The sequence below is a fragment of the Salvia miltiorrhiza genome, chromosome 7 (assembly GCF_028751815.1).
Source record: "Salvia miltiorrhiza cultivar Shanhuang (shh) chromosome 7, IMPLAD_Smil_shh, whole genome shotgun sequence".
NCBI classification, from domain to species: domain Eukaryota; kingdom Viridiplantae; phylum Streptophyta; class Magnoliopsida; order Lamiales; family Lamiaceae; genus Salvia; species Salvia miltiorrhiza.
Window position 1 is genome coordinate 26,155,230 of NC_080393.1, and position 60,948 is coordinate 26,216,177.

Consider the following 60,948-nt stretch of genomic DNA (forward strand, 5'->3'; position numbering starts at 1 on the left):
ACTGCATATTTCTGTGCAGCTTCTGCTGGTGAGACTTAAGAAGCAATGTGTGCGGTCGAGGGCCATCTTCGACTTTTTCATCGCTTGAACTGCTGAACGAAGCTCAAAGCCGTTGGTAGAAGCCTGGCAGGTCGCATCACTGCTAATTTTTGCCTGTTTAACATGAGAGAGTGTTGTAACAACAATATTGCTTTGGTAGTCATTGATTTAGTCTCCTTAGCCTCCTTGGCTAGAACCTCGCCTTCGTTTAGTATTGCCAGAGCTTCATCGATTCTTCTCTCAGCCTGTAAGACCTCAATCTTCTCCATAAACTGTGACAACCACTTGTCATATTTTGGAGGCTTTATATCTTCGAATTCTAAATCTGCAGCGTCTCTGGCGTGATCAGTTCCGTCTGGCAAAGACTCGATCCGAACTCCATCAGCTATCCTGTGGATGATATTTGCTCGCGATGACAAGAGGTTTTTCAAGGAAACAAGCTCCCCTTCAAGATCAATAAATCTCTCTTGATGTCCTGCAAAACATACAAACAAATGTCTCAAGCTGCTTAAAAAGGATTCCAAGAGATAATCAGCATTTAAAGTAGCAGGAATGAGGTAAACATAAAACATAAAATAATACTAGTTTTTAAATGCTTAAAACGATCATCACTCGCCTTATAAAAGATGCATAATTGGCATAGACACTTTTCCGCATTTCTTCTGCAGAAGCCTTCTTCAACCTTTCAAGGTGCATGCACAGTTGCCTAATTTCCTGCCCCAAAATGCGCCAATTCAATCATATTACACTCCCACATAAAATTATTATAAACATGCATCACGCAACTGCGCAATTCAATTCTAACGAAAACATGTTGTAAGATTTTATCCCAGAATATAAATTAATTTAGAATATATTGAAAAAAAAAATTGTATGGGAGCCGGAGCATTAAAAATCCGAAAAATGTGAGAAAAACGATTGACCTTCTCAGACAGGCCTCCTCTGTTGCTGTGGAAATAGGATTGAGGATCGAAATTGTTGGATTTGAAGACTTTGAGCTTGTCACTCAGTGTCATCTCGGCGTCGAAATCTATGGATCCTTGCATCGACGAGAACGCCATCTTTCTCTACTTCTGTATACTAAAATCACCTTTGTGATCAAATTCACGTATCGGATCAAAAATATAGTAGATAAATGAGAGAGCTAGAGAGAGAAAGATGACGATGGAGATGTGGGACGAATTTCATCAGTACGATGAGAACGAATGATACAAAAGATTTTTATTTATTTTTTCAAGTGCGAGTATCGTAAATGCAGATAATGGGTATGATAATGTGATGAGTTTCATCTCATCAATTCTCGTATGTTTCCGTAGGTGTGGATGATTGCAATAGCTAGGGTAGGTTGTTATTGTTGAGAATTGCTCCAGTAGTTTAAGATGGACAATTAAGGAATAGTTTTTCAAAATATAAAATTGTTTCGGTTGACTTATTTATCTTGACCATGTACAATACTATTATTGCTACGTTTGTGAAAGAAATAGGGGATATTGCCCCTAAATACATGAACTATGACCAAATTCTAGTTTATAACACCACCTTTAGATTTTGCCCCATAATACATCACCTTTCAATTTTTTCTAGAATCTCCCATGTCCAAAGTTTGGAATATTCAAAAATAACCCCATTATAAAATTCTTTGTACTTTGACCCCTAAAACTTTTGGTTTTTGACTAAAAGACAATTTATACCTAAAACATGTATAAGGTTGGGCTTAAATGGTATATCGGCTGGAAACTTTCCTCGTGCCCGATAGATTACTTTGTAATCTGGGTCTGGACTGTGAGACAACGCCACGTACTTTTAAGCAAAAAACAATTTAAAACAGTTAGATCTCGCGCTTCTCAAAATGGTATCAGAGCGGGTTTTTATAGAGGAATTATATTATTTTTAATTTATTTTATGATTAACCTATGTGGGAGGAGACTCCATTAAAATTCATGGATCCGGACGAGTGTCCGAGATGTATTGTCTACAGGAATTCTCTTCAGAATCTGGAGAGAGAAACTACTCGTCTTATAGACGATCTCAACTGGAATAATCGAGCCCTCGTAACGAACATTCGGCGAGGAGAAGATGCTGAAATTATTCGTGATATCATCACGGGTATTCAATCTTACCATGAGACTCTCATGGGAATCGTCGGAATAAGAACGGCGATTGAACGAACCAGAGATGAGGCCCATCAGTCACACGATTGATGGAACCAAAAAACAAGGCGGGAGTAGCTTATCCAAGCTACCACAAGATCGAGCCAGGCTCTTCCGAGAATGTCAATTTGCGGGAGATCCAAAAGACGGTGGAATATTACGGCAACAAGCTGTATGAGCTACCGATGGAGATGAGCAAAATATCACTGAAACAAGAGGAAATCCTAACCCTCTTGCGTGATATCCAGAAGAAAGTGGAGGAGATCGAAAGGCGAAAACCATGTTCCGGAAAAATTCGGAATCAATGGTCCAAAGACCCGACGCATCCACTTCTATTTGATGCAACACCCAAGGAGTTGCAGCCGAAGGACATAATCCGAATCATGAAAGGCAAATATCATGAATAGCCTTGACAAAATCGGATTAGAAGATCTACAAGAGTTAGCAGAATCTTTTGCTAACCTCAATATGGTTGATTTAAAGATGAACCAAGGAGATGAGGTGTCCAAAACCGAGCCTCAAGAAGGAGAACCGTCCAAGAAGGGATCGGCTCAAGATGAAGCAAGCCAGTTCCAACGAACCAGACGACGGAGGCATGAGAAAATCACAACACATTTTCATACACCACTTCCTCTCTCTAGAAAAATTATCCTTGTAACTTTTAATTTTGTTTTCAAAGTTTTTCCGTTTTTAGTTTTAGTTTCTTTTTATTTTTATGTACACAAGTTTTAGCTACTATGAGTAGCTAAACAAGTTAGTCTCCTCCCTTGGGGAGTATTTTATGAAATAAATTAAATTTTATATAATTCCTCTATAAACACTCAGTTTTTGTCCAACTATTCTGGGTTGAGTAAAAATATTTTCTTTATTTTTCCAACAAAGTATTGAGTCGGCACTTAGTGAAGGAGAAGGGTTGCAACCATCTCTTGCGAGTGTGTGGTTGGTGCGTGCCAGGTGGGCAGACGAGCCGTAAAACGCAACAAGACTGACTCCTGAAGAAGACCAGTCGACAAAGGTATAATGTTGGTTTAAATTTAAGATGTATTTTGAAGTGTTACGGAAGCATGTTGGGCCTGATTATTTGTTAAACTGTTTAAAAATCATAATGAAGGTATTTTGTCTTGGTTTTGGAATTTGTGGGGGTTATTCTGCAATTTTGATTATTTTGGGGTAGTTTTAGAATTTTCAGAAAATGGTCATGGGAGAAACTAGAAGAATCATAAAGGTGGTGTATTATGGAGCAAAAACTAAAGGTGATGTTATATTCTAGAAATTTGGGAAAGTTGATGTATTTATTGGCCAATACCTCAAAGAAATACTACTATTTTTATGCAACTAAACTATTCAACTATTTATTATCGGATGCCATTCCTTATGGAAATTTTAGAAATACACGGAGGACAGTACAAATCCATTATTTAATTTTAAGTGTCATGCTCGTGTCCTAATGTTAAATTCAGTAGTAGCTCACTTGAATAATTATTATAGTGAATCATAATGAAAAATTATTTTAGAAGAAATTGTTCATCCTAAATATGAAATAAGCAATCCTAAAAATTTCTTATGAACTAAAAGTTTGAAAGTTAAATGTTAAAATACACTAGCATTAATGCACGGAAAAATATTTTTATAACTAGTCGAATTTCACAATTTTAGAAACAACTAAAACAAAAATAAGAAGATAAAAAAAAGAAAATAATAAAAAAAATATAGTTTATAAATAAACCTTCAATTTTATTAGAACTACAAAATTACCACTCAATTTTAAAATTGATTTTGAATTGATTTCAAATTAAAAATTTCCTTTTAAATATATTATAGATTATAGATCTTAAAATCCTAATTGAATATAATTGTAAAATAAATTAAATTATAAGAAACTGAAATTGAAGAAAAAAAAATTAATAGTGGAACACGAGTCGAACACCAAAAGGGTATATATAAGCAGATGAGATCCTCTGTCCCAGAATATTGTGTGTACCACTCTTCATTTCTTTGTTTTATAAATTATTTTTTATAAAAATAAAAATTATTATTATATTATAAACTCTAATTAGTATTTATCATTGAAAAATTAAAATTTAAAAAATTATATACCCTAGCTTTGAATTAATGAACCCAAATAATCTATTATTAATTCAAATAAATATAAAAAAATAATTATAAACCCTAAATGGATGAGTGAACCCTTGTTAATTATCTTTATATTATATAAAAGCATAATAAATTAAAATTGAATAAAAATAATTTAAAAATATAAAGAAATGAAGAATGGTACACACAATATTCTAGGACAGAGGATCCCATTTGATATATAATATCCCAAATGTTGTTAGTGTTCATTAATTAACTATAATTAAGGGTGTATTCTCTTTACTTGATAAATTTATAATAAGAAAAGAAGGGATAACAAAAAAATATTTATCTCTTAATTTTTTTTTTCTTTTTTCTCATTTTTTATAAATGAGAATTAATATTCTATCACTTCTCGTTCTGTTTTTTTCACTCCAATGAGAAATATTATAATAGTATTATCTTTCTTTAAAGTGAAAATGAGGGATGAGAAATGATAAAATTCTCTTTTATTAAAAAAAAAGAAAGAAAATTTTGTTATTTTTTATTTTTTTAATAACAAATTTATCAACAAAATAGAACACACCCTATAAGTTGTACAATTATGATATCATCTAATGACTAATATACATAGGACTGCTTATTTCGATATTGGGTATTGGTTATATCCGAATCGAACCGAAACCCGTCGGTCATTGGGTAACCGATACCCGATATTTGACTAAATGGTACGGTTATGGATATGAGTATTGAGATTTTTTGGTTATCGAGTATACCCGTTTAACCGATTTAATTAATTTTAAAATTATAAATATAATTTTATTAATATAAATATATTTAATTTGATATTTATAATATAACTACAACTTTACGTGAAATGAAATGTATCAATTTAAAAACTAATAATTAAATAAACTTATGAATAGTCAAAGTATAATAGAATAATCAATAATAAACTATTAAACTCTATTAAAATATTATCTCAACTCAATGAAATCATTAACTTGTTCATCGCATCATCACACGAGGATTGTGAAGGTGAATATATTAGTAAATAAGTTCTACCAAATAGCTACAATTTAACATAGCTAAATTATTTTAATGGTATTTTGGTATCCATTTAACCGACTCACATAACCGTCCCATTCAACCGATAACCGAATACCGTTTGAGCTTGGGTAAGGGTTGTTGAAAGGAAAGAATCAATCAAGAGAAAATCACATCAATTTGGATCCCTAATTTTATGTTTCCTTTGCTTAACTTTCCTTGTACTAGTTTCTTCTCCCCTATAAAGGGTGATTGTATTCTACAGATCAATAACACAATACAAAAACAATCTTCAATCTATCATTCTCTCTTACTAATATGTCGATACCATACTTTAACATGGTATCAGAGCAGGTTCTATCCTTGAAACACAGAAAATTATCATCATAGTTTCAAAACCCCTTACTCAAACCTCTTTTTCGATCAAACTCGTTCTTGTCCCACGATTGTTTCTCCTGAAAACAAACCACAAAACAAAAACACCAAATTACCGATCCAAAAACAACAGCAGCCTCACAAGAATTATCACTACAGATTGCAAATTTAGTACAAAACTCAAACACTGTCTCCCTGGGACTCAAGCTAGACGTCAATAACTACGCCCTATGGGCTCGCCTCATGAAGGTGGCCATAGGGAGTAGAGGGAAGTCCAGCCACATCACCGACCAACCACCACCTCCAAAACAACGAATCCCGACTACTACAAATGGGATGAAGCGGATCTCTCCGTCTTTTCATGGCTCATCCAGAACATGGAAACTAAGCTGGTGGTAAACTTCGCTCAACACCAAACAACAAGAGCTGTCTGGGATAGCCTCGCTATCACCTACGGAAGCGGGGTCGACCCTTTTCAGATCGACGACCTCGAAGTTAAGGCCAACAAAGTAAGCCAAGGATCACTCACTCTAGAGGATTATTGGAACGAACTGCAAGCGATTTGGCTCACCATCGATCGGAGGGAGCCGAACCCTCTCGGGTGTTGTGAAGAAGGAATCAATAAGTACCAAAAATTAATCGAGAACCGGAGACTCTATCAATTCCTCTCTGGGTTGGATTCGAAATACGATAACATCCGGCGAGACATCCTCAAAGAGACGCCCATTCCCTCAACCGAGTCGGCTTTCTCAAAAGTAAGACGAGAGGCCGCCCGACTACAGATCTTGCAGCCGGCAACCAACTCTACCGAAACCAATGGCTCATCATCGGGAGAAATAGGTGCTGGACTCACCACCTCCCGCCACCACTCTGGAACGCAAGGAAGACCACCACACGCTGCCAGCACCACCGGCGGCAGAGGCCCCAGCATGCCATCATCGAAAACAAAAAGGAGGACAAATCCAAGCTCGTTTGCACTCACTGTGGAATGACGAGGCACACCAAAGATGGGTGTTTTCGACTCATCGGCTACCCTGAGTGGTGGGAAGACAATCACAAGCCTCAAATAGCAAAAGAGAAGGCGGCGGCCGGCGTTGAGGGCCGAGAAACTGCCGGATCGGCGGTAGCAGTGGGTGGAGGTGAAAAAACCGAGAGAGGCAGGGGAGAGAAGGAGGCGACTCATTTGAGAGAAGTGGAGGAGATTTCAGGTATAGGGTTTGATGGATATCCATCAAACCCTTCCACTTTTCCATATTCCTATATTCAGTCCCCTGAGTTCCGTAAATTACAAAAGAAACCCCATGTTATTCAAAACAGCCCCACAGTTATGCACAATTATATTTCTGACCCTAAGTTGAGTGAAAATTCGAAAAAAAAAAAACCCCTACTGCATGTCAAGTGTCAAATAAACAAATCAATAGGGACAGCAATTGGATTTTTGATTGTGGGGCTACCGACACTATGACTTTTGACAAATCAGATATACTTTAGTCATCAAAATCCTTTAGAACTCATGTGCAAACTGCTAATGGTGACTTAACTCAAGTAGAAGGGGCTGGAACTATAGAAATCTCCCCAACCTTGCGATTATCCAATTGTCTATATGTTCCGTCCCTATCTCATAAGTTGTTGTCAATTAGTCATGTTACTAAAGAACTCAATTGTACCATGCTAATGCATCCTCACTTCTGCTTTCTTCAGGATACCAGGACGGGGGAGATTATTGGGCGTGGCACTGAGAGAAATGGACTGTACTATGTGGATGAGATTGCTCAAAAAGGCAATGTGATGCTGGCTCACGGAACTGCAGACCGGGAAGCTTGGCTTTGGCATCGTCGGTTAGGACATCTTCCACGGGATACCTTAAACTTTTATTTCCTAAGTTAATCCAAAGTGATACTCTTTCTTGTGAGACTTGTGTCTTAGCTAAAAGTCATAGACAATCTTTCAAATCGAATGATACACAAGTGAACTCTATTTTTTCTTTAGTGCATTCTGATGTTTGGGGTCCTTCACCCGTGGTAGGGGGACAAGGTTTTAAATATTTTCTATTATTTATTGATGATTGCACTAGGATGACATGGGTATATTTTTGGAAACACAAATCTGACGTTTTTGAAAAATTTACTCATTTCCATACTATGGCTCAAACTCAGTTTCAGAAAAACATTCAAACCCTTAGAACTGATAATGGGGGGGGGGAGAGTTTGTTAATAATTCCATGAAAACATTTTGTCAACAAAAAGGGATTATTCAGCAAACTACTTGCCCCCATACTCCTGAACAAAACGGGGTTGCCGAAAGGAAAAACCGAATTTTACTTGAAATGACACGTGCTATGATACATGATTGAGTCTCATGTCCCCTCCTCGTTTTGGCCCGAAGCCGTGGCAACCTCAGTTTACCTTGTCAACCGTCTCCCTACTAGGACTCTTAAACTTAAAACCCCACTACAGAAATTGTCTACCCTTGCCTCCATACCTCTTGCCCTTACACTTCAACCACGGGTCTTTAGGTGCTCTGTATTCGTTCATATTCCTAAACATGAACGCACCAAACTCTCTCCTTGTGCAGTCAAGTGTGTGTTTGTGGGATATGGGGTTAATAAAAAAGGATATAGGTGTTACAATTCCCAAACCCGTCAAATCATCACCACCATGAACTGTGATTTCCTTGAAACTGAGTATTTTTACGATAACCACCTTACCAGTCAGGGGGAGAGTGGGAGTGAGATCGTCTTGTTAAGTTGGTTACCAATGCCAAGCAGCCCGGAAGCAGATCCAACAGAAAAAGTTAACCTTGCCACAGAGCAAACTCCATCCACTCCTGCACAAAGTCCGCCGCACCAGCCAATATCTCCTCCGCCGCTAGTATCTGAGGTAAGAACCCCTGAACCTACCATTGAGATTTTCGGTTTTACTGATCATATGTCTCAAGATGTTGAAAGGGATCAGGGGGAGAATCAAGATGTTGAAAGAGATCAGGGGGAGAATACAACGAATGAAGGTACAAGGGGTTATGTTTTACCGCCCAGGAGTACACGGGGTATCCCTCCTAAGCGGTATACCCCGAAAAAGTTTGGAAAGAGTTCTCGGTACGCAATTGGGAATGTCGCCAAAGGAAACCTATCCAAAACCGCCGCAGCTTATGAGGCAGCCCTGTATGATGAATAAATACCACAAACAGCAGAACAAGCTCTCAAAAGTGAACACTGGAGAAATGCCATGAAAAAGGAGATACATGCCTTAAACAGAAATCATACATGGGAGAAATGCAGACTGCCAAAAGGAAAGAAGACTGTGGGATGTAAGTGGGTCTTCACAATAAAAAGAAAACCTGATGGATCCATTGAGCGATACAAAGCTCGATTGGTCGCAAAATGATACACACAGATGTATGGGATCGACTATGAGGAAACCTTCTCACCTGTTACCAAGATGAATACTGTCAGAGTCCTTCTTTCCATCGCAGCAAACAAGGATTGGGATCTTCATCAGTTCGATGTCACCAATGCTTTCCTTCATGGGGAACTAGAAGAAGAGAGAGAGGTTTATATGGAGATTCCCCAGGGATTTTCAGATGAGTTTGAAGGCGGTGAGGTATGCAAGTTGAAGAAAACCTTATATGGACTCAAACAGTCTCCCAAAGCCTGGTTTGGGAGATTCACAGCAGCTATGAAGAAATTTGGATACCAGCAGAGTAATGCAGACCACACCTTATTCTTAAAAAGACGAGGTGATCTCATTTCTTGTTTGGTTATTTATGTCAATAACATGATTATAACAGGGAATGATTCTGATGAGATACTGAAGTTGAAAGAAAATCTGTTCAAAGAGTTCGAAATGAAAGACTTAGGAAGACTGAAATTCTTTCTTGGCATCGAAGTCCTCAGGTCAAAGAAAGGGATTTTCATCAATCAAAAGAAGTAAACTCTAGATCTTCTAGCAGGAACGGGGATGTTAGACTGCAAGCCAGCAGAAACTCCTATGACTGTAAATCATGGTCTAAAGATTGTGCAAGGAGCTGAATTAACCGATCGTGGACAATATCATCGTCTAGTAGGGAAACTCATCTATCTTTCCCATACTCGACCGGATATCGCATATGCTGTTGGTGTTGTAAGTCAATTCATGCACCAACCACAAACGGATCACATGGAGACTGCACTCAGAATCGTGAGATACTTGAAGGGAACCTTCGACTATGGTGTGCTGTTCAAGAAGACTGGAAACCTCGAATACAAGCTTACACAGATGCTGACTGGGCTGGAAACCCAGTGGACAAGAAGTCAACAGTCGGATACTTTGCATTCATCGGAGGGAATCTTGTCTCATGGAGGAGTAAAAAGCAAAAGGTGGTAGCTCTCTCAAGTGCAGAAGCAGAGTTCAGAGGGATCAATAGTGGGTTGACTGAAGTCATTTGGTTAAGAAGACTGTTAACCGAGTTGGGCCTTCAACCAACTCAAACATGTCAGATGTTCTGCGACAACAAAGCTGCAATCAGTATCTCAGAAAATCCTGTTCAACACGACAGAACAAAACATGTAGAAGTTGACAGGCACTTTATCAAGGAAAAATTGAAGGAGGTATTGTGACACTCCCATTCGTAAGATCTGAAGATCAACTCGCAAACATCCTTACCAAAGCTGGGAATCCTAAGAATTTTTCAGAAGTTCTTAGCAAGTTGAGCATCGGGAACCCCGTTACACAACTTGAGGGGGAGTGTTGAAAGGAAAGAATCAATCAAGAGAAAATCACATCAATTTGGATCCCTAATTTTATGTTTCCTTTGCTTAACTTTCCTTGTACTAGTTTCTTCTCCCCTATAAAGGGTGATTGTATTCTACAGATCAATAACACAATACAAAAACAATCTTCAATCTATCATTCTCTCTTACTAATATGTCGATACCATACTTTAACAAGGGTAACATAAATGCTAAATTTTGGGTACGGGTACCCGAATTTTGGGTACAATTATCCCGTACCCGACCCGACAAATTTTGTTTCAATGAAATAACCGGTCAGTTACAAGCAACAAACAAGAATGAAGAAATCAAAATTATACAATTTTTTATTTCAAATGAAAATATGAATTTTATTCATTTTTTTATAGGGCTATACGGACTCGAACCGTAGACCTTCTCGGTAAAACAGACCAAACTTATTATTATCAAAATGATATGAACTGTTTCAAAGACCCAACATGCATTTTTTTTGCATTGGGCTCTTTCATTAACTGATAGAAATATCAGCCAATCCGCCATATTTTTTCTTGACAGAAAAATAAGATAAGGAGATGGCTCCATGTGCTCTGATTCATTATTTGGGATTCTAATTCAGGAGCACTCCCAAAGTGTTTCAAAGGTGAAGTTATTTTGACGTAGGTTCATCACCCCTAAATATACGTGTGTTAAGTGATGGATAGTAATGCCACGTTTTGACGATTAAATCAGACATTTTTCACAACCACAAATTGACAGCACTGCGCTTCATGTAGCCACTGCCGAAGCCTCCGGCCTTCACCATATATAACCACAAACCGCCAAAAGTCCAGTGAATTCTTCTACTAAAAATAACTCAAAATTGGCGTTATTTAACTAAAATTTCTACTACGTTTATTTCAGTTTGGCTTTTATTCACATAAAATATATGTATCTTTTTTATTATCATGTTCATAATTTTCACATTAAGTTCACATTAATTTAAAATAGAACCTGCGGAGCTTACATTAGAAATCCAGATCAGAGTCTGCGTCCAAAGATGCAGCTGCCAATCACATATAGTACTAGTTTTTAATACTATTATAAATTAAATTCATTCGGATATTACGAGATAATTAATTCAGGTGGTCTCCTGTACACCCGGGTATACCGTATACCCGGATTGTACCCGACTCGGATCCTGACCCAATCTTGGCCCATTTTTTTTTTTTGAAATGACACTAACACTAACAAGGAATGACACTAGCTAACACTAACACGATCTTGAAATGACACTAACACTATTTTGTTTTACAAATGACATTATTTCGAAAATGATACTCTAACAATAGTGAAATGACACTAACACTACGGTGTAAAATGACACTAACACTATATCGAAATGACACTAACACTTGACATTCGGATCGGATAAAATAGTCCAGTTGGATCAGATCCGAGTCAGGATTCGAATAGGGTACAACTCGGGTATACCACCCGGGTGTATAGGAGATTTTGTATAATTATATCAAATACATATTCCCTCCTTTATAAAAAAAGATGTAGTGTATAAAGAAATACGTACATATATTTCGTTCTCTTATGCCCAAAATTATACTATCAGTTAGCGTTTTTCAATTACTTTTGATATGCGAATGGGAAGAATATTAATTATAGAAAAAATAATATCCTTATATATTTATCGTGCATTAAACAAAACCTTAATTAGCATTTATTTTAGTCTCTATATTACACACACAGAAAGACGCAAACGAAGCATTTATATATATTCTGTATTCCAATTAATATTTGGTTGAATTTGAGCGTATAAGTAATAAAACGTAGAGCTGGAAAAATGAATGAGCTAGCAGCCCATGAGTTGTTTGGGTTTGGGGTCGGGCACCGTGCCATCGTTTCCGGCGAGCGCCGTGTACTTGTCCTTCCTGGTAAAAGACGTGCACTCGTAGGAGAGAGTGGCGGCGATGACCCGCTGTATGTAATTGGCCACCTCGTGGCTGGACTTGCCGGCGCCGCGCGTCAGCTGGCGCGGCACCTTGTTGAGGAAGGTGACCTCGTAGGCGGGGCTAGGGTTCATGAAGAAGTAGAAGGGGTCCATCCCCTTCCAGCCCCGCGCCGTGGTGCCATGGAACATGCTCATCCGGTTCACCATCGCCACCGGCACCAGCTCATCCGTCAGCTCCGCGAAGAGGGACGAGAACCGGAGGAGGAACGGCTCGCGGCAGGTGGTGCCCTCGGGGCAGATGGCCAGGTCCCCCTCCTGCAGCAGCTTCTTGATCATGGCCGCGTCCGTCGCGCGGTCGCGGCTCAGCCGCACGGTCTTGATCGGGGAGATCATCTCCGAGAGGCGGGACACGGAGTAGGTCACGGCCGGGATGGGGCGCCCCAGTGCCGTGGAGAGGAAGATGGGGTCCAGGAGGGTGCGGTGGGAGCAGATGAAGAGCACCCCCGAGTTGCCCGAGGACTTGCTCACCGCCGGCGGAGGCCTCCCCTTCACGCTCACGCGGACGCCCAGGGCCCAGAAGGCGTAGTACACCAGCGGCATCGGGAGGAGGGCGCCGGCGGCGATGCGGAGGCACGCCAGGAGGAACCCCACCGGGATCCACACTATAATCAGCAGAGCCAGGAAGGGCGTCGGCTTCTGCACCAGCCGCCCGTCGTGGAATATCACCGCTTTCCGGAGCTTATCAACGCTCACCGCCTTCACTTGTGCTTTTGCCGCCACTATGTAACCCTCCTGCATTTTTAATTTCCATTACGTATTATATATATATAAAATTAAATAGTAATGGAGAAGAAATTAACCTTGCATAAACTCATGAAGGGAAAATCGGTGTGCCTGTCGCCGAGTCCGATCTCCGGCGACGCCTCACCAAAGGCGGCCCTAAGCGCCGCCGCCTTATTGTTCCCGACCAAAACCCCCGGGGGCTTGACAAACCCGGTGGCTCTCCCCCTAAACGTGGACACCTCAGTCCCCAACACCAAATCCGCGCCCAAAAAGTCCTTGAGAAATGCCTCCACCATGATCCGGGGGTTCGCCGTCAGCACGCAGCGCTTGCCGCAGGCGGAGAACACCCGCCACGACTCCGGATGGAGGTCCTCGGAGTAGAACTTAGGGAGCACCGCGCGCGCTACTGATTCTATGTCGGAGACGCGCACTCCGGCGAAGGCGGCGAAGATGAGCACGCGGATCCCGGCGGACTCAGAAATGAGGTAGTAGAGAATTCCGGCGATAGGCGAGAGCAGGAGCAGGAAGAGGAGCCGCAGAGCGCCGCCGGCCTCGAAGGCGACCAATGCGAAGTAGGGGAAGGAGCTCCTCCCCCTCAGCAGCGTCCCGTCCATATCCGCCACCACGGTGTCGTTCTCTCTCCCGATCGACGCGCACTCGTGGACGCTGCGGAAACCCGCCGCGGCCATCGTGTATTGTTGAGAAAAGAAGCTAAGGTTTATGTATTTAATGATGTGTTTGTTGAATTTTGCGGTTGAGATGGGGGATGTGTGCATATATAGAGAGAGAAAGGGATGGTACCATTGAAGAGTGCGGTTGACAAATGGACAAAACAAAAAAGCATGGTTTTTTTGCAAGAACGATGATGAAATTTATGTTTGGTGTCTGGTTTTACTAGAAAGAGACTGACAGCTTGTGGAGTTTCGTTACTCAACTTGTTTTGTTTTCTTAGGGAAAATCATCCTTCTTCTTTTTGTCTTTTTTTTTTTTTTGATATACCTAGCTTTTTGTCTCTTTTTTTTTTAAATGCATCAACCGTATAATTAAATATAATTGATTTTTGTTTAAAGTTTTGGAGATCGATGCTTCTTTGTTACAGCAGTACAGAATCTATGCAAAGACAATGCTCGGATTCTTAGTTAATGTAAAACTATGAATTTTTAGATTGAGCTTGCTAGGGAATATTCTTCTCCAACACAAGAGATCATGTAATTAAACGAGATTTTCAGTTTAATAAATGTTATTATATTAGTATAATTTTATAAGATCACTATATATACTTATTTAACATTTTATTAAATTTTGCTGATCAGGTATGAAGCCTTTTAATTAATTTACAGATTGAGAAAGCATATATTATAGATTGCGGTAAATAAATTAGTGATATATTATAGAAAAAGTAGTTGAGATCCTCTGTCCCACTTAATTTATCACTCTATATATGTTTTTACTTTCAACTTTTTTTAATAATATTTTTAATTATTTATTACAAAAGTTTTTTCGTAGCTACATGCATAAATAATACCTTATCTGTCTACAGAACAAATATCTTCATACATTTTTAGACATAATCCACTGACTATCATAATCCTTAAAATTTTCATGTATTTACACATATTTCTTCTATTAATTAACCCATCATTTTCTTTAAATTGTGGAACCAATTCCCCATTCATCAAATATACCACTAAGTTTTCTTAAAATCTATATTCAAAAATTGAGGAAGATGTTTCAAGAGGAGGTATAAATAATGTTTAGCCACGTATTTTTTAAATTTATATTGCCTATATATCCTTAACCTTTCTTTTACTCTTCTTTTATCTTTTTCTAAATTAAATAAACATATGAAGTACTCCCTCTATCTATAAAAAAGTATATATAATAATTTGATGTCTACAAAGAGTATATTATATATATTTTTTTAGGATATGACTAGCCATATTCTTATATTTCAACCTCACAATTACTCATTTCTATATTGTGAAACCATTTTTTTACTACGCACATCCAATTAATATTTTATTAAAACTCACAACAAATCTAATGTTATAATATATTTTTTATGAACGGATGAAATATTATTTTATTAGATTCTTTTATGTATGATTTCCATCTAAATTTCTTAAAATGTCATGTAATACAATCTTTTTCATCTTCCAATTTACGAAGTTTTGCTCGAATATGAATAGGCTTCTTCTTTTTTGGGTGGGAGTTACGAACTTACGAGAGAATTTATTGGATCAAATGATAGCTGAAAATTGTCATCAATAATGCTATTTTTGGACAAAATTTGTCCGGACAAAATATGATAAAATATTTTATAAAATAAATTTATTTACAAATTTTGGTTCAAAATAAAAAGGAATTTAGCTAGTTTTATTGTTTTCTTTATATTGTATTTTTTTGTAATTTTTTAATAATCTTTTTAATTATTACTCCCTCCGTCCGCCAAAAGTATTCCACAATTACTATATTTGGCGTCCGCAAAAAGTATTCCACTTTCCTTTTTAAGCCATGGTCCCACCATCCACCTTTATATTTTATCCTTACAAACACTCTTTATTTACAAAAAACCCACCCCAAATTCAATCTCAATCACACATCTCATAAAGTGGTGGGACCCTTTCTCCACTACATCAACATCATCACACATTTTATTAAACTCCGTGCCCGGTCAAAGTGGAATACTTTTGGCGGACGGAGGGAGTATTATTTTTAAAGTACACGAACTACAAATAAAATAACCAAAAATAAAGAAAATGTTAAAAAATTACGAAAAAATTATAATATTGGAAAAATAATAAAACTAACTAAATCTTTTTAAATTTGAATCAAAATTTATAAATAAATTAATTTTTAAAAAAATTTAATCTTATTTTGTCCGGACAAATTTTGTCCAAATACTACTGCTCAATTGTCAAAGCATCAGATCAATTGTCAAAGCATCAAAAATCTTGAAAACCTGTGCAGCGTTTGACTCACGGGGAAAGGTCAATAGTGTGAGAGTAAAAGACAAATATAGATAGGGTTTTGACTTTTGACATGTTTAAGGTATGCCTATTTATTGCTGCATTACGTCGATCCGAATTTCTTCCTTTCAGTTTTCCAGAAATTAATTATACGCATGGAATAAAGGAATTTTTTTGTATGTGGGGATGCGGTAGAAGAAAGAATTCAAACTATTTCAAACTCTTGCGACGTCATGGTGGTGGTTCACATGCACAACTCTCTTCGATCTATCTTCTTTAAATTTAAGGGTTAATTTCATAAAAATATTTATATATTATGACGTTGGCATCAAATTAGTTATTAATTAAAATTTATTTAAAAATAATATTTATATTTGGATTATTGGCTCAAAATACACCAATTTTGGACAAATTCTACATTAATTTATTGATTATAATAATTTTAACACGAATTTTATTGTCAGCCAAATTAAAGTTGACTTGGTATGCCGAAATCCTGATGTGGGCAAATTAGACGTTTGTAAAAAATAGTTATTAGCGCATAAATACATCAACTTTGAACCAATTTTTATTTTTAACACGAACTTTAAAAATTGCAAAAAAAAAATACCAACTTATTGATTGTAGTAATTTTAAAACAAATTTGAATTATCGAATTATGTTAATTGTATGGGGTAATAGTCAGAAAATACAAAGGATTTTTCCATTTTCTGTTTTATATCATCACCTTTTAATTTGACCAATAAATACATCAATTTATAATTTATTCGCAATTGTCTCACGAATTGCAAGTTCACCCAAATCAAATCTGATGTGGCCGTCGAAATTGTCAACAGGGCAGCCGGAATTGCCAAATCATACGCACACACACATTCCACTATCTATCTATCTATCTATCTATCTATCTATCTATCTCACACACACACATGTCAGATTCACACGCGCGCGCGCGTTTGACCCTCTCATCCCCAACCCCCGAAGACCCTCTCCCTTTTCGAACCGGCCTTCTCAGACCACAGCACAACACCACTCTCTCACTCCTTTCCGTTCGGCCACTACTAAATTTTCACACATAGATAACGGAGTTTCTCCATTATCTATACCCCAAAAAAATCGTTATATATAGTGGTGTCGTGTATGATGCGGTCATACGTAACATAAAAAAAAGTGTTATCTATTATAATAGATAATGGTATACGATGCGCTCATACGTAACGCTAAACTACCATTATCTAATGTATTATACATAACAACTTCATGCGTTGATATGTAATGCTTGTGTACCGCTATCTATAATAGTTATAGATAACAGTTGTGACCGTTATCGTTATGTATTTCAACTACAGCTTTCAACATATTTAATATTTTTTCTCAATTCTTATGTTATTTATTTCAAAAAAATGAATATCACTTTAAAATTTTCATGAATTAACCACACATTGAAATAATCAATTGAACACAATCATAGAATAAATGATCCAATAAACTCATGGAGAGAAAAACCAATACTCGAAGAAAGTCTAAACAGAAAAAACACGACCTACCACCCTTTTTTTTTTTTTTTACATGCTGTCACATTCCAGACAACATCATTCTAAAATACAGAAAAAGAAAAATACAGATGTTGTAACATATGTATACCACATATCAAACAACATATCAATGAGGGATATATTTAGACGAGTAAATCTCTTAAACTCAAAAGATTTGGTGAAATTATCAGATTTATGAATCTCGTAATGAGATACTCAATCATAATGAACTCTTTCACAACCAAATCTCTCAAAAAATGATGTCGCAAAATTGCGTCATCTAAATAAACTTTATTGCTCATTTGTTCAAAAACAAAGTAGCAATTATAAGGTGACCAATTCCTTAGCATACTTGCACTAGCAGGATTTATCATCCATTGTGGGTACAACCAGGGCCAAACACTTAGTGTATCAAGTGTTGACTTTGATAACAAATGAAAGTTCTGTTGCTCTCGCAAATACAGAAATGTTGGATAGAATGATGGAACAATCAACCCAACATTATCGCATAAAAAATAGAAAAGCAACATAAAATAAAAGTACGCACAATGGATGATTTTATACTGCAATGTTAATTAATTACAGTTGTATATTCACTATAAAAATCTCTTTTACAATGAAGATACGTGAAACCACTCAATAGAATCCCTCTTATTGAGTGGTATTGATAGAAAAAGAAATTCCTTCTAATCCTATCAATAATGCTAGCAACAACTAGACTTTAATGAAGCTATTCTATGAAAAACCAAACATACAAATCACCAACTAGCCCTAACAAATGAGTCTCCCACTCAAGGAATGTTAGGCACACGAGTCTCCCACTCAAGGTGTGTTTTGAACTAGATGTCCGGTAAGATGTCGAAACAATAGCTTCTGAGCTCCTGCACTTGTAAATGTTCTTGTATGGACTGGTGCCGCATGCAGTGAGCTTTGCCCCTATTTATAAATCCAATATATGCTTGATGGGCAAGAAAAACGTGGTTGAGAACATGGGTAGTGGATGTGCCTTCTAGGTTTTACTTGGAGCCAAAGTAGTCTTGTTGGTTAAGCAAATTAACCAACATCCCTTCTTTCATGGAGGACTAAGTCTTCAAAGCTTTAAATGATCTTCTTTTCCAATCTATGATATCCGATCCACACTTAAAGTCTTTGATTGGATTATTTCTTCTCCTTCACTTTGTGGTATACGAAATATATAAATATAAATATTAATTCTATTTAAACAATATTTAATGAAGAATATAAAATCAAGGTTTATTCATAAAATCAATAAATAAATTATTAGAGTTAAAATAACTCTAACAACATGTAATTGTAACAAAAAAAAATGACGTCATTTCTACCAAATAAAAATGGTATTATATGTATAATCTTATAGCTTATTACATAAATAAACTAAAATTTAATACATATATAATTGAAAATTCAAATGTAAGTGTAAAAAAAAATGACGTTATATGTACCAAATAAAAATGGTATTATATGTATAATCCAAAAAAATGGTGTTATATGTAAAATAATTATTTTATCAAAGTATGCAGTCAAAATTAAAATTGAACACAAGCACCTGTATGAGTGTTTCCATAAAACTAGCTATCCCAAACTTGAAACATACAAACTTGGGTACAATCGGGTGTAACGTATAACCGGGTGTACCGTATAATCGGGTTGATCACACCCATAATAGTGTTATTTATACGGTTTGTGTCAAGATGTAGGTTCAAGTCAGAATGCGGGTCAAAGTTTAGGTGTGTGTTCGTTAATTTATTTTCAGTATGCCGCAAGTATACAATGTAGTTGCGATAAGTGGAAACAAAGTCATATCCCGCAAGGATTGATGAATTCAAACTTTTAAATACTATTAATAAGTTGTTTTCAATATATTTAGACAGTCAAAGTTCAAGAGTTATTGATAACTAAAACAAAGCTAAATTAAAGCAAGCAAATTAAATAACAATAACATAAACTTAATTAATAAATTGGAGAATGACTCGAAGGAAAGTTATCCTAAGGACTAGATTTCAATGGATCGTAATGAATTTCAATCTAAATCAATATTAATCTTGATATGACCCGATCTCCCCACTACGGATGACTAAAACAGTATATTACGGGTCATAATTGTCGTCCCCGGTCAATTTCTAACCTATAACTCCCATTAGCACAAAGGATCGATAAGCCCTCACACCCAACTCTCAACCTTCCGGTTTATTGAGATGATATGTTTCAAACTCCTAATCTATTATAATTATCCTCTCCCGATTTAAATCACAAATTAGAAATGCATACAAGGTGGCCAACCATTCATACAAGAAATAAATCTAAGGCTTGAAAAGATAATAAACACAATCAAGATATATATATATATATATATATATATATATATATATATATATATATATATATATATATATGGTGTGGTTCTAGAGAGAACTGCATTATTTTTTAGAACCATCAAACTAATGCATCCACTGTAAAAATTAATGCATTCGATGTTAAAATTAATGCACTCAAAAAACTTTAAAAAATTGCTCTCTTAAGGATTCGAACCCAGGATCTGTATTCATCCAACAAGATAATGCATCCACCGTAGATCTTGATGATCGAATGGCTGAAAATGGTTCTCCGTTCTTCTTTTATTTAGTGGTTCTTTCTTGAACCTCTCCATATATATATATATATATATATATATATATATATATATATATATATATATAGGGGAGGGCTAAAATAAAAACACTTCTTAAAATATAAAATATAAACAATTTTCAGCCCTTAGATCATCAAGATCTACGGTTGATTCGTAACCCTGTTGGATGAATTCGTGGTCCTGAGTTCGAATCCCAAAGGTAGCAAAAATTTATTTTTCACAATTTGTAACCCTGATGGATGAATTCATACGTGTTCTACATAAAATTCGTACATTGAAAAACGTTTTTATTTTTATTTTAAGAAGTGTTTTCACGGTAACCATTCCCTATATATATATATATATATATATATACCACTCCCTTAGATAAAGAATAAAGACCAAATCATATGCGTTGATTTTGCTTAATCTAATGGTGATCATTCAACTGATTAAGATTATTAATTTTTGGTTATTTTATTTAATAAAGGTATGTATGTAATTATTGCACTAAATATATCTAATAAAATTTTTTATTTATGGAATATCCGTTTGTTACGTGAATAACGTATTCACAGAACAAATGAAAATACTAATGTTCGTCGATATGTTCGTACAAAAACAAATGAACATACTAATGTTCGTCAATATGTTCGTATAAAAACAAATTAATGAACATACTAATTTCCGTCGATATTTTCGTATAAAAACAAATGAACATTCTAATGTTCGTCTATTTGTTCATATAAAAACAAATGAACATACTAATGTTCATCGATACGTTCTTCGAAATAGATCAGGTCCCAGAATGGGAAGAGAGGAATTTCCGGGATTTGTTAAATACTCCCTCCGTCCCATGAAGCATGACACACTTCTTTTCGGCACGGGAATTAAGAAATTGGTATTTTGTGTGTTAAGTGTGGTAGGTTAAAAGGTGAAAATTTGAATAAAGGGTAAATTTTTTGCCATTTTTAGAAACGTGTCATGCTTCGTAGGACAGACCAAAAAGGAAACTGTGTCATGCTTCGTGGGACAGAGGGAGTAAATGATAATCACCTATTTTTAATTACATGAAAAATTAAATCTGGATGCAACCTGGATCGTTGATTGAGATTCAATGAATGGCCTTGATTTGCTCTTTATTTTCTATCTAGGGGAGTGGTTGTCATAGAATGCAACCATATATATATATATATATATATATATATATATATATATATATATATATATATATATATATATATATATATAGGAATTGGTTCAATTGAGATTTATATATATTTTGAGATTTTGAGATAAATAAACATATAAGTACATTTTAATGAACTTGTCAATTAATTTTTATGAACGTGCGTTGGTCTGGGTCTGGGGTTCAATCCCTGCAAGTGGCGTATTTTTTAATAAATTAAATAGATTCATATGTTCATCAGTTATATTGATTACGTTCAAAGAATTTAATGATATGTTCATTTATCTCAAAATCTCAAAATATTTAAAATCTCAATATAAGCTAACCCTATATATATATATATATATATATATATATATATATATATAGGGTCAAGTTAAATAGAGAATGCTAAATATTTAGAGAATAGAGAAATCGTGAAACAAAAACGAACAGATCTACAAATTTAACGAACAGATCAATGTACCGCATGAACAGCAATTTGAACAGACGTATTTAGTAAAAAAAAAGAAAATCTCGCCACCAACAGGATTCGAACCCTGGGCAAATTGCTGTTCATGCGGTACATTGATCTGTTCGTTAAATTTGTAGATCTGTTCGTTTTTGTTTCCGATTTCTCTATTCTCTAAATATTTAGCATTCTCCGTTTATATATATATATATATATATATATATATATATATATATATATATATATATAGGGGCGCGCTCCAGTGAGACCCCCTATTTTTCGTGTAACATGAGTACAATGAATAAGACATATAATACTAATGAACAAAACATATATCTAATGAACAAGATGTATATACTGATGAAAAATAAAATTTAAAAAATTCGTAATGAATAAGACATATATACTGATGAATAGGGCCGTATATACTGATGAACAATGCAGTATATACTGATGAATAACAAAATTTAAAATATTCTGCTCCCTCCAGGATTCGAGCCCTGCGGAAAAAAATCACCTTCCAGATACAATATCAGCCATATGATTGATAAAATAAACGCACCAGATCGTGTCCTAGATCTCACTAAAATTAGGAGGTCTCATTGGAGCGGCCCCCTATATATATATATATATATATATATATATATATATATATGTTGTGGTTCTAGAGAGAACTACATTATTTATGAGAACGTGAGAACCATCAAATCTAATCACAGTAAAAATTAATGCACTCGCTGTTAAAATTAATGCACTCAAAAAAATAAAAAAATTGCTTCCATCATGATTCGAACTCAGGATCTGCATTCATCCAACAAGATGATACATTCACCGTATGTAGTTCTTGATAATCGAATTACTGAAAATGGTTCTCCGTTCTTTTTTTATTTATGGTTCTTTCTTGAACCTCTCCCTATATATATATATATATATATATGGTCGCATTCAATGGAGACCATTTCTTATATAGAGAATGAAGACCAAATCAAGGCCATTCATCTCAATCCAATCAATGATCCAGATTATTTCCTGATTTGATTTTTCATGTAATTAAATAATGGTTAATTACATTTATTTAATCCAAAAGGGCAAAAACGTCCACTCAAATCCACAAATTATGGCATCTGGTTGAACAAATCCCGAAAATTACTCTCTTCCAATTCTGGGACCTGATCCGTCAATGAACATAATAGGTGAACATTAATATGTTCATTTGTTTTCCTATGAACATATTGATGAACATTAGTATGTTCATTTATTTTTCTACGAACATTATCATGTTCATTTATTTTTCAACGAACACAGTACAAAAAAATCGATGAACATTTATTTTTTTTCAACAAACACACTACGAACACACTACAAAACATGACAATGAACATTATCATGTTCATTATATTTTTCTACAAACACAGTACAAAAATATCGATGAACACATGGAAAAAATCGATGAACAAGGGCGATAGGCGGCGTCCTCACCGGAGGAGCAAGGGCGGCGACGGCAATGTAAGATCTGAAAAAGGGAGGCGGCGGCTAGGCGGATTTGCGGTCGTTGCTGCCGCCGATCGAAGTACAGATGGGTGCATGAACTAGCGGAGCAGAGGAGGAAGCGCCCACGACGATTGGGGAGGCGGAGCAAAGGAGGAGGCGGCGGAGCAACAGGAGGAGAGATGGAGGTGATTGGGGAGGCGGCGGAGCAGCAGCAGGAGAGATGGAGGCGATTGGGAAGGTGGCGGGGAGGAAGGATTTAGAGATGAATATTGGAGAATGGCTGTAGTCGAGCCAGACAGAGGGAAGCAGGGGAGGCGGCGGCCTGCCGACTGTTTCTGCCGGCCGAAAAAGGAACCATGCGCCAGATCTGGTGGGGGCTGGACGGCCGCTGCTGCTGTCAGGGAGCAAGAGGGATGTCGAGGGAGAGAGAGAGGTTGGAGGAGTGAGATTAGGGTTAAATAGAAAATGACATGCTTAACCTTTTGATTATAAAATAAATGAAAATTAATAAATTTAATCAATTAAATTACCACCATTAGATTAAGTTAGATCAAGGAACCAGATTTGGTCTTCATTCTCTATATAGGGGAGTGGTCTCCATTGAACTCTCCCCTATATATATATATATATATATATATCCCCTATATATATATATATATATATATATATATATATATAGGGGAGGGCTAGAATAAAAATACTCTTAAGTGTATAAAATATAAATGATTTTCAGCCCTTAGATCATCAAGATCTACGGTTGATTCGTAATCCTGTTGGATGAATTCGTGGTCCTGAGTTCGAATCCCAAAGGTAACAAAAATTTATTTTTCACAATTCGTAACTCTGTTGGATAGATTCATACGTGTTCTACATAAAATTCGTACATTAAGAAACGTTTATATTTTATACACTTAAGAGTGTTTTTACTCTAGCCCACCCCTATATATATATATATATATATATATATATATATATATATATATGGGGAGAGCTACAGTAAAAACACTTCTTAAAATATAAATATAAACGTTTTTTAATGTACGAATTTTATCCAACAGGGTTACGAATTCATCCAACATGGTTACGAATTGTGAAAAATAAATTTTTGCTACCTTTGGGATTCGAACCCAGGACCACGAATTCATCCAAAAGGGTTACGAATCAATCGTAGATCTTGATGGTCTAAGGGTTGAAAATCATTTATATTTTATACACTTAAGAGTGTTTTTATTCTAGCCCTCCCCTATATATATATATATAACAAAGATGTCAATCCATTACATAAACCATGTAGTCTAATCCCTGAGATAAGGGATTTTAGCCAAACATTTTCATGATCAAAACAAATCCCAAGTCATTAAAAGACATAAACAAAGATATAAAAGATAGAGATTCATAGACAAATCATATAATGTTGATCTTCAATCATGAGTCTTGATGAACTCATTTCCAGATCTTCCCCCTTTTTCCTTTGATTTTGGTGTTGTTTTAGTGTGTGGAAGAGAGAAAATGATAGAAGATGGAGGCTAGGGTTTATTGAGAGGTGAAGAATGGTGGATAATCCCCCAATTTCCCCCAAAATGAAAGTGTAAATGGGAGCTCAAAAACCCCGTCTAGGGCCCAAAAAATGTCAGTTTTCGCATTCTTCTCGTGGTCATAGCCGTGACTATGACTAGGGATGAGCATTCGGATTTCGGATCGAATTTTTACCTGATCCGATCCGATCCGAAAATCCGAAATTTCCCTAAAATTCAATCCGATCCGAACCGTATTATTCGAAAATTCGAAAAATCCGATCCGCACCGAAAAATCCGAAATGTGAAAAAAAAAATTCAAAATGTTTAAAAAAATCCGAAATAGATGTCAACCTAACCTATTAGATAATTACAATCAAATTAAGGTCATAATTAACAAGCCATTAATTATAATCAACCAAAATGGGAGTATAGGGTTAGAATTTAGAAATATTTAACTATTTAAAAACTAATAATTATATATATATTGGTGAATTAGAATTGAACGGATACAGATTTAATCGGTGATTTGTTATCGGATTACGAATTATACCTAGTGTTGTTTGGAAAAGCGAGAGAGAAAAGCAAAGTTGAGAGCACGAGAATCTGATTGCTGTAGTATTATAAGTGAAGTAAGCGTAAATTACAAGGAGTGTATGCATGGCTATTTATAGATTACGAGCTAAGGGCAAAATAGTAAATTCAGTGCTAAAACATGCGCCTCGTATGATCAGGTGCATAGTAGTAAATTTGCTCCCAAGCGAGAGACTTCTCCGCTCTTTCGGTGATTTATCTGACGATGGCCATTCTTCTGACACGGGCCACTTCTCTGGCGTGTATGGCTTCTCTGACAGAGGCCATTTCTCTGGCGACACCCGTTCCTCTGGCGAGGTCCGTTCCTCTGATAAAGCTCATTCATCTGTTCTGTATATATTGCTCCTCATCATATATATTTATTTATAATATTATAATATTAATTATATTATAAATATAATTCGGATTTCGATTTTTTTTCGGATTTTTAAAGTGCCAATCCGATCCGATCTGAAAATCTGAAATTTGCTTAAAATTCAATCCGATCCGATCCGATCCGAAAATCTGAAAAATCCGAACCAAATTTTAAATTTCGGTTTGGTTCGGATCGGATACTCGGATTTCGGATATTTTGCTCACCCCTAACTTTGTCAACTGTGACAAAGGACCGTGGAGAAGCTGTTGCAAGGGCCCACGGTCATGCCCGCTGCCACGGGTGTAGTCTTGGCGATTTTGGAACAGTGGTCCGCGGTCGGGCCTGCGACCGCTATCGGGATTGTGGGCCATGTTGCTCTCTGAGCAGGTAACATGCTCGGCTTCGTTCTCCCTCGTCCGAGCTCCGATTTGACCACCGTTTGCGCTCACGGATTCGTATCGAACCGTACTTCGACCTTATGCTTTCACATTTCCACAATTTGATTTTTTTTCTCTAAAATCACACCAAATCTACAACCAAGCGTCAAATTTTCATAAATCTCAACACTAGGGTATAAACACGTATTCACAAGCAAAATACGAAGGAAAATAACAACAAATCATGTGGAATTAAGGTATGAAAATCATGTTTGTCAGTATGAATGTAATCTGATTGTACGATACATTCGATTGTACCCACCTCAACTCAAAATATTCAACCAACTTTAAAGCTAAACATCCCTTAAATAAACAGTAAATGCAACTAAAGAAAGCTCGACATCCCTTTCGCTTTCAAATAAAGAGTCAAAACAAGAATATTTAAAAAAGAAGAGCTTCAAGCTTCATGTGTTTAACCCATGAGACACCAGTCTCTCCAGCCATTAACAATAATTAAGAGTGTTGATTAATTCAACAAATCAGACAGTAGTCGATGACAGGTAAACGGCGTCGTTTACTACCATGACGCCGACGTGTGCCTCTTTTCAAATATTTTCCTCCTTAACCGCACTTGATCTGTTGCAGTTGCTACTCTAAACAAAAAATAAGAAAGAAAGAACGAAAAAACTTCATCTCTGAAGCCATTCTTTCAGCATTGGATTCACCTCTCCCACTTTGGATTATTGGATCGAATTCTTGTACTTATGAAATTACCTCAATACTATTCGGGGGAAATCGTTCTTGTATAGGAAATTAATATCTTGATCTGCGATTGGTTTCTATTAAGATCCAAAACCCAGAAATTTGTTTTTTGGGTTTTGTTAGTTAGTTTGATTTCCACGTAGAGATGGGTTTTAATAAGCGAGCAAAAATAGACTCGCTGATCTCACTGAGTCGACTCCGATCGATTCAAGTGTTCACAGGTTTGCTGTTTCTGTATTTGATTTTCGTTAGTTTTGAGATTCCCATGGTTTTGAGAGCAGGATTAGGGTTAGAATCCCCCGAGGCAGACTCTACTGTACCTCTTATTTCACATCCAATAATGAAAGCGGAAAATGATAATCAGCTGTCAAGATCAAAAGATAATGAAACATTGGTTTTTCGGGCGCAGGGGCGGAAAATGGGTGAGTTTAAGAATATTTCGGGTATGAATTTCGACGAAAATGCTTTCAATAGTGTGAGTAAAGATGAGTTTTCTGAGCTGCACAAGGTAGCTAGGGATGCATTTGCTCTAGGAAAGAAATGGATGGAGGATTTGAAGTCAGGAAAAATGCAGAGAGAGCTGGAAAATCGGACGACTCTGAATAGAACAGAGGAGCCCTGCCCAAGTTCGGTGGTGTTGTCTGGGGACGATTTGGCGAGGAGAGGGAAAATAATGGTGATACCGTGTGGTTTGTCGCTGGGTTCCCACATCACACTTGTTGGGACTCCACGGTGGGCCCACATCGATAAGGAGTCGAAGGCGGGGCCGAGGAAGGATGCTGGAGGGAGCAAGGTGGTTTCACAGTTCCTAATGGAGCTGCAGGGGTTGAGAGCTGTGGATGGGGAGGCGCCACCTAGGATACTGCATTTCAATCCTAGGTTAAAGGGGGATTGGAGTGGGCGTCCCGTGATTGAGCTAAATACCTGTTATAGGATGCAGTGGGGGACTTCTCAGCGCTGTCAAGGGTGGAAGTCGAGGGCTGATGAGGAAACTGGTGAGACGGTCTTACGTGGAATTTTTGTGCAAGTTAATTACTTGTATGAATGTCTGGTCTGGTGTTCATTTTCTATGGCTTTTAATATTTGTTGATGGCTGTTGATTATATGGATCTGTGGTTTCAATTGTTTATACACTGCGTGATTGTGGTTTTCTGCCTTGGAATAATGAAGGTGAAGAAATTGATAGTACCTATGACATTCTAGCATTGTGTTACACGTTCAGTTAGGTAGCTCCTACAGTTGTTGAATTGTTAATGTTGATCAATTGCTTAAGAAAATCTCAGAAGTATCCTGCTAATATTATGCAATGCTTATGCTCTAAAAAGTTAAGTATTTCCTGGATCATCAAATTGTGGTTTTGCCCTGCAAATAATGTGTTTTTTTTACTTCTTCAATTGAATGAAGTTGATGGACAGGCGAAATGCGAGAAATGGATTCGTGATGATAGTGGGTCTGAAGAATCAAAGGCCACATGGTGGTTAAAAAGGCTGATTGGGAGGACAAAGAAGGTCACCGTTGATTGGCCCTTTCCTTTTGCAGAGAACAAGTTGTTTGTACTTACCCTTATTACTGGTTTGGAAGGGTATCACATCAATGTAGACGGGAGACATATTTTATCCTTCCCATATCGTCCCGTGAGTACTTTTGTCTAGTAACTCTTTATGTGGAGAAGTTCTGATGTATGTTGACATCTCAAAGGCTGTATGATGTTGACAGGGTTTCACTCTCGAGGATGCTACAGGGCTGTTTCTCAATGGGAATATTGACGTTCATTCTATAGTCGCTGCTGCTCTGCCTACTTCACACCCAAGTGCTGCCCCCAGGGAGCATCTGGATATGTCTGTTAAGTGGAAAGCCCCGAGTTTGCCCACTCAACCTGTAGATCTCTTTATCGGCATCCTTTCTGCTGGCAATCATTTTGCTGAGCGGATGGCTGTGAGAAAATCTTGGATGCAGTATGAGTTAGTCAAGTCTGCAAATGGTGTCGCTCGCTTTTTTGTAGCAGTGGTAAGTCTCCATAACAGATGGAAATGTCAGTTAAAGTGTATCCTATACGGAAGCCTTTATTTTAATGGTCTTTTTGTTTCTTAAATTCACATTTTGGCAGCATGGCAGAAAGGAAGTGAATGTAGAGCTCATGAAAGAAGCAGATTATTTTGGTGATATAGTCATGGTGCCTTACATGGACAATTATGATCTCGTTGTACTGAAGACTATTGCAATTTGCGACTATGGAGTGAGTCTGTGCTATTCATTGTTTCAGATTCTTTCCCATTATCCAATGATCTTCCTATATCATTCATGTGTCTGGTTGTTAGGTTCACTCTGTGGCAGCCAAGTATATTATGAAATGTGATGATGATACATTCGTAAGGGTAGATGCTGTTATGGGGGAAGTGAACAAACAAAGTGATAGAAGCTTCTACATTGGAAATATCAACTACTATCACAACCCTCTACGGCATGGTAAATGGGCCGTCACTTATGAGGTACAAATATTGTGTATCTTCCCCCTACAGCTATATAATATGGATCTTGTTTGTAGTCTTTGAGTAATTACATGGAACAACTTTGTCACCTTATTATTTATACTTTTGGCTTCTTGTCTTAGAGTCAAAATGCACATGCTATTTCTTTGGTAGTAGATGCTTTGTTTTTGAATTCATCTTTGCTTCTATATGGTTTAGTCTTTTCACTATTCAAAGTAATGTATGATAATCAACTGAACCTGTAGACACATATTTTCATCTTCTTAGTGTACAGGTGACACCTACTTGCTACCCCCTTCAAATATAATGTATTGGTATCTGGAATTGTAAGAGGCAATTCAAAGTAAAACTGGCCAAGTCGCTATGGTCCATCTTCAGGACTGAAGCTGCTTTTTGAACTATGTCCTTTTCTTATTTTGTCAAGAAAAGCACCCAAACCCTTAAACTAGTTCTTCTTTAGGAGCTCTTATGAAAAGAACTTTCAAGGTCATTCGATCGATAATTCTGAAACCTAATTGTTAATGTTCATACCAACACTTCATATGTTTTTGGTCCCAACTCTAAATAATCAGATTAAGATATTAGGTAATTGGGCCTTTTGGTTTAAAAGAAGCTGTTCTTATGTTTTTTTAGTTGAGTTAATTATAACATAGAAACTTCTAATTTTGAATGAATTGAGTAAAGGTCATCTTCGCTCGGGTTCAATTAATCAAATTCTGTGAAAATTGGTTGCAGGAATGGCCGGAGGAGGTGTATCCACCCTATGCAAATGGGCCTGGTTATATTCTGTCATCTGACATAGCAGAGTATGTAGCATCCAATTTTAAGGACCATAAACTAAGGGTGAGTAAGCTTCCGGCTTCCTTTAACAATCCTCTGTATGTATGTTTGGGGTTTGGCATGGTTTGAACGGCAAGTAATGGCTGTGATTGTGGATTTGAGTGTATGTCCTGCACCAGATACTGTGGTTTCAATTATACACTTGCACGACTTTGCTGTTGGTAGTTCTTGATGTACTGACTAAATCTAGCTTTTCTTTCATCTGACTCAGTTATTCAAGATGGAAGATGTTAGCATGGGGATGTGGGTTGAACATTTCAACAGCTCGAAGCCGGTTGAGTACGTCCACAGCTTGAAGTTCTGTCAATTTGGATGTGTTGAGGGCTATTATACTTCGCATTACCAATCTCCTAGACAGATGACCTGCTTATGGGAAAAGTTGCAACTTCACGGAATACCCCGATGCTGCAACATCCGGTGACCCCTTGTGATGATGATGGACTATTCACAACATGGTGACCTGTACATAACCTGAGTACCTGAGCCTTGGAGTCGTTTACGCTATTCTTTTCTAGTTCATTCATTCCCTGATCCACCTTGTTTCAGGGCCCCATTTTTGTAATTGTTCTCATGTACATTAGGAGTATGTGAAAGTAATATTAACTACCCTTGTAGTTGATATCAGACATTGTAACATTAACACTAGAATTGTGATGGACTTACGCTGCCAGTATGCCTTATTCCACTTATACACACGTTCTATTTTTCCATTTTCCTTAGCAAAGCTGACCAGATTAAGATGTCAGACTAGATGTTGGCGATTTGATATGCCTAAATGGTATCCTCTTGAGAAAATCAAATGTTCGATTTCTGTGAGATATTATTCTCGGTGCTGGCTGTATAGCTTGTCGTGATGTTCTTTGCTAGTAATTTACAGGAAAAGCTAAGAGATGGTTTATCTAATTATGCTGCTTCTGTCTCTGAAATGTTGCGTTGATTGACGGTGACATGTTTGTTTTCCTTCATCTGGTTGTATCCGTGCTTAAATGAACGCATAATCTGATCAACTGAAGCTTTCTTTATATTTTCCTTTGAAGAAGCAGGTGGAGCGTTTTCTGGAGTGTCCCGTGACTGATCGTCTAGTGGGGATGCAAATGATACCAGAGCAAATGGTGGACGGTGAACTTTGATGGAATTTGGGATAAAGAAAGAACATTTGAGAAGAAAGTGGTTTCCCTGAGTGGTGGCGCTTTAAAGAAGGAATATATTCCATAAGGTATTATTGTTGCATCTTATTTTTTTATTGCTGTTGATTTCTTGAGGCTTGAAACTCTACTTTTTGCTAGCTGTGCTTCATATTTTGCTATTATCTTGACCCACAGTTTCGGGTGAAGAAGAATATGGATGGTTATGAGATAAAAGTGGAATTCGACTTTAAAGTTTCGTGCTTTGGGAACTGATCGAATGATCGGAACTTTTGTGAGGTTCATGTGAAGATGACTGACTGCTTTTTGGGATACAATTTTGTTTTATGAGAATATTGCAAATAGCAGCAATTCTGTCCATTTTCCTCTCATCAATGGATTATCTTGTAACTGATAAACAGCAAACACGTAGCGATGTTCTTGATTGAATAGTAGTACAATATTTGCAGCTAATAGAAACATATGGTAAAGGAATTCAACATCTGCCTTGCATCATCTTTTTCCATTAGAAACGCAATTTACATCAAACTGGCACCCCTTTGCAGAACTTGTAGAGTTATTCAAGACAACGGCTGACAGTCTAGACAAAGGCCAGCGTGACGAACCATGCGAAGGCGAGGAGTGACAGGTCCTCTGCAAGTCGCAAATAGCATGTCAGTTTCAAGGAACAATCTAAATTTCAAGGTAAAACAAACTACTTCTTACCGGCTTTCCAAGGATTAAATCTCGAACCATGGCTCCACGATCCTCCATAGAAACAATCCGTTGTTCTGTTCAAGCCATCGGGGCAGTTGCAAGTGAATTCCTTGTCCGGGCTGCTCTTGTATCCGCAGACTCCGCCACTCTTCTCACAGGTAGCGCACAGTGTCGGATAATCATTGTTGTAGTTGAACTTATACTTGATCGCGATCCCATATTTCCATCCCGCGGGGTTAGCTTCTTGACCGTTGAATCCATACACTGCTGAGTAAGAAGTGCAGTGCAGCTTCTGCAGGTCCATCTCGAAGGAAGGCCCGAGATCTACTGGCGTGTAGACACAGCACGTCGTGATTGGCAGGCTCAGCCTGCCTATGGCCTCGCAGGAGTAGAGCAGGCTGCAGATGGAGCCACCCTCGGAGTCACACATGGGGAAGGTGGTGTTGCTTCCACCACTGTAGACCGGCGAGGAGGCCATAGAGCAGTCGAGCAGCGCGAAGACTGTGCTGTCGTGGAAGCTGAACGGGGCGTCCCAGTCGAGGCCGAAGCCTTTGCTGGGCTGAGTGCAGGAACAAGTTGACATGGTGGGGTCGGAAATGTACATGACTTGGTCGCTGTAGTCGATGGTGGTGACGGTGTAGCAGCCGGTGTGGGTGGTGAACGTTAGCTGCTCGCCGCTGCAGGTGACGTAGGGTGCAAAGCGCGGACTGCCGCAGCCGGCGCCGGTGCCGAAGGGGTACTTGATGGGGAGTACACCACATGTATTTTGGCAGGTTTGGGATGAGACTAAGTTGGGAAGAATGATGATGAGGAATGAAGAAAGGTGAGTGATGAATGAGTTCTTGGCCTTCATTGTGAGTGTAGAGAGTAAGAGGGCGATGGAAGGAAAAGTAAGTGCAAGGCGAGGCCAGTTGTTGGCTTGGTATATATAAATGTTTTACGGGTCAAAATTTATACTATAAGATTCGAATTTAAATATAATTAAATTTAAATAAAGTTACAAATATACCATTGAATACACAAGCTTTTGTATATTCATGGATCATGATAATGCTTTTGTCATATGGTGTAATAAAGACATTTAGAGAAAGTAATTTAAGTTTAATAAAAGAGTAAAATGTATATGGAGCCAAAGGTAAACAAAATGGAAAGAGTTATACATGTCTGACTAATTAAACAATGAAATTGAAACATGAGCTTCTCCGATTCAGGAACAAGCTCTAACTTTTGTCATTGTTGTAATTCTAATAGAATATATATGTGTCATTACTTCAACTATTTTTAGTGGATATTACTTTAATTTAATTAATCCATATAAGTTTTAGAATTGATTTACAATTGCAGACTTTTTTTAATCCCATGAAAGTAACGAGTCTTATATTTCAAAGTTTTTTTTCTTTATTTTCGTTTTAAATATTTATAAATAAAATCAGAAATAAAGAGAAAAAAAAAATTAAGATAAGTTTCATTAATACGACACCGTAAACAGTATTTGTAACCAGTTTGATACTCGTTGGCTACAAAGTAAAAACTGAGAAGAAAATCAATTAATTATTTGAATTTATATTTTATATATCTATCGGATATTCTTTTTTACATTAAAAAGTGAAAAATGAAACGAAAAATAATAAAAGACTGAATATACGTATACACATAATTTTATTCATAGCCTTCATTTTACTCGGCATAGCCTATCACTTAAAATAATAATAATAAATTATTATAAATTTACAATTTTACCCTATAATCTATAGTCTCAAATTAAATATAACTAGCCTCCAAACAAATTCCTGGGACACCAAAGAAACGGCAACTCGCTCTCACCGTGGCCGCCGTAAATATTAAAGCTTGATGTGACTGAGCCATTGTTGTTAGCGGCGGCGCTGGAGCCGTTGAGCAGCGGCGTAGGAGAAGGGATTGCTGAAGTGGAAGCCATTTTTGGGAAACAAGATTCTGGGAAAGGAGAGAGGGTGAAGAAGTGATTATTCCCTAACAGACTTTTGCTTGGTTGAGGTGGGAGAGCTGAATGGAACTGAGAACAAATTCTAAACGGGTGATCTCTTTATCACTCTGAGCCCATGTTTGGTTGGATGTTTTTAGAGGTTGGAAAGGGAATCAAGTAATTGAATCCATTACTTGTTGTTTGGTTTGGATAATGAGATAATCATTACCTGAGGGTAATCCAATCACCCAATTTGTTACCCCTCAAAATAGAGGAGAAACAAAAGAAAGAGAATCTCTTACTAATGTTTCATTTCCATTGTTAAACCAAACACTCAATAAAAGTAATGGTTATTATTATCATTCCACTCCATTATTTGACTCCATTCCCTTTTCATTCCTCTACTTGAACCAAATGACTACTGATCCTAAATCAATATGTAGCCCATGATTTTGGAGGCAATTTTCGGATCCAAGCTGAAGCTTTGGATCCTTGACATCACTACTTGAGTAGCTTCGTATGTGTCCATGGTGATTTGTGCGTGTGTGGTACTCCCTCCGTCCCACTCCAATAAGCTCACTTTTTCTGGGCACGGAGATTAAGAAAACTTATTTTTTAATAGAAAAGTGGTGTGGTCCACACCAATTAAGTACACTTTTTTTTACTTAGAATGGAAAATGAGTCTATTGGAGTGGGACATCCCAAAAAGGAAAACGAGCCTATTGGAGTGGGACGAAGGGAGTATATTAATTTTTTTTCTATTTTCTTTCTGAATTATTTTGGAGAGAGTGAATTTGGAAGATAGTAATTTCAGTATAACTTATTTCTACCGATTGATGAGCGGGTGTTCACCGGATACAATTGAAGTTTAGCATTTGAATCTTACAGAAACAATCGTATACAGATTAATAAAAATTAGTATTATATTATTTGGAGGTTATAGACTATGGAGTAAAATACTAAATTTATAATTATTTTAGATGAAGGGCTAAGAGCATGAGTAACGCATTACTCGATGTCTTACTCGAACTCGAGTATTGCACTCGAGTAGGCGTTGCAAGTGAGTGCTCGAGTATGCACGAGTAATTTCTTTTTTTTTTTTTTTAATTCTCTTCTCCTCTTTAAAAATTTCTTTATCCTCTTTAAAAATTAAAAAAATCAAGTAGGCTATCAAGGAACCCCAATGCAGCACTACCTAATCAATAACACAACCACTATCAAGGAACCCCATTGCGGAGTAAAATGAGGCACAACATTGCTTATCACTTTAGGGTGATTCTATTTGTAGCTCCCATTTTACTCTTTATAGCCTCCTATTTAATTAATAATTAAAAATAATAAAAATTTTACTAATTTACCCTATACTACATAACCCCAAATTAAATTAATTTACCCTAAGCCAGCCCTCAGCTTCATTGCTGCTGGAGTCCTTCCGACGACAACAACCAACTAGAAGAACCACAAGAAGAGCAGCAATTCCAGTGCCAACCCCTCCTCCAATGGCGGCTCTGTGATTTTTTTCACGACTGTCTTTCCCCTACCGCTATTCACCACCCACTGTGTATCGAAGAAACAACAAAGAGAGAAAAGCCAAATGTCGCGGCTTGGATCTTGGGCCAGAGAGAGAGAGAGTGACTGTAGTGAATGGTGAGTGAGGGTATATATATAGAAGCCAAGGTATAAAGAAAGTCGAGATTATATTTAATTAAGATGGCATTCGCGAAACAGTATCATTAGACTGCATAAGCTCATGTCTTTCATCTTCACCCTATTATATTATATCCAATACGTGGACGGCAGTCGTTATTTCAAATTAATATATGGAGTCGTGAATTTGGGAGTTGTAAATACAAAATGCACCAAAGTTGCTGCTCTTCTGAATATACAGAAACTATCACCATCGACGGAGGGATGTACGAGCACTACCGGATACACGAAAACTATCTGCACAGCACCGTCTGGGAGATGCTTGGCACCGACCTCTCCGACAACGTCATCATCGACCACTCTCACGGCGGCTCCGGCGCTGCCTCCATCTGTTTAGCTGCCTCGCAGATCGACCATTCTTGATCATTTTTCAGAGGGGCTATAAAATTTAGGGGCTAGAGGATAAATTAGTAAAATTTTAATTATTTTTAGTTATTAATTAAATAGAGGGCTATAAAGAGTAAAATGGTGGCTATCAATAGAATCACCCATCACTTTATTGTTGTGATCCTCCTTGTCAACTGGACTGAATATGGGCTTGATATTTATGGCCCTACAAAATATAAAAAGCCCATTTACTGGGTACATAGTAAGATCTTCCTTATAATTCGAATATTATGAATTGCAGAAAGGTACCAAATCTTCAGCTTCTGCAACAGTTTTGCCTTGTTCGGCACCTCTCTTACTCTTACAGGTTACCTCACAAAACGCGTTCGCGTTGGACTTTTGATCATATATATGTATCGATTTTGATGAGCTGAGGCTTATCTTTTATTTTTTCAGTCCAACTTTCTCTGTTGAAATTTCCACTTTTCTTTATGTTTTCCTCCGAGGAAATTGAGGAGAATTTGCATTGCCAATATCTATTTTGTGCTATGCAGGATTGAAGATTTTCAGTTATGGGGCATTTATCTTCTGGTGTGATTAAATTTTTTGGAGGTTCAAGCCTCTGTAGTTAGTATGAAGTGCATTGTATAGTATGCTCGCTACGTGTTTGATGAATTGCCTTGAGTTTTATATAAGGTGAACTTTCACGTATAATGTATCTCTTTTAATGAATTTTAGTTGTCTGGCATGCATGTATTAGGAACTCTATTGTATTCTTGCTACGTGTTTGATGAATTGCCTTGACTTTTATGTATGGTTGTGGGCATAAATCTCATTGAAACATTCGGTTAGTCATCGATGTGACATAGAAGTTGTGCGCATATGATATTTTTTGAATACTGAATTACAGTGACGCAGTTTTTAATTTGATAGAGGTGTGGGTGCCAGATATTTTACTTGCTGCAAACTTTCAAAGAAAAGTATAGAGCACGAGACTGAGCTGTGCTTTAATCGTGTAATGATTTCATGTTTGCATATGCAGAAAAACTTCAACTTCAGATACTAGTTTTCTTAATTGAAAATTGCTGTTGCTGTTACAGTTATTTATGAAATTTATTTCTAGTGCCAGATACATAGTCGTTGGTTTGGTACTTGGATTCTTTAAGTGAAACTTGCAAAAGTGAGGCGAAATCATTAGTTGGACAGATGTTGAGACATCAATGTGTGATTTTTCTAGAAGGGCATATGCTGTTTGTAACAGCTTGGTTCTTTGTCTGCACTCATGTGTTTGTAGTTCTTTTGAATTCATTGTTGAGTTATTGACATAGTTACTTTGTTTAATTTTTTGCATGTATTAGATGATACAGTGGTTAAAAAGCTCGGAGGGCAGCCACTTGGACCAGACATGTATTATTTGAAAATTGTATTGACGGACCTCTTCCGACAGCATGAAGAGGAGCCCCATCATACTTTCTTGTTGTCTACAGCCAAGTTCGAGTAGAGGTCATCTCTCATTCACATGCTTTTCAAGTTTTTCTCTGTCGGGGTCATCTGGTCAGCGATCTTTTCCCAATTATTCACCAAAAAAACCTTCTATAAAAGATTCTGAGTTTGTCCGCCATATCTCAAGTATCCTCAAGCAACGCTGCTATGAGCCCCTTCGACAAATTCTGAGGTCCTTTGAGACCAGATTCAGGCCCGACCATCTGGTTTGGGTTCTCATGGAAATAAGAAATGATTACAGACTAGTTATAAATTTATTCAACTGGTCGTATATGAGAAGGTACCCATCACTTGAGGCTCGTTGCATCATTATTCATCTTGCTGTTGCGGCTAATGATCTAAACACAGCTCAGAAACTTTTCCATGAATTCTGGACGAGTCCTCGTACTGATGGTAATACCTCGGTCTCCCAGTTTCTTGAAAAAATAATATACACCTACAAAGACTGGGGTTCAACTCCCTATGTCTTTGACATCTTTTTCCAAGTCCTTACCGAAATTGGACACCTTGAAGATGCACGACAGCTCTTTGAGAAGATGTTGAACTATGGTGTGCTTCTCTCTCGTGATTCCTGTAACCTGTTTCTTGCCAGAGTTTCAAAAGATATTGGTGGTCCTCTAATGTCATTAAAAGTATTCCAAGAATTCTCTGAAGTGGGTATTAACTGGAATACTGTATCGTATAATATAGTTATACACTCACTTTGTCAATTAAGGAAAACCAGAGAAGCTCATAACTTACTTCTACAAATGGAGTTAAGAGGTTGCCTTCCTGATGCTGTAAGTTACAGTACAGTTATCAATGGATATTGTAATGAAGGAGAACTTCAGGCAGTGATAAAAGTTGCTCAAGCTATGCTGCAGAAAGGTCTGAAGCCCAATGCATTTACGTATAACTGTATAATCGTCCTCCTATGCAAGACTGGTAAAATGGTCGATGCCGAGAAGATTTTGAGGGAGATGACTTCACAGGGAGTTTTTCCAGATAATGTAGTCTACACAACACTTATTGATGGTTTTAGCAAACTTGGGAATACTTCTTCTGCTTTCAGAATGTTTAGTGAAATGCAGAGTCAGAATATTGTTCCTGATTTTATTGCATATACAGCTCTAATTTGTGCCTTTTGTCAGAATGGAAAAGTAGCAGATGCAGATCAGTTTTTTCATGAATTGCTAAATAATGGGTTAAAACCAGATGAGTTTATTTATACAACGCTTATTGATGGTTATTGCAAGGCAGGTGAAATTAAAAAAGCATTTTCACTGCACAATGAGATGATCAAAATGGAGTTAAATCCTAATATCGTCACATACACTGCACTGGTTGATGGGCTGTGTAAACAAGGAGAGGTTGAAACAGCAAATGAACTTCTTCATGAGGTGCGTGAAAAGGGACTTGTTCTCAATATCTACACATGGAATGCACTTCTCAATGGTCTTTGCAAATCTGGGAATATAGCAGAGGCAGTGAAGTTAATGAAAGATATGGAAGTAGCTGGGATACAGCCTGATGCTTTTACCTATACTACTCTAATGGATGCTTATTGCAAATCTGGTCAAATGATCCTGGCACACCAGCTGCTAAATGAGATGTTACAGAGAGGGGTTAAGCCAACTATTGTTACATTCAATGTCCTTGTGAATGGATTTTGTATGTCAGGGATGCTCGAAGATGGTCAGAAGCTGCTAAGCTGGTTACTGGAGAATGGTATAATGCCTAATGCCACCACTTATAATTCACTTATTAAACAACAATGTATCAGAAATGATATGCGTGCAGCAACTCAAACTTACCGGGGTATGTGTGATCAAGGAGTGGTACCAGATGGAAATACCTATAATATACTGATACGAGGGCATTGCAAAGCAAGGAATATGAAAGAAGCATGGTTTTTGCGTAAGGAAATGGTTGAGAAGGGACACGATCTCACTGTTGAGACCTATAATTCACTAATTAAGGGATATATTAAGAGGAAGAAGTATAGAGAGGCTAGAGAACTTTTTGATGAGATGAGAAAGAAGGGACTATCAGCAGATGAAGAATACATACTGCACCTTTGCGGATATGAAGTATGAAGAGGGGAATATAGATTTGACTTTGGTGTTCTGTGTTGAAGTCATTAAGCATTGTGAAGGTGGTAAGGGGTAACTCTTATAGCTTTGTTTGGATATTTCTGGAGTTAGTGTTCCGTAAGGATGGATTGGGTTCCGGAAATTGAGCATTTCTGAACATCGGTAAATTCTGCCTTTTCTGCTATTTTTTTTTCAATGCTATTAAATTAATCGTGTGAAACCTGTGTAATTTCAGTCCCTTGGGTGATGTCTTTGTTGAAGTTTTATCTAGCCTGCTTCCATAATGAACTTGTTTCAATGTGATAAGAACATTCCATAGCTTAAGACATGAGTGATCAAACGGATGCTTCTTGCTCCTTACTTTAAGATAAATAAAGAACACCTGGGGCACTGGAATGGAACTCTTGAGAAGCAGTGGTTGTTTTCATGGCTGCCAGCCAACTATGTTTAACATCATTATTAGAAGTGTCTTAGCAGTGATAAATAATTATTGGAGTTTGACAGCAATTTATATAGGACAGGTACAAATATACATGTGCTTATCTGGATTAAAGTATAGTAGCTTGTAATACATTTGAAAATCCACCACAAGTATATTAGAATACAGCTAACTGTGGGTCAAAGGGCCACTAAATTGAGAAAATGATGTGTTGAGGTTTGTGAGCTCGCTGCATGATGTCCAACGAAGGAAATTGTTAAATTGGGAAGAACTGTCGGATTCCCTTCTGCTAGATTTTTTTTTTTTAATGTATCATGCTATGTCAGACTGTCAGTTTAAACAGTGACTTTTCAATTTGAAGTTTCGGACCTTTTATCGACATTTCTTTTAACATCTCTTATATTTATTGGTTGCCTTCTAGGCTGCTTGAAGTTGAGAAACTGAGATGTGGTTGCATCTAGACTAAAGTTTATAACCGTAATGGGACCAAGGTATGCTTGTTTCTTAAATTTTTAAATAGAACTCACATCATGAACTCTTTTTATAACTCATCTGCTATCATGCTGTACAGGAAGTTGTTGGATCTTTGGACTCTGGTGATGGAAATGCTGTGTACTGAAACTGGCGAATTGCCACAGGAGGTCTGACTTTATGATGCCTTGTGGATAAAGACGTCAAATTTTTCAAAACCAGTGGTTTTGAATGTTTGGTCCAACTCCAGGAGTGTACTTGGGCCCTTGATAAAGCTATAGATTCTTGGAAATGGGTTTGGAACTATTTTTTTTACAGACATTTGGCATCTGAAACTCCATTGAGAAGGAATGTAAAAGTTGGAATTTGATTAACTAGTCACAAAAAGAGCCAAGAGGAAGGATTTTTCTGGAATCAGAGTGCAGATAGTGGATGAATTCTATCTTCAATATTTCCACACAGTTTATGAACCAAGAACTGGACTCGATTTCTGGTGATTGTGAACAAAGTTTTCAGCAAAGAGGTTTATGTGGTCTGCCAGAGAGGTTTGGCATAAATTGAGATGATGATAATAAAGTTCAGAATCGGCCATCATGTAGAGCTTGAGATGGAATCCAAGTGATGGGGAGGCTTTGTTGGTTTATATGCCTTTTAGTTGCGTGCATTTTGTGCACGAGCTATTTGACTGAATTTTCTGCCAATGCCTGGTTTACTAAACTCGTGCTATAAACTCGATATACTTGTTGCATGGCTTTGGGAGGAAGTGGAGGAATTTGTCAATTTTAAGTGAAACTGCAGATGCTGTTATTACAGCTGCCACTTGGCAGAAATTGCCAAAATGTATGTAAAATGGCTATACAGAGCAGGAATTTGTGTCCTATAATTGCTTTCTTTTGCTATTTATCTTGTGTTGGTCATTAATACCAAAAGTTGGCCCCTTGATGATGCCGATACTTGTGCTGTTTCCTTGATGAAATATTCAATTTCACGAACACCTTAAAATTACAATAGATGGTGTTTTTTTCTTTCTCGGTTGTATTATCTATGTATTCACTTGATTGCATTACAAATTGCAAGTAAGGTTTTGCTGTCGAAGTTGCTGATCAGCGCTGGGAGTGGGAAGTATTCGTGAAAATTTTCAGGAATGTTTTCATATTCATTAGTGTCCTCTCAGGTTCAGTACAAGAAAACTAACATGTCACAGGAAAATCACTAGGAAAAGCAAAAATGCCAAAAGAAGAAGCTTCATAACTGAATGTGGCAGAACAAGATAGCCATGAGATGGTGCAGCTGCAGGAGGATTCCTGGAAGTCACAACTTCCTTGGAGCAGGCATAATTGCATCGGCTTGGACGAACTATTCTGTACACTCCACTCTGTGTTAAAATGAAGACATCTTTTGTGTTATCTTGTCCAAATGAAAATATATACTCCAAAGCAGGAAGATCGCTGTTGGGCACCAAATCACACTTAATGGGAGAATCTGGAGCGCAGCTGAAAGGAGTGTCGCTGGTTGTAAAGTTCCCACTGTTACGAGGAGTTTCTGATGCAGCCCAAATATGGCTCGCGTAAAGGTCTCCGTACAGGTAACTGAACATGACATATATGCAAAGGTAAATTAGCTTCACAAGTATAAGCCATGTTTGTTCAAAGAAACAGAGATGGTTTCTTGTGTTTTCACCTTCCATAGGTACATGGATCTGTCTTGGACCGATAAAAGAATCCACCTGATATTGCTGCAGATCCAAGTTTGTTAATATTGGAGTGACTGTATCCCAGCACGGGGAAGATGGGATCAATGGAATCTGCAGAAGTATTGCCACCCGGAGTCTTCTGAGGCACGAAACCTTGGGGGCCTTCATAGACGCGCCATCCGTAGTTTCCTCCCTTAGAGATGATATCAACTTCTTCATATTGATCCTACAGAGGTATCAAAAGGTAAGAATATAGAAATCACTCTACAGTGGCATAGATATTCAAAAAAGTTTTGTTTATAGCAGTAACTTTGAACCTGTCCAACATCAGCACACATGAAGTATGAAGGTCTCTCTGAATCAAAGCTACACCGCCATGGATTTCTGAAGCCGTAAGCCCAGATTTCCGGTTGCATTCCTTTGTCTTCTAAATAAGGATTATCTTTGGGGATAGAATAGTTTCCCCACAATTCTAGTTTAGCCATCTCATCTTCGCCTGAGAATTCAACACATGATTCTGTGAAATTTGAGATCATATGGAAAAACACAGGCTTTTATAGGTTGTATATCTTGATTACTTACTTGGAAACTTGTTGACGTCGATCCTCATAATCTTCCCAAGCAGCGATTTCTTGTTCTGAGCAAAGTTATAGGGATCTCCTTTACTTCCTCCATCTCCCAACATGATATACATGTGGCCATCATCTGGGCCAAAGAGAATTTGGCCACCATGATTTGATGTAAAGGGTAGCCCCAATGTGAAAATCCTTTGTACCTCTCGTGGTCTTGCCTTGTCTGCCTAGAGATGGATCATATGTCAGCTCAACTCAGATGCATTATTCATTTTCTTGTTCTATCTTTTTATGTAATGTGATATAGTGTTTACCATTGATGGGCTTGAAGCAGTACCATTGGCAGTATACTCGGCAACAACGATATGATATTTGCAGACCTCTCCTGAATCCAAGGAGCCTAACTGAGAAGGGTCACACGCGACATCTGAATTGCAGGCGCACCTCCCACTACATCCCGGAGACTTCTCTTTGTCGCAGTTGAAGGATGCGAAGAACCTCCCATTCGTAGCAAAGTTTGGATGAAACGCCATTCCCATCATTCCAAAGCTCGTATCCAGGTATACTTGATCTGTCAAGTCAACAAAGGGGCTCGATTCATCGACTCCCAATACCTCACCCGAATCCTGTTCTGGTATGGTGGCTAACCAGATTTTGCCTGCCAGGTTGGAGAAGAAAGCGCGGTTGGATCCATCAGGATGAGCAACCATGTTGATGTAAGAGCCATTGCCGATTTTCTCAAGGCACATGCCCTTTGGTGGAGGCAGCGCGTCTGTGTTGTTAAATGAGACGGGTTCTCCATTGAAGCAAGGAGAGCTTTCACTGGAGGCGCCACCAAATGCATTGCAGAAGTCGGATTCGGATTGCCAGAGGTCGGTTAACTTGGATACGGTCACGTTTTGTGGAACTGCAGCCTTGCTTTGCAGCGCGGGGGCAAACGGGGAATTCAAAATCAGTACATCTTGGCATGACTCCCATACACTTGAGCAGAAGCTATCGTTGTTTGCTGCTGTGGAATTGCACAGTACTGGGACTGATCGAGGCTCTGAATCCACGTTGAATAGCTTTGCTGAGAATGGATCACAAGTCTGGTACATGAACATTTTTGTAAATAATCATCACAAATGGATTCATCTTATCACAAACAAACAAGGTTAATTCTCTAACATTTGTAATTTGTAATTGTATTCACAAGCATATTTTCTTCTGGAAACTTATATTCTATGTTTGTGGCAGGTATCTTCCAACCAAAAAGAGAAATAAATAGTAAGGTTTGAGCAAAATACTGACTGCACAGATGATAGATTTGACAGCAGAAGCGCAGGAAGAGTGAGAAATGTTCATAGCCTCAAACTGCTTCTGCAGCTGCACATCTTGTGCTCTACTGCAACACACTTTCCCATTGTACGGACAGAACGACAAACTCCCCGTTTTGCTGCTGGGTTGCCCTGCTCACACACACACATTAGTCCAAGAAAAAAAAACACAACACCAAAAAACACACACTTACTCAAGTTTGTGCAGAGGGGATATGAAGAAGAAGGAGAAGGCAAGAGCAGCAGCAGCAGACAGAATAAACACAAATTTGTGACAACATTTTCCATGCTGTTCAGTGTGTGAAAGAGATGAGAGGAAAATATTGACATGCAGCAATTGCCACCAAATCCTTATCTTCTGCACTTCCACTATAAATGCTAAAGCTGGAAAAGCTGGATATGACTAAAATATTCAAGTGATTATCCAGAAGCAATTGAATTTTTCATATTTCTTCATGAAGAAAACTCCCTCCCTCTCTCTCTCTCTCTCTAAACCTGAAAGGTAAGTTCGATGCAAAAGGGGTATGGACTTTGAGAGCAAGTGGTGGTGGACATAATTTCCGAGGACTTGGTTTTGACTTGTGCATTTATACAAAATCTCAGTGGATGGAAGTGGTTCAAAAGGAAAACAATAATGTCTGAGACCAAATAAATGCATACATAAATAATTGGTGGGTGATTGTTGGTTACACTAAATGCACACTTTAGCATTTTTCTTGGCCTTTCTTTTCAATCTGACTTTTAACTCATTTCATACCACTTTCAAATGTTCAAAAAGGTCCTGCAAATGTCCTAAATCAAATTCTAACAATAGGTGTACTAGATTCCACCCGAGGACTTTTTGTAGTTTTCCTACTCTTCATCACACGATATAGAAAAGCTTAGCAATGCATTGTTCCAAACGATTAAGGTATATGTGTATTGAAACTTTTTTTTTATTCTTTTAGATATAATAATTTGCCTACTATTGTAACATATGCGAAGTGAAAAGCACGTAGGATTATGCAGGCGTCGGAAATAAATAATCATACATTTAAAGTTGAAATTCTGTTAATCATTTCATTATAGACTAATTTGATTCTAGAGCATCATATCATATTGATAAGATTTTGATTAGACTTAGGAATTGATAAATTGAGATGCCATTACTTGCAGTGGTGGTGTAAGGCGACAGAGATTTTTCTATTATTAGACACGTTAAAGAAACCGAATGAACTCGAGAAATGGACAATCGCACATCGCTTATCTGTCAGGAATAGATATGTTTTTATTTTTATAATTAGTCTCAGCTGAAAGAAATCGGCTAAAGCAGTAGTAGTGCGTCGCTAGTTGGCCATTGAATCCACAAGCAATTAATAAATAATATTTGTCCCACATGGACTATTCTTCATATATAAAATAAAAGCTCAAATAATCGAGTTGGGCCCGACTTGATTCAAGATTTCCAAGCCCGAATAAAATATCCAGACTGGGGTTAACTTTACATGGGCCTATAAATAAAGACCGATAGCAAAACCCTTTATAATTTTCCGACTTTTTATCTCAAAAAGCGAGAGAAGAAAATCTTCCACAGATTACATGGTTTTGTTTTGTATTCTTCTCACAGAGTTTATCTTTTAGATAATAACGTAAGACTATGACACCTTTGCGTGGATGAACCAAAATGATAAATTAGGATATTTTTTTATGAACAGAGGGAGTATCATTTTAATTTCATGTCTTTACAATTTTCTGTCTCTAACTAGAATTTTATCTCTTTACCTTACAATTCACTCTTTAACTTATATGTTAAATTATTCACACGCCCTCTTAAAACATTTTATAAACTCTTGAAACTTGTAAATTCTTTAAAATAAACTTAGGCATCTTAATCTTAATCATATTTTAACCCTCGGACCTCCAAATCACCATTTGGACCCGATTTAGTTCAAAACTACCAAGCCTCCAATTCACAAATCCAAACTTAGCTGAATTCATTGAGGTTGTGATTCAATTCATAATTCCTATTTTATTCACTATGATTTTTTAATTTTTAAAATAATAATAAAAATAATATAAATCTATTAAGAGTAATATAGCCTAAATGCATGAACTTTCACATATTTCTGATTTATATATGAACTTTCGTTTCTTTCTAATTTTGCACACAATAAAAAATTGACTATGTGGCTTAAATAGAAGTCTTCCTAAATGACGTAGTTGAACATTAAATAAATTTCACTACAAGAATACAAAAATATTAGCGAATCATTCGCCAAAATTATTCATCATGTGCAAAAAAAAAAAGTCATATATTTAGAAGTAGAATTTTAAGTTGATGTGCAAAATAAAAAATACTATGATTTAACCTTATAGCCCATAAATGTATTCATCTAATACCTCACTTCCAATCTAACAATTCTTCCATCAAAACCCGATCCCTTGACTTGTGATCAAAAGCTGTACGAATTACACAAGTCTGAATGATATACTGAGGCACACATATATGCATAAATATATACAATGGATACATTAATAAATTTCAATTGACATTTTTTAAGTGGTTTGTAATTTGTATTACAAACTATGAACCAAAGAGGAAATATAAAACACAATCGAGAACTATTTCAAAGCCATTTAATTTATTACTGTTTTTGTGCATTATTATATGCTTAGAAGCTTTGAGCAAAAAATAAACATTAAACATATGCGGATGTCATGCAACTGCATTGGGCGTAGAAGCTTTGATGACAGAAGCAAGAAGGTTGACGAAGTGGTCGAGTTGATGGGTGTCAGGCAACACATCCTTAACAGCGGCATCCGCACAAAAATGGATAGCCCATTTGAAGAGATTCGGAGTCTTAGATTCATCGATGAGGCTTATATTGCAGTGTCTTTCTACGACGCTTATCCATGGAAGGAAACATCCAAACACTATATCCAAATACCCCATTTTCTGGCCTCCAAAGAAATCCCCGCCGCCGCTGCATTTAGGGAACGCTTCCTCCAACAAAACCACTCCTTTGATGGTTCTGTCTTGCGCTTTTCTTGCTTCTTCTCCCTCCGCCACCAAATTTTTCTTTAGCACCTTAGACCACTGCAAATTCTTATTAACCTCTAAAATATGATCCGGTGATGAATTCATATTAATTGAAAATTAATGCATTCGCTTTATATCTTAACGATCTCACGAGTTTCGACAGGATATCACTTTACATTATAATTTATTAAAAGAAATTGCAAAAACAACTTTATACTTAGATAGGGTTATGCTATTTGGAATCGTTGGCTGTGATGGAGCATGACGATGAGTTATCTACACCCGTATAAAATCTATTTACTAGTATTCATTTCAAACATAGTTAAAAAATAATTTTATTATTCGTTAGTTTAGTCTCAAATTTGTATGACATTCATCACTAATTACCTAAACCTGTTTGAATATAGAAATATAATAATAATAATAATAATAATAATAATAATTATTATTATTATTATTATTATTATTATTATTATTATTATTATTATTATTAATCAATATTGTCATTTAGACCTACCACTCAGCCAAATTAATTAATTTAAAATTTCAAGAAAAGCGCTTTTCTTATTGCACTCACAACACACTCAACTAATTTATTAAAACTGGTGTCGTTACGCGAACATTTTTTTAGTGAACCTAAGGAGTGATAAATAGTATACATAAAATACATCTGAGATTCCAATTTATTTATAATCTTCAATTTGCAAATAGGTCTAAAATATCCATTAGATAATTAAAATAATGAAGTTAGGATTAAATCACCTAGACCCATCTAGAATATATATAAGGGTGGGATTCTATAGATCCACCCCTTAAAATAGTATATAATATCTAGCGGATTGTCACATAATGGGGCCACGTGGTGCGCTCCTAGCAGCAGCCTCCCAAGACCTTCCAAAGCCTTCCAAGGCAAAAAACACGGAGGGATAAAATAGTCATTTTGGAAATATTTATTTATTTATTATTTTATTTTTTACCGAAAAATTATTTTTTTCCCGTGGCCTTCGTCAAAATTATGCATATAACTGAGCACCAATATGCATAAAGGTAAACACAAATATGCATGACGCTTGATAAAAATATGCATGGAAAAGTATCAATATGCAAACATTCTGGTGTCTCTCGCTGTTGAATAATGCTATTCATATTTGTGTGTAACTTTATGCATATTTCTGTTTTTCTTTATGCATATTTTTGTTGAACTATATCCATAGTACTATGCGACACCGTTAGGTAGCTCTCACCGCTGGTCACTTGACGCGTCGCATACTGATATTTTCCCATGCATATTTCTATACAGCTTCATACATATTTGTGTTTAACATTATGCATCTTGGTATACAATTATATGCATAATTTTGACGACAGTCGCGAAAAAAAAAACTGGATTTTTGGTAATAAAAAAATTTTTAAAAACATATTTTCCAAAATATTTTTAAAATGTTTTTTTCCAAAATTAATTAATTTTATCAATTAATTGAATTTCGTTATGCAGTCATTATATGTAGCTTATGCAATTGGCCTTTGCAAACGAGATGAATGAGTTTGGTTTAAGTGATAAGGTATGATTGGTAAACTAATTCACGTTAAACAAGTGTTTGATTTGCATGGTTAAACCCGTGATTGATAACTCGGTCTGCATCTAATCATTCAAATAAGTGATTATTTATCACCCCAAAATTGGGTGGATTATTTAATCACTCCTTCAATCCTACCAAATTCATTAATTTTATCTATCTCATCCACCAACCTAAACGCCTCGGCCCCTAGAAAAATAAGGGGCCAAACCAAGAAAAATAAGGGGCCAAAAATGCCTCGGCCCCCAGAAAAATAAGGGGCCAAAATTTCTAAGAGATGAAATAGATGAACTTACTATATTATCAATGTATGAGGCCCAAAATCGGGCTATAGCTCGATCGTAGGGATCAGAAGGGAGGATTGCGGGCCCAGAAGCCCAAACTTGGTCGATATATTCTACAATGATGATTGATTCACATATCGGCTTGCAATTGTGGATGAGAACTGGAACTGTTTTATGAACTGGGTTGGATTGCAGAAGGAGATCACTTTTGGCAACTAGACAATTTTCGTGTTGAAAATCATATGCGATGCACTTGATGGGTGAGGGCGATTCGGACCCTTATCACAAACGGGCTCTCCACCAAACCTAAGAGTTTCACTTCAGTTGATGCCATTAATTATATAAGTTGTATAGCCGTGAAAGGTTTAGTGTGGTGAATATATAGAGGGAAGATCATATTATGTGTGTAGATAATTGATTGCATAACGCTCATGCAATATAGAGTTGACCAGATCTTATCCCTCGCAAAAAGGGTTTGACACCCTAAATATTGCAATTATGCTCCTTAATTAGCCTATGAGTCTCCTCTATGCTTATTATTCAACTCCTGACATACAATAAATTGCTACCGACTTGAGCAATAAATTGCAAGATTTTTGGGGGCGTTTACTTTTGAGGATTAACCTTAAAAGATAAAAAATAGTAAGACTAACCATTTACTTACTTAGATGGATTAAAACTTTGGGATAGCTCAAGACCCTTGATTATTTTAATAATTTGAAATAATTTTGCATGATTCTTATTCCATTAAAAAAGTTGGAATTAAAAACATTTATAATCTTAAGGATAAAAATATTCAATCATGCAAAGTGAATCGTCCCCTAAATTATTGTTCATAAATAAACAATACAAGTTACATTTGCTAATTAATCCAAAATTCTAGTCTTTTCCTATTCCTCCACAGGGCAGTCTTCAAGGGAACCGACCTCATGTATGAGATCGGGTCCTGTTTACCAGACCCACAAACTAATTATTAAAAAAAATACGGTTATATTGAGTAAACCTTAGAACCACATTGCGATTTCTATTAAACAACCTACTAGTTGCAATTTCTCTGAACCAACCCCACAACTGTGCCGCCGCTCGTCATCTTAGCGGCGGCGCACGCCGAAGGGCGGGTAGAGGTGGTCGAAACTCTGATATTCAGTGTTCGGGATTCTCCAACACAATCGCGCCTTCGCTGCTTGTCATCTTCGTCCGTGATTTCTTTCAAGAAATTCTGCCAGTAATTCCTTCATTCTTCTTTTCAGTTTTTGAATTAGGTTTGAGAAGTAATTGTGCAATGTGTTGGTTAATTCCTCTGTTCTTCTTTTCAGTTTTTGAATTGGCTTTAACCTTAGTAATTGTAATTGGTTTTCTTCAAAGATTTTGAACTCGTCCAAAACCTAGTAGTTTTGTTTCTCCAATCTCTACCAAACTTTTGAACATTCGACACGTTATTAATAGATTGAAAACACAAAATACATGTGCTCAAAGTTATAATTAATTATTGGACCAATTTCTTGGGATTTTTAGTCGTGCGTTATTAGTTCTCATTTATATTTTAGTAGACTTTACTGATTTTTTATTTTTATTTTTTTTCTACTAATCGACTCTACTGAAATTTTAGACCCTACAAACTACAAATATAATACTCACTTCGTCCACAATTTGTAAGAATACTATCTTAAACTAGCATTCATTTATTCATACTTACACTCCATCTTTCTAGCCTATCTTTGCCATAACTTATGAAGAACACTCACTACCTCTTTCTTACCTATCTTTTTCTATGAAAACACTCTTGAGATTAGTAATATTAGATATGATCAAAAGTAATATTTGATATTAGCATAAGTAATTTTTATTATTAGTAGAAGACATATTTCTAATAAGTAATGTTGCTCAATATGGTGATATGAGTAATGCATCTGATATCTACCATTTTTTTTTTGCCAATCTTTCTATACAAAATTTCTCATGAGATTAGGAATAGTTGATATGACCAAAAGTAATATTTGATATAAGTAAATGTAATATTTGTTATTAGCCGAATTAAAATTTCATTAAGAAAAAGAAGAAAAGAAACAAAACCTGAAACCCGTGAGAGCACAGAACACAGACTAGTGGCCGAACTTCATTAAAACCTCTTTAAGAAAAACCCGGGAGGGAAAAACCATAAAGAGGGAAAAGAGTACCCGTCTAAGACAATAAACAAAATAAGCAAAATAAAGAATGCACAGAGTTGAAGTTACTTTAGGAGCTCCGATCTGACCATTGCCCCCAAGTAACCCCGGCTCAAGTAAACAAAACCTAAACAGGAATGAAACGAGAAGAGATAAAGAGTGAAAAATAGAGCAGCTCCAGATCACCAACCAGAAACCAATCTCAACGCCGAACGAAAAGGACCGCAGTCCAAAAGAGCCCGACCTCTCGGAGCCCAATTCCGAGCGCACCTGAGAATTGTAAAAGACTCTGAGAGCCACTCCCAAGTGTTAGGTCCGGAGGGTCTCGAATAGGTGTATGGGGGGAATACACCTATGGGCTATTTTTACTTCTTTGAGAATGAAATCGAAACTTCAAATACAAACAAATTAACTCAACCTGTTTACTGGAAAGAGTTTTTGTCAAAACAGGGTTGTCAACTGATACTGAAAACTCTTTAGTAAGGAGTTATCAGTTAAGTCAAAGACTTTAACTGATACACGTAAGGCTTCAGTCGAGTTTGATAAACAGAGATATGTTATGAATCTTACTGACTATCAGAAGATAGATCAGTTAGACAGATAACGCACGCAGCGGAAAACTTTTATTTCGAAATAGCCTGTGTAATTAAACACGTTGTCAGTCGTTGGGTTTCTCTTTGCGATTAATCAGTTTTCAGTTTAAGAAGGTAAGAGCACAAGTAAGAAAGTAAATACTGAAAGTTGTAAATAATACAGAGATTTTTACGTGATTCGGAAAACACTTCCTACATCCACGGTCGGTTGATCAGACCAACAACTTCACTGGGCAAGTGCTTACGGGTGCACTGCAAATCGATGCTTGTGCTTACGGGTGCACAGCAAACCTGAACGTGTGCTTGCGGGTGCACACAAACCGAAACAACTGAAGATTCTATCTTCAGTACCAACACACCTGGTTGGATTTCTCACTCCTAGCGCACACTGGGCACTAAGACCTCACGGAGATAGAACACGGTTTGAACTCATTTTCGACACAAACACTCAATTCAGTTGGTTGAAGAGAGGTTTGAAAACTTGCCAACTAAACCACAAAGAACAAGTTCTTTGCAGTTAGTTTTATCTAGGCTTTGGATATACAATATTTGCCTAAGGTCTAAGAGAATGTATGTAATCAGCAGTGACTGATTTTTGGCTTTGTGATTCTCTTCTTCGATTCAAACTTTGGAGAGGCTTGGTTTAGCTGAGTAACAAATTTGGCAGCATTTCAGCTTATTTTGTTGATTCGGTGAAGATTGAAGTGATCCTCGAGCGCTATTTATTGGAGACGTCTTGAATAGATCCGTTGGCGGAGATGGTCTTCAAGATTTCTTCTGTTAGAGAGTAATTTGAACTTGGGCTGAGGTTTCAATCTTCGAGGTTCCTTATTTGGTGAGAACGGCTACTTTGAAGAGCAGGAAATGCGACATCTCTGAAAAGGTAATCATCCAAAAGGAATGGCCTCTGCAGAGAAAGGACGATCCTGAGATCTCTGCATTTAATGCGGCTGTACTTCTAGAGTGCGTGGCTTCCTTTGAACATTGGAGGTTCAGTCCGAGGAAGAATGTTTAACTGATACTTGACTTTAGTATCAATCCGTTGAATCCATGTGGCGTGCATTAAGTAATCAGTCAAAACTGATCCTTCGACTGATACTTCAATCGGCATCTTCAGTCTTCGGTCTTCAGTCCTTCGTTCTTCAGTCTTCAGTCTTCAGAACAGCAACTAAACTAGAAAAAGAACTCTAACACTTGAGTTTGAACAGTTCTAGTCTATTACAATTGAAACCTATTGATTTTGGTATCATCAAAACTAGGATTAGGATATTTCATTAAGTTTCCAACACCAAGCAACCCCCAAAGCTCCAACCAAAACACCAAAAGAAATCCCACGGCTGTGGAATAGAAAATTGGGGCGGCAGAAGACCGCTAGCAGAAGAAGCCGAGCACCCGCTTGGTAAGATAAATAACGAGCAGAGAAAGGGAACACCAATGGAGTCCGACCAAGTTCGGGCCAGAGCCTAGCGCACCAGGATCATGAGAAAACCCAGACCTGACACTTCAGTCCCAATGCCAAACGAAAGACAAACCCCATCCAACCAAACTAAGAAACCATAACATAATAAGGTTTGTGGACGTCATCGTGGACGAGTTGAACAATATCAAGAATCGCATGAGGCTAAAAGCCCTCCTCCACCAAAGATGAGGCCAAGTAATCAGCTACGCGATTTCCTTCCCGATATATGTGAGAAATGCGAACATCAAAACCCGTAATGTGAGTAGCAATATTGTGCCAACGATTTTTGAAACGCCACAGAGCCGGGGGGCAAGAAGACTTGAAGAAATTGACGATGACGCCAATCATGATACACGACCTGCTCTAGAGCCACGATAAGAGCAAAAGGCTCAGCCTCAAAAGCGAGACCACAGCCCGCCGAGAAGTGAAAGCAGCCTCAGACGTCATTAAAAGCATCTCTGAAAATGCCCCCCCCCCACATGCATGGTGCTACGAGCACCTTTAATAGATCCATCTATATTGACTTTAATCCAATCAGGGGGAGGAAGGGCCCACCGGACGTGAATGACAGAAGGAGGAGGATGCGGGCAACAAACAATACCAATAGTGTGGAGAGCAAGCAAATCAAAAATAGTGTTGTCCATGTGATCAAAGTTGAAATTGCTAGAAGCCTCAACGAATGCCAATTTAACCAACATGACAATGGAATTGGTGGAGGGAGTGACATCATCATAGATAACCTTATTGTGAAGGCATCAAATCCCCCAAACAATGGTAATAACCACGACTTTCCAAAGATTGACAACCTGAGCTCCAACAGTGAAATTCATCGCAAAAATGATAAACCTACAAGCATCATGAGCCATATGAATATTAATATTAAACCATGCCAGAAAAGTATGCTAAATCTGAGAGGTGAAGCAGCAATCCCAGAAAAGATGATCTATAGATTTCTCCGCTTGTTTACAAAGCATGCAAGAATTCAGACCACAGAGACCATGTGATAACACTCATGTTTCCATGATTTTTAATGTTTATATGATGTCAATTTTATAGGAAATTGAGTGTTGGATAGTTTTTTATGCTTAAATTGTTGTTTAGTCATGTTTGTGTCGTTGTTTATTATTAGTTTAACCATATTTGATTGCAAAAGTTGTGTAGAGTAGTGGTGATTTTGTGTTAATTTGATCTTAATGGTTAATTGTGATGCTTTAGATGTTAAATGAATAATGTCGATATTAAAGCATTTGAAGATTGTGAAGTAAGCTCACAATGATGCATTAGAAAATGCCAAATATAGATGTGGGAAGTTCGGGATTGAGTATAGGGTACCCGATTACCCGACCTGAAAAAATCGGGTATCGGGTACCCTATACCCGAAAAATTCGGGTTTGGGATAGGGATCAGGTATTTAGGATGTGAAAAAATTGGGTATCGGGTATCCTGAAATACACGAATTATTTATTAAAAACTATATTTTAAATTATTTAATTAAATTTAATTATTTCATTTTGATTTTTCATTTTTGAATCAACCCTAATCTGTCTTCTCTCCCAGTCCCTAACTCCCGCCCGCCTCCCAAGTCCTGCTATTCCCTTTCCTCCCGACGCACGACCCAGTGGTGCCCGCCTCCCAAGTTTCACCCGCCACCCCCTGCTGTTTTGGCGACGCCGCGCGACCCTCTCCAGTCGTCCCCAGGTCCGAGACTTCGCCCCAACAGCTGCACCTAGGACTTCGCACCAACAGTCGCGCCATCTTCGTCGTCTCAGCAGCCTGCTCGCCCGCTTCCGAGCTCCCAGCAGTCGCGCCGCCAGCCGTAGTCCCAGGTATGGTTCTTCTTCTTCCTTAAAAAAAAAAAACAGATGCTTTTCTTTTGTTCTTAGTTTGAGAATTGTGCAAAAAAAAAACAAAGAAGAAGTTACTTTTAGTTACGGATTTGAGATTTGACCGAGTAATTTAGTGTACCCGATTAAAAATCGGGTTCAGGATCGAGTTTCAGTTTTGCCTCTTCTTCGGGACCGGGTACCCGATCCCGACCCGATTCCAAGCCCTGGCCAATTACATCAATGGCATGAATTATGGGAATTTCCAGCGTGGACAGCAAGGAGGGAATCCACCCTACACCCCAACAATATGAATCACCCGAATTTTTCCTATGCCAATCCCAACAATGCTTTGCAGCCTCCACCTGGTTTCTCTGTTTCTAGTGGAAGAGTTATTAATGAGCCGAAGAAGGGATTGCTTGACGAGATGATGCAGCAGTTGTTGGTGAAAGTGACTAGTATGGAAACGAATGTGGGGACAAAGAAAGTCAACATTGAGGCGCGGATGGCCAATATTGAGAATCAAGTTGGTCAAATGACTAAAATGGAGAATACTGTTTCAGCATTGTCCAAGCAAGTGAAGATATTTGAGAATCAAGTTAGCCAAATGCCATGCAGTTGCGTAGAATAGGCCTGGACATACCGAAGCAAGCAGAAAGGCCAATGCAATGCGATTTTCGATGGCGCTCTATCCCCAGAAGATGATGAGACGATCGAAATCTCTCTGGCAAGCTGTGAGGAGACGAGCAAAGAGCACGAATGTCCAATTGATGAACCATACAAGGCTCCTATTCCACTTAGGGAGTACATCCCAAAGGCTTTGTTCCCCCGTAGGCTGATGAAGAGGGAGGCGCGTGAAGAGCAATGTGTTGTGAAGACATACAGAAAGGTGGACACCGAGGAAACCAAGCTGGAGATTTCCAATAGCAAAAACGAGAAGAAAGCTGTTAATTCTGAGTCAACAGAGTATAGACGTATAGTGGAAGATCTGAAAAGACTACTCGAAGAATCGGACTGGTGTGCACAACCTCAGACTCATTCAAAGCTACAACATGCCAAGGAGAAAGATGAGCAGGAGAAAATTGAGCTAGAAAAAGATTTGTGCACTGAACTACCAATGAAGCTACTTTCAAAGACGAAGGATCTGGGTAGCTTCACCATTGAGTGTGAGATTGGATGATAGCTCTTTCCAGAGGCTCTTTGTGATTTAGGGGCCAGTGTCAATGTGATGCCCATCTCTGTTTTCAAACGTTTGAGAATTGGAGATCTCAAGTCGACCTCGATGGTGATTCAGATGGCGGACCGATCAATAGTGAAGCCGAGAGGCAGGCTTGAGGACATCTTTGTGAAGGTTGACAAGCTCATCTTCCCTACGGATTTCTTAGTCCTCGACATTCCGGAGGATGCGAACCCGTCATTGATACTTGGTCGAGCATTCTTAGCTACAAGATGGGCTCTTATTAATGTGCCGAATGGAAGCGTCATTTTTCATGCAGCTGTTGTGCATGAGTCTTCTACCTCTGTTCGTGTTGGCCGGTCTGTCACGCCCGCTATGTTTGATGTTCATTGAGGCCATGAGGTATCGTCGAGCTCTAGACGTTAAATTAAGCACTTGTTGGGAGGTAACCCAACCGTTTTCTTTGTTTTATTTTTCTTTCTTTTGGTTTGTTTTTATTTCTTTGTTTTCTTTGTTTTGTTTCTTTTGGGAAATTAGTGCAGCTGAGCTTGGAAGATGCAGAGTTTGTGCCATATCCATACCACCACCTTGGATCATGTGTTTCTGTAAGTAGTGACACACATATCATCATCCTCCCAAACTTATTTTCGAACTTTTGTTCTGTAATAAGTTTGGGGAAGGGGGTGAGATTAGATATGTGTATCACTTTTATCATTTTGTTGGCTTTATTGTTTTATCTTGCTTGGTTGGTGGTGTGTGATTGTTTTTTTTATATGATTATCGCTCCATTAGATTTCTGGTGAGATGCCTATGATTATTTCTTTTGCAAAATTCATGATTTCCAAAAAATTTTTTGATGATTTGAGCATGATTTGAACTAATTTGCATTATTGATAAGTGGTTTTAGCCTTGACTTTTGACGTTGAATAATCCAGTGAGGATTTGAGCCATAACTGTCTATCATACACATATTATTTTTTGTTGTGAGTTTTGTCGTGCATGTGGTGATCTTCTAGAACTTGCCATGATTTTTGTATCGAGATTGTTGTTGTGTCCAGGATTAGGAGATGATTTTAAGCTATCTTTGTTAGCCACAATTTTTCCCAAACGTGTCCTTGAAAAATTATCCTTTGCTATCCGCTTTAAGCGGAATTAGCTTTTATTCTTTAGCCGGATGATGGGAGTGATGTAGTTTATGGGGATCTTTGTGTGGTGAATTCCCATGGGTCGTAGGAAATAAGGGATGAAATGGAGACTATTCGCTCTTATAAGCTCTAGAAAAGTTGTGAGAAAAAGTGTTGAAAAAAAAAGTAAAAAAAAAATTACTGAAAGAAAAGAAAAGAAAAAAAAAGTGTGAAGTCGAGTGTATATTGAGAAATTTGTTAGAAAATCGACTTTGTTTGTTGGAAATAAGTTAAAAGCATAAAAGAGTGTTTAGTTTTGTATTGTGATGATTAAATCCCTTGAGTTGTGTTGATTATGGTTCTTTTTCCTCATTTCCTACTTGACCCTTACTCATTCCTCATTTTCACTACAAAGGCGGGATACTATTATCACACCAAAATGGAGAGATAATATTATCCCTCCTTTATAGTGAAAATGAGGAATGGGAAAGGGTAAAGTGGGAAATAAGGGAAAAAGAAAGGAAGAATTTAAAGGGTGAAATTTTGTTTATCCCTCTTTTTCCTATGATAAATTTACAGCCAAGGAGATCACACCCTTATTTGCAAAACCAAACACCAATCAACATACATGTGGCCGATAATATATTATAGTGAACTCGTGAGTCATAAGTCATAACCAGGCACTCGACTCAACATTAGTTCTTCACTAGTCTTGTTTGGCGTCTCTGCTTTTGTTATCCTAAAATAACCTAACTAGTAACTAGTTTTATAAATCAAGTGATGATTAATTCGATTTGGATGACTAGCACAGATCACTACGTCGCTTGCAGATTTCAACATTGATTTGTCTGTCCTGTGGCCCCAAACCATCAACTGCCGAAGCGGATCACCCCCCTCAGTCCTGCCAGAACCAGTAGCACCCTCTTTCGAGCCTTGCTCTTCTTCGGCAGGGAGAGGATGGCTTCTCAACGCATATTGTCATGATCTTTTCAACGGTTGCTCGGAGGGACTGGCTGGTCCGGTTGGTGCTTTCCTCTTGTCGGATGAAGGATCAACCTCCACAACATCATTAGATTATTCCAGCTCATCCCGGGGAATCCCAAAAACATTGTCCCGCGAGGGGGTAAGAGAGGTAAACAGGGCCCCATGCTAAACACCGCCTAAGGCCGGAGATGCTGCAACATGACTGCCCTGCGCAGGGGTAGATAATGGAGCGAAGGAAATGAGAGTCGCGCTGGTTGGTTCACCGGTGGTAGAGCGAGTAGTGGTTGGAATGGACTCGGACGCAGTAGAATCAGAGGCTGTCACTACCACCCCCTCAACAGAGTTAGCCCCCTCCAAAACCCTCAATTTAGCTTTCCTTTACCAGCCTATATCTGATCAAATCAAAAATAGAAAAACATGTACATAAACTAAACTCAAATGTAATGCAGGGAAAAAATACAAAATAAAGATAACATCAAGGCAGTTACCAATTAGACTAGCGGGGAAATGCTCATACAGCCCTGAAGCAGCCAAAGCAGACTCATCGTGGGTAATGTGTTTTAAATTATAGGGTTGAAATTTTTCGAAGCTGTTGATTTGGTGGAAAAGCCTCTTCACATGAGGAAAAAGCTCAGTGTCAGGGACGATGTGAGAACGCTTCACAGAATACCACCGAGTGGATTGGATACCGTAAGAACGGTCCCAATCACTGGCACAAACCGCAACAAAAAGTATTAGGATTGAAAATCCCTATCATAAGTGTTAAAGCAGTGCAGGAAATTTACACAATATTTAGGAAAGGAAAAAAAGTAATAGAAAACGTCAGATTTCATTATCTGGGTTTCATAAAACACGCGAGAGGTGTTGTCCACCCCACAGAAGTTCAAGGTGCGCCTAATGGCCGAGGGAGAAAGTTGAAAAAATGAGACACCGAAGTAATTGCAAACCTCTATTAGGAATTTAGGAGGGGGAACGTGCAACCCTACTTTTAGTTCGGCCTCCTAGAGAAGGATGAAGGAAGGAGGAAGGTCATCATTATCAGGTCTTTTGAAGGCGCGGGATTGTGTGTGCAGGGTAAAAGTATGGTGAGGAAAACGTTGAATTTTTGCGAAGCCTTTTCGTGAAGAGTGGAAGAAGGAAGATTATGACAGCCCATATGAGTGTCTGGAACTTTGGGAGCCATGAATGTAAATGTCGAAAGGGAAGACAAAATGGGTACCTGGTAAAAACGAAGTGGCACCGGAAAAAAGAGCTAGCAGCGGAGGCGAGTTACAGAGCACAGCGACGACCAGAAACAACGAGAATGGAAAAAGTCGAAGAAGAAGGAAAATGAGGCAGTGATGAAAAATCAAATGAGAAGTAAAAAATTCTTCTAAGAGAAACCACGAAAAAACCAAACGACTGAGATGGCAGCACTCAAATGCGAGTAAAGAAATAGGCGCGTGGGAAACTGAACACTTAGCACACGCAGCGACGTGGTAGAACACGTGGCGTGAGGCGGACATGGTTTGACTTCGTAGAGAAGACTGTTTTTGCTACAAGACTTCGACCCTGTTAAATTTCTCGGGAAGAAATTAACGTTGTTAAAAGAAGCTCAACCCTGCGGTTTCAAGGATCGCGTCCTTTACAAAGACATGTTCACTAGAAAGCACAAGGTACCAGAAGACAGGTTCAATAGCTTAGTTGTCCCCAATTTGACCCTGCCACTTAATTTTTTCTAGTTCAGTCAAAACAACGGAGTTGTCGTGTTTTGACTAAACTAGGGAAAGGAACTGATGAGGATAAAAATATGCATTCCTAGAATATCGGAAGAATACAATGAATCCAAGCCGAATCCCCAATAAATAGCACTGCTCGACCCAAAATAGCGTTGTTTTCAACGATATAATTATGATTTTATCTAGCTCTATCTCGAAGAATCGTTAATGTTTGGCCTACTTAAGATCAAAGATGAGATTACAAGATAATCTTCAAGAGAGTGAGCTCAATTCTAAGTCTAAAATGAGTCATATTCCTACTAGAATTTGTAATATTTTGCCTATAAATACATGTAAAATCCTATTGTAAAATCATCATTCGAATAGTACTCTCAATTACTCAAAGCCTTACACTATAATCAATACTTGTAACACCCCGATTTTCATAAACTTTTCAAACTAAAATCTTGAAGAATTAATAGAAAAAAAAAATCCACGACTATCAAAATTTTAACTAATTTTTAAAAAAAATCAATTTGCCAAAACTAAAGTAGTAACATAAAATAAAAATAAAACGATAAACTAAAACTAAACAAGTCCAACTAAAAAGTTCAATGCAAAAACTCTATCCCTAGTCATTCTCCACTTCCATGACCACCTCGACTCTGGAACTGCAAAACTGAAAAGATAAGGGGTGAGCATATTGAAAATATACTCGGTGAGAAACCATGCAAATATTCACATACGCTTAAACATGCAAATAAATCACATTATCATACACATATACTGATAATCTAATGGGCGAACTGAGAGCCCCTGAACATGTATTTCAACATGGC

The 60,948-nt window shown here is 37.6% G+C and overlaps 4 protein-coding genes, 1 long non-coding RNA gene and 2 pseudogenes across 5 annotated transcripts; 3 read left to right on the forward strand and 4 right to left on the reverse strand.

Moving 5' to 3' along the window:
* Positions 1–1,345, reverse strand: part of LOC130995684 (exocyst complex component EXO84A-like) — a 3,266-nt pseudogene extending 1,921 nt beyond the window's left edge.
* A 10,805-nt stretch (positions 1,346–12,150) lies between these two features.
* LOC130995685 (glycerol-3-phosphate acyltransferase RAM2-like) lies at positions 12,151–14,058 on the reverse strand. Its single transcript, XM_057921073.1, has 2 exons — positions 13,210–14,058; positions 12,151–13,141 (listed from the first exon to the last, which is right to left on the reverse strand). Exons 1-2 carry the CDS (start codon positions 13,906–13,908, stop codon positions 12,251–12,253), a joined length of 1,590 nt encoding a protein of 529 aa, XP_057777056.1. The 5' UTR covers positions 13,909–14,058; the 3' UTR covers positions 12,151–12,250.
* A 12,659-nt stretch (positions 14,059–26,717) lies between these two features.
* LOC130995686 (hydroxyproline O-galactosyltransferase GALT6-like) lies at positions 26,718–31,034 on the forward strand. Its single transcript, XM_057921074.1, has 7 exons — positions 26,718–27,990; positions 28,400–28,629; positions 28,712–29,002; positions 29,103–29,231; positions 29,314–29,484; positions 30,220–30,327; positions 30,536–31,034. The coding sequence occupies exons 1-7, from the start codon at positions 27,141–27,143 to the stop codon at positions 30,743–30,745; spliced, it is 1,989 nt and encodes a 662-aa protein (XP_057777057.1). The 5' UTR covers positions 26,718–27,140; the 3' UTR covers positions 30,746–31,034.
* A 518-nt stretch (positions 31,035–31,552) lies between these two features.
* LOC130995687 (uncharacterized) lies at positions 31,553–32,963 on the forward strand. The gene is made up of 2 exons (XR_009092243.1): positions 31,553–31,934; positions 32,015–32,963. It is a non-coding gene; the product is annotated as an uncharacterized LOC130995687 (long non-coding RNA).
* A 3,551-nt stretch (positions 32,964–36,514) lies between these two features.
* Positions 36,515–44,663, forward strand: LOC130995688 (pentatricopeptide repeat-containing protein At1g05670, mitochondrial-like). Its single transcript, XM_057921075.1, is given in 6 exon segments — positions 36,515–36,837; positions 37,500–39,686; positions 39,688–39,878; positions 40,577–40,646; positions 40,727–44,044; positions 44,128–44,663. Coding segments are annotated over 2 exon segments (2,202 nt in total). The 5' UTR covers positions 36,515–36,837; positions 37,500–37,589; the 3' UTR covers positions 39,793–39,878; positions 40,577–40,646; positions 40,727–44,044; positions 44,128–44,663.
* LOC130995689 (HIPL1 protein-like) lies at positions 41,750–44,539 on the reverse strand. The gene is made up of 7 exons (XM_057921076.1): positions 44,402–44,539; positions 44,182–44,339; positions 43,206–43,979; positions 42,902–43,118; positions 42,637–42,815; positions 42,307–42,545; positions 41,750–42,215 (listed from the first exon to the last, which is right to left on the reverse strand). Exons 1-7 carry the CDS (start codon positions 44,535–44,537, stop codon positions 41,825–41,827), a joined length of 2,094 nt encoding a protein of 697 aa, XP_057777059.1. The 5' UTR covers positions 44,538–44,539; the 3' UTR covers positions 41,750–41,824.
* A 2,177-nt stretch (positions 44,664–46,840) lies between the features above and the next one.
* Positions 46,841–49,421, reverse strand: LOC130995691 (glutathione S-transferase U17-like; annotated as a pseudogene).
* Between the last annotated feature and the right edge of the window lie 11,527 nt (positions 49,422–60,948).

Coding starts and splice junctions, on each gene's coding strand:
- LOC130995685 (XM_057921073.1), bottom strand. CDS start 13,908: ATGCACACATCCCCCATCTCAACCGCAAAATTCAACAAACACATCATT. Junction 13,142..13,209: donor CCTTCATGAGTTTATGCAAG/GTTAATTTCTTC, acceptor TTAAAAATGCAG/GAGGGTTACATAGTGGCGGC.
- LOC130995686 (XM_057921074.1), top strand. CDS start 27,141: ATGGGTTTTAATAAGCGAGCAAAAATAGACTCGCTGATCTCACTGAGT. Junction 29,003..29,102: donor CTCGCTTTTTTGTAGCAGTG/GTAAGTCTCCAT, acceptor ACATTTTGGCAG/CATGGCAGAAAGGAAGTGAA. Junction 29,232..29,313: donor TTGCAATTTGCGACTATGGA/GTGAGTCTGTGC, acceptor TCTGGTTGTTAG/GTTCACTCTGTGGCAGCCAA.
- LOC130995689 (XM_057921076.1), bottom strand. CDS start 44,537: ATGTCAATATTTTCCTCTCATCTCTTTCACACACTGAACAGCATGGAA. Junction 44,340..44,401: donor TCCCCTCTGCACAAACTTGA/GTAAGTGTGTGT, acceptor GTGTGTGAGCAG/GGCAACCCAGCAGCAAAACG. Junction 42,816..42,901: donor CGACGTCAACAAGTTTCCAA/GTAAGTAATCAA, acceptor TTGAATTCTCAG/GCGAAGATGAGATGGCTAAA.